Below are 72,089 nucleotides of genomic sequence, written 5' to 3' on the forward strand. Positions count from 1 at the left end.
AGTATACAAGCAGTGGAATGCATAATACAAGCTCGGATGTCTCATGATAACCAAACAGGATTCAGCTATTAGTATACAGTCATGGCCAAAAGTTTTGAGAATGATAGAAATATTAGTTTTGACAAAGTCTACTACTTCAGTTTTTAAAATGGCAATTTGCATATACTCCAGAATGTTATAAAGCGTGATCAGCTTAACAGCAATTATTTGCAAAGTCAATATTTGCCTAGAAAATGAACTTTATCCCCAAAACACATTTCAACATCATTGTAGCCCTGCCTTACAAGGAGCAGCTAACATCGTTTCAGTGATTGCTCCATTAACACAGGTGTGGGTGCTGATGAGGACAGGGCTGGAGATCAATCTGTCATGATTAAGTAAGAATGACACCACTGGACACTTTAAAAGGAGTTACACCCCATTACCTGTGTCCCGGGTTCCTCTTCACAGAAGGGCTGAGGTCTCTACGCTCCTGGCTCTCGTACACCCTGGTGCACATCAATCGTCTTTCCTGCAAAGTAAAAAATGTAATATGTCATCTCTTCAGAGAACTTGTCCCGGAGGCAGCATCATTCTCTGTGGCCAACAGCTAGTGATTCAATGCTTGATCCACAGAGTACATTCACACATGGGAGACATTTGTGCCACTTTATATCGGTTTCCTATAGTACAGCGAAATAGGGTTTCTAATATAGGAGGTGTATGGAGGTTTCCAAACCGTATCTAGGTGAGTTTGGATAAGAATACCCCGGCCACGCTCTCTTCCATTCTCTGTTACCTTCCTTTTGGTTAATCGCGGCAGCAAAACCAATGGAGTCTGTCAACTTCCCATGTAGCGTTTTCAGAATTTTTAGCTAAAACTAAAATGGAGAGAACATAAGGGGAAAAAATTATACCTTCTTCTTGGCTTTGGGACTACTCTTGGTTTTGGGCAAAAAATCATAGATACATAGTAGATTGATGTCAGAAAAAGACCACTGGGTCCATCCAGTCTGCCCTATTAGTATTTGCCTTCTTATTATCAAGTGTGAGCTCAGCCTCCGAGTGCTGCCATTTCTTAGAGATATATTCTAACGCAGGCCTATCCAGCTTTATATGTCGGCCAGATGCACATTATCCCTATATAATCCTGTATAATGGAAAAGGTTGAGATGAGATTCTTGAATTGACTATCATCCATAGGCTATGCTCCCGCTTTGGGAACATTTCGGGGAAATGCGGACGTCTTGTTAAGTAGACGGACGCTAATAAAGATGATGTTCCCGAATATGTTCCAGAAGTGACAACATATCGTAGCCTTAATGTGTTGACTGTGGAAGGAGGAGGATGGCTTAGCCATAACATAGTGTGGATTCAAGATGGTTAATATAGTGTGGAGTCTGCTGCTCATGTTCAACCAAGCTGTATACCCTAAGCCTAATATACTTACTATATATATATATATATATAAGATAGCTGTTCACTCCTTGACAAAAAATCTTCCTAGATCGGTCATACACTGACTACTATTACCACCAACACTACTAATAATAATAATACTCATATAGACTACGCAAGTAATAGATATGAATTAGTTACTTTGTATCCGCTTTGGCTTCCTGTTTATTAGCTCTTCTCCTCTCTCTCGGCCTGAGGGGGTAATGTGTCCTCTTGTGTAGATGGTCTTTGCATTCTTCTCTTCTGTATGAGACTCTCAGGTGTTGATGTGGATCCAGAGCGTTCTCCCTCCTTGGGGATGGATGATCAGTAAACCGATCAGCAGCCTCTTTATGTATGACACTTACTGCAGCCTGTGCCCCTCCGTAGTGGAGATTTTATAGTCACAACTCATCCCGGACCAATCACATTACTGATATTCTTAGGATTAACCGGTGCTTTGTTATATACACCAGGGAGTCTCCAGCAGTATACGGCAATTTCCCTATAGACCATAAATGAGCAGTCACGTCTCCTGAGGCAAAACCACAAATATTCTTATTTTCCCAATTAGCATCTACTCACATCTGGCGGAATATTGGCTGCCATGTTGACCATAGAGAAAACGTATAGGGAAATGTATTAATGTTTTCACCAGACAACTGAGGTACAGAAAAGTTGCAGACATTTAAAAAATGTTATAATACCCAAGTTTTCTAAGTTTTCCCCGCCTCTCAGAAAGTAACTCTGTCAGGTGTCACACCGAGAGCTGGGAGGTGGGATTTTCCTATCCAGCCACTAGATGTCTCACTCTCCCCTGTACACAGCTACAGTGTTAAGGTTTAGCTATGTGTGTGTTTAGCCAATCACAGGTGCAAGACACTATAGACTTTCTTCTCTATTCTTCTCTTCTTCCTATCACACCACCTTATATAAGTCAAGGTAGTTTCCTGTTCTAGGTCTTCTAATCAATGTGTATTAGAGACAGACAGAAGAGACAGGTTCCTGCAACAGTGACTAAGTGGGCCTGGCTTGTGCCAGAGCCCTTGATTGGGACTGAAGCTGTTTTTCTTAAGAGAGACTAAACCCACTATTAAGCAGTGCTAAGCCTTAGAATTGGGGGTGACCGTGGGTTGAGACACCCTTGTCTACACTGAGGATCTTCTTAAACATCTGGGCAGTCACTCCCAGCAGAGAGGAAGAGGGACTGATCCCCATTAAGACAAAACTGCTCAGTGCCGACGTATCTTTCTGACAACGCTTGTCCACTTGGGGGAATTTTCAGTGGGAGCTTGACCTAGAGACAGAGATCTACCCTACCTGGTGGTCTCCAAACTGGTGGGGCAGAAGCTGGTCATATATGCAAACCCCATTTATATATATACGTGAGTATGAGAAATTCTTTTTTCAAGTGTCTACACTACAATCCTGGCCGAGTACTGTACTAATTAGATAAGGGACCCTACACGGCCCTCGCTTCACCAAGTCTTTCTCTATTTCCTCACCTCTACCTAAAGTTTATCTCAGCAGTTGTATTATTTCCTGCACCAGCACTGGTAAGCAGTTCCCCTTGTATACCTTTTGTAAGCACTGAAGTAAAGTATCAACAACTGGTTAAATTCTGGACTCTGCCATCTTCCTTGCAGCGCACCTGCACCCTCACACGTCAGTACGGCTCTACCCAAGGTGGTGCTCATATGTCAGGGGGTGGGTATTGCCACTCCTGGCCACCGTGACAAGGTTACCCCAAAACACCACCAGCTGCCACAACATATATTGGGGTCTGGGATGTGTATATAACTGTGCTGTCAGTTTCCAGATCACAGCTGATGATCGGCTCAGTTTAGCAGGAGGAAATTGGGTCTAAATCAAACAGCAAAGAGGCTAGGCCTGGCTATGAGAGTGGGAGTAGGATTCCAGAGGAGCTAAATGCCCAAGAGACCAATGCCATATAGACTGCAGAGAGAAAAGGGCCATCTTAACAGTATTATGGGCCCCTGGACAGAGCTGTGATCCCCCCCCCCCCTCGCTGACCATACCAGGACTTGCCCGCTCCCTGCCCGGCACAGCTCTAGGCTATACTCTCTCGCTGCTGTTGAGGCCCCATCCGCCGCAGGCATGATAATTATGATGCATGGTGGTGCATGGGTCCATCAGCCTCTCATGGAAAGGATTTGAGAAGTGTCTCCCCAAAAGTGGCCCCACATGAGTAATGGGCCCCCAGGCAGCTGCCTACCCTGCCCAATGTGAAATACAGCTGTGGCTCAGTACAGCACTCACCTATCTTTAGAAATTATATAAAGATTGAATGGAGTGGTGGTCATGCATGGACACTAACCCCATCAACTGGTTATCACCCATCCGATGGATCTTGGGATACCTTATTGAAGATGTGCCACACTTTCTGGCATAAGAAACTAAGCAATGAGACATACATTACATAGTCATACAATATCCACTATTAAGATTTCAGTCTCTCTTTACTCAGTAAGGCGGGCATTATAACCCTCTCTAGAACTGATCCCGAAAACTAGCTGATAGATTAATGGAGCAGTGGAGTATCCTTGAGGTAATGCTGGTGTTAGAGACGGGGTCCCTCTCTTCCTTACTTTGCACATGTAACTGTAGTTCATGATAGAACACACAGTCCTGTCTCTGAGCTCTACAGGCAGTTCTTTCCTCCTCCATACAGTCCTGTCTCTAAGCTCTAAAAGCAGCTCTTTCCTCCTCCATACAGTCCTGTCTCTGAGCTCTACAGGCAGCTCTTTTCTCCTCCATACAGTCCTGTCTCTGAGCTCTACAGGCAGCTCTTTTCTCCTCCATACAGTCCTGTCTCTGAGCTCTACAGGCAGCTCTTTCCTCCTCCATACAGTCCTGTTTCTGAGCTCTACAGGCAGCTCTTTTCTCCTCCATACAGTCCTGTCTCTGAGCTCTACAGGCAGCTCTTTCCTCCTCCACACAGTCCTGTCTCTGAGCTCAACACACAACTCTTTCTTCCTCCTCACAGCCCTGTCTCTGAGCTCTACAGGCAGATTTTTCCTCCTCCACACAGTCCTGTCTCTGAGCTCAACACACAGCTCTTTCTTCCTCCACACAGTCCTGTCTCTGAGCTCTACAGGCAGCTCTTTCCTCCTCCACACAGTCCTGTCTCTGAGCTCTACAGGCAGCTCTTTCCTCCTCCACACAGTCCTGTCTAGGAGCTCTTCGGGCAGCTCTTTCCTCCTCCTCCTCCTCCTCCTCCTCCACCTCCTCACAGTCCTGTCTCTCAGTTCTACAGGCAGCTCTTTCCTCCTCCACACGATCCTGTCTCTGAGCTCTTCAGGCCGTTCTTAGCACGTCATGTCTTGGTTTTTGCTCTGATTTCCAGCCGTGGGACCTTATAGAGACAGGGATGTGCTCTTCATGTGTCCCTCAGGCGCTTTAATCAAGGTGCAGAAATATCTTAGAGATGAGGGGGGGGGGGAGAAAGTACTGTCTGTGCTTACATTATGTACAGGTAGAGGCAGGGAGGTAGTACTATCTGTGCTTACATGATGTACAGGTAGAGGGAGGGAGGTACTATTATCTGTTCTTACATTATGTACAGGAAGAGGCAGGGAGGTAGTACTATCTGTGCTTACATTATTTACAGGTACGACATAGAGAGAAATGTCAGTACCTCCTATCTTTCCAATTCTATCTGCAGCAGTAATGGTGAGTACAAGAGCAAATTCATACTTGTGTTGTTTGGCGGCAGCTTTCTCCGCCGGTGGCCCCAACTGTTTTTTTTTTTGTTTTTTTTTTGGGGGGGCACTTTGGGTCCTGTGACATTGGGGCTGCAGGGCCATTCCATAGCCTTCCTTCCCTGTTTGTGCACGCTTTGCGGGGTTAGCGGTTGCTGACCGACACAGTGTGGAGTTAGTGTAGGGACCCATGTGAACCAGGAGACTGGCACGTGGTACATGGGGCAATATGGTTTGTTCAAATTGTATACCAACATCCTGGCGTTGGTTTGTAAATGTAGCCGAGAGGCATTAGTGTCAGCCATAGGTGTGAGGTGCAGCAGCTCCTTTCTCTCCATTTCGTATATTATTTACAGGTAGAGATAGGGATTCAGTACTGTCTGTGCTTGTATATATTTTGGGGGGCTCAACCTTCCCTTTTAAGCACATATTCTATTGCTTTGGCATCAAAGGTGTTTGAGGGAGGGGCTAAGCAGGAATTGCGGAAAAAAAAACTATCTTTGACAAGGATTATCCATACCCATAAAAGCCAACATCATTAAAGGAATATTGATAGGATTTATAGGTATACAAATTACCAATATACACTTATTACAGGAAATGCGTATAAGTGCTTTTTTCCTGCACTTACTACTGCAGTAAGGCTTCACTTCCTGGATAACATGGTGATGTCACTTCCTGGATAACATGGTGATGTCACTTCCTGGATAAAATGGTGATGTCACTTCGTGGATAACATGATGATGTCACTTCCTGGATAAAATGGTGATGTCACTTCCTGGATAACATGATGATGTCACAACCCGACTCCCAGAGCTGTGTGGGCTGTGGCTGTTGGAGAGGATGATGGTAGAGGGATGCTTGGTGTCCCTCCATTGCCCTATGTCCCTTAGTGTCCTCCTGCTATCATCCTCTCCAGAGGCCACAGCCCTACCTGACTCTGGGTGACATCACCATGTTATCCAGGAAGTGACATCACCATGTTATCCAGGAAGTGACATCACCATGTTATCCAGGAAGTGACATCACCATGTTATCCAGGAAGTGCAGGATAAAAAGCACTTTATAAGCATTTCCTGTAATAAGTGTATATTGGTGATTTGTATAACTTTTGGGGGGCAATACAATACTTAAATAAAAAAAATTTCCAGACTTCTCCTTTAAAACCTAAGCAGGCGGGTGCATATTTTTGACACATTGGTCATGTTTTCCCAGGCATCATAGTGAAATGTTTGACCCGCTTTTTAACCACATCTCTCAAAGGGTGCCAACATCCGTTTTTTTATTTCTGCCATCTTCACTCCATAGATAAATGGGTTTAAAATTGGCGGGATTACAATGAACTGCAATGACATGATAACCCTAAACTCATACGGCAGCTTAGAAGGGACAAAACGGTATAAAAGTATCTCGAAAAGTGTATCAACTACGAAGTTGACTATGGTGATGAGATGAGGAGTGCAGGTCTGGAGAGCCTTTTCTCGGACTTCCTTCGATGACTTCATGCAGATCCTGAATATCTTTATGTAAGAATAAAGTATAGCAAGTAAAGGAACACCAAGTAATGAGAAAACAACAAAAAGCCCGAAGACATTATTGACCGTTGTGTCAACACAGGAGAGTCTCACCACTGACCAGTTGTCACAGTAGAGCTTCAAGACTTGGATTTGACATAATGGAAGCCTTATGGTCAATATGAGAAGCACCCCAATGAGTATATTAGGTAAAATCCAAGCTCCGGTGATCAACAGGTAGACTTTAGATGAGGTCATTATGGTGTTATATCTCAAAGGGTTACAGATACTCACATAGCGGTCATAGGCCATAGAAAGTAGAATGGCCATTTCGAATGACCCATATGTGTGAATGCAATATACCTGAATCACACAGGCAACGTATGAAATTATGTGAGTCTCCTGAAGTAGTTGATAAAGCAGTCCCGGGAAGAAGGCAGTGCTTCCATACAAGCCATTGATACAGAGGGCGGCTATGAAGATGTACATGGGCTCATGTAGGCTCTTGTGTAAAGCTATGGTAGATATCACGGCAGCATTGATAGCGATGATCAGAAGGTATCCAAACACAACGACAGAGCAGTAGATGTTTTTTTCCGAAGATATTTCCCCATAGTACAATGTCAGATACGGAGGGTAAAAAGATGTCTTGTTCTCCATGTGAAATTTGAGATTTTGCTGAAGAAGAGAAGAGAGAAAGCTTTACTAAAGATTAGGACTTGTAAGTCATTGCCGTTGGTGACACTGTAGTATAAAACTAGACATTCACTAAAATAAAACACAGCCGAGTCCATTCTCATTAGTTTAAGGTGACTCTGTAGACGCCCGCCCCCCAAATGCCGGTACCACGTTGTAGTCCTCACTCAGTGTCCATTCCAGAGATAGACCTTTCTCCGGTTGCCGTTATTTTGAAGAAAAACTACCTTAATTGCTTAGCGGCAGAGTCAATCTGGTGTGGTCTAGAACATCCACGCCCAGCATCGGGAGAAAGGCCAACCGCCAAACCGTACACTGCGTTAGGACCTTTACAACATGGTAACAGTGGTTGGGAGACAGCTACATGCCAGTACAGAGTCACTTTTAGCCCTTAAAGAGATATTTCCATCTTAGTTTTTTCCTATCTAAAGAATAAGGAATAGCATGTTGATAGGTGAGATTCAGACCACTATAACCTGTTCTGAAAATGGGGGCCCAAGTCTCCAGTCAGAGTAGAGAGGCAGGACACACATGAGCGTCACTGCTCCATTTATTCTCTATGGTGGTTCTGGAGAAAACCAAGTAAAGTATTCATGGGATCGCTTGGGGTCTCAGTTGTTGGACCCCCACAACTGAGACCCAGCTGACTATGGCATATAAGGTGGGAAGGGGCTTGTTTTGTTGCCATTGGCACTCCTTGATTGCGAATTTCAATGCTTGATATTGTAGCTGGGTGTCTAATAACAGTCGCAGGCCTGGCATGGCTGTGTGTTTGTTGGGCAATGCTCCATACAGTGCCTCTATACCACAACATTATATCAGTGATGCAATGATCATGCACTGAAGCCTCGTAGTCCCTTTAAGGGTATATTCACACGGGCGGGCTCGCAGCGAGATTCTCGCTGCGAGCCCGGCAGGTCCTGGCAGTTCCCATACACTACATACTTGTATGTAGTGTATGGGAACTGCCAGGAGCTGCCGGGCTCGCAGCGAGAATCTCGCTGCGAGCCCGCCCGTGTGAATATACCCTAAAAGTGGATTTATTTTGTTCACACTGATAATCAGTGGCCGTTGTTTTAGATGTTCCTGCAGCTGATACTGCCTTATTGGCTGCAGGAACATTACCTAAAGCCCATTTAAATCTGCCAGCCATATGGGTGTGCGTGGAAATCAGTTAACCATTGATTTCCATGCACAGTACAGTGAACATGAAAGCCTGTCAATTATTTTTGGCCGCTGTTTCGAGACAAGTCAATTATTTTAATGGCCGTTATTCAATACACTGTGTTAACTGTGTTAACACAAAATCTTCCAGGAGGCCAGCTCGGAGCAAGAGAAGCTGCCAGAAGTTGAGAGAAAGGAAGATGCAACCCAGAGCGGGTAGAGGGTAAGGGACACAGATGTTGCCGTTACACACCACTACCAAAAACAGACAAATAAATAAATAAACACATTATATAGTACCATTAAAAAAATACAACTTGCTCCACAAAAAACTAGCACTCATGCAGCTACAAAATGTTATGGCTGGTAAAGAAGAAAAATCCCTGCATCCTGATTGAAAAAATAGGCAGAGGAATCCGTCCGCAGATTGATTGTTATGGTGCCAAGTACACCACAAAGAACGGCCTTTCCATTAACAGGTTCCTGAAACATTTTCAAATGAGGCCTAAAGTTATGCGTGGCGCGTCTCTTGGGTCAGCATAACTGTGCTCAGCCAATCGCGGCTGAGCATCTGATGACGCTGCAGAGGGTGGCCGACACTAGGGACGGTCGGAGCTGTTCGGCCGGCCGAAGATTACGTCCTGGCACAAGATGGCGGAGGGGCGCGACACGGATCAGGTATGTATAATGCACCACACTTCCGGGTACCCGTGCGGGGGTGGTGGGACACAGGGAAGGAGGCGATTCACAGACATAACATACATTACCAAGTTGTATAAATTTGTAATGTGTGTTATTTTGTGAATAATTTCTTAGCGCCGCACTACCCCTTTAAATAAATTCTAGTATAGATGAAAAAATGGTATCACTTATTGGGGGGTCCCCACTCTACCAGTATCTCAGAGACATTTGTGACATGGTGCACTAAAGCCATGTCAGCTAAATCTGCCCTGAAAATGGGGCTCTTCCCCTTTGGAGACTTGCCGTGTGCCCTAACTGTATGGTCAATTTGAATTCAATGTACAAATTAATTTAAAAAGAATAAAATAACATTTTAGTTTTATGACCTAATGCCAAAAACGTAACTCAAATACCTAAATGTTCTCTACACAAACTAGATAACTCTTTTGAGGGGTATAGTTTACAAAATAGGGGTAACTTCTGGGGGGGAAGGTCACTGCACTGGTATCACAGGGGCAATGCAAATACAATGGTGCAGGGAAACAATGCCAGCAAAAGCCACGCTAACCATCCAAAATGGTGCTCCTTTCCATCTGAGCCCTTAATACTTCTGTTGCACAACAACTTCTGGGCTACTCATTCTCCTGTGTTTCTTACAAAAAATTAGAAAAGCCGAAACTATATAATTCTAGAACAATGTACATTTTTCCTTTTTATGGTCTAATTCTAATAAATTCTATAAAATACCCTCACTAGTATTAATAACGTGTGTGAACCATCTATATAGATTTTATAGTTAATAAATTTGTTGTGATTTTTTTGAGGGGTGCAGTTTTTAGAATGGGGTTATTTCTGGGGTTTCTAATATTTAGGTCTTTCAAAACCATTTTAGAAATGTGTTGTTTAAAAAAAAAAATAATAATAATAATAATAATTTTCATTGCCTGACAATTTGTTGATAATCTTCTAAGCCCTTTAAAAAGTTAAGAAGACACTCGCCAAATGATGCAAAAAGTAGACATATTATACAGTAAATGTGAATTGTTAACAAATGTATGTGATATAACTACCGTGTTTTCCGGCGTATAAGGCGACTTGGCGTATAAGAAGACCCCTGACTTTCAAGAAAAATGTCAGGGGTTCATCTTATATGTCAGAAAATGTTAACCCCTCAGAGGTTAACTGCAGCTAAATTTAAAAAAAAACAAAACCAGTTAACTCACCTGGGGCCCGTTCCCGGCCTCCGGGCGCCTCCTGTCCCTTTTCCGGCACAGTGTGACATACACTGACTGCCCTAGGGATCCCCAAAGCTCTCCCGAGCAGCCGAGCATCTCCTCGGAGAAGCTCGGAGACGCTCGGCTGCCGGGAGAGCTTCGTAAGAATGACAGAGGCTCTGGTACCCGAAGATTTTTCGGGGGTTAAAAAGTCATCTTATACGCCGGAAAATACGGTACCTTCCTTATAAGTTCAATTTTTACAAACTTTTGAGTTTTTCCACCAATGATTCCTGAATGTATTTTTGGGAAGGATAATAAATTTATATTATTCTATTAAGGTATTCTGAAATGTGATTTTTATAAATATATATATATATATATATATATATATATATATATATATATATATATATGAAACATTTTCAAAAACATCTTTAAATTGGATTATAGTGAAGGTTACGTAAGCAAATACTCACAGTCAGCTGCCGATACTAAGAAGCTGCATGGAGTAGAGATCTACAGCAGCTGCTCCAAGTCCTTTCTAGTCAGGGCTTCTTTCTGTAGATCAGATCTTTATATGCTAAGTCCGATGGGAGCATTGATTGGAGAATGGAGCTGGAGTTTAATGAGGTTCCTTGAAGTACATTAAGGTTACTTACAACTTGTCTCTTAAGGATTGGGGTCTGGGGAGATTGCACCATGCAATGTGTTCATGTGAGCTATTTTTGTTTTCTTATCCTGGATATATTGTTCATATAATTGAGGGACTTAAGAATAGTATGCTAAACGTTTATCACCCAGTGCAATGGGATGCCCTCTTTCCCTGACACTTCAAAATATTCCAAAAGTTATTACAGAAATAAAAAGATTTAAAAAAAAAACATTATATATAGCGTACACAACATTTGCTCCATTTTTCCTAGTAGATTTATCAACGAAAAGATGGCTGGAAGGGCATGGCCTACTCTGGCCTTGAAAAATCACATTGTTTGAGTCATAAATAATTATTTTGCATTCTGTTGATTGATATACTGTATGGATACAATAGAAAAACAGAACTCAATATTAGTTGTCCCGGCTGTGTGTCTCCTCCTTAGTTTTCCGGCTGTGTGTTCTCTCCTTAGTTGTCCCGGCTGTGTGTTTCCTCCTTAGTTGTCCTGTGTGTTTCCTCCTTAGTTGTCCTGTGTGTTTCCTCCTTAGTTGTCCTGTGTGTTTCCTCCTTAGTTGCCCCGGCTGCGTGTTTCCTCCTTAGTTGTCCTGTGTGTTTCCTCCTAAGGTGACCCGGCTGTGTGTTTTCTCCTTAGTTGCCCCGGCTGCGTGTTTCCTCCTTAGTTGTCCCGGCTGTGGGTTTTCTCCTTAGTTTTCCCGGGTGTGTTCTGTTCTTAATTGTCCCGGCTGTGCATTTCCTCCTTAGTTTTCCCTGCTGTGGGTTTCCTCCTTAGTTGTCCTTGCTGTGGGTTTCCTCCTTAGTTGTCCCAGCTGTGTGTTGCCTCCTTAGTTTTCCTTCTGTGGGTTTCCTCCTTAGTTGTCCCAGCTATGTGTCTCCTCCTTTCTTGTCCCGGCTGTGTGTTTCCTCCTTAGTTGTCCCGGCTGTGTGTCTCCTCCTTAGTTTTCCGGCTGTGTGTTCTCTCCTTAGTTGTCCCGGCTGTGTGTTTCCTCCTTAGTTGTCCTGGCTGTGTTTCCTCCTTAGTTGTCCTGGCTGTGTGTTTCCTCCTAAGGTGACCCGGCTGTGTGTTTTCTCCTTAGTTGCCCCGGCTGTGTGTTTCCTCCTTAGTTGTCCCGGCTGTGGGTTTTCTCCTTAGTTTTCCCGGCTGTGTTCTCTTCTTAATTGTCCCGGCTGTGCATTTCCTCTTTAGTTTTCCCTGCTGTGGGTTTCCTCCTTAGTTGTCCTTGCTGTGGGTTTCCTCCTTAGTTGTCCCAGCTGTGTGTTGCCTCCTTAGTTTTCCTTCTGTGGGCTTCCTCCTTAGTTGTCCCAGCTATGTGTCTCCTCCTTTCTTGTCCCGGCTGTGTGTTTCCTCCTTAGTTGTCCCGGCTGTGTGTTTCCTCCTTAGTTGTCCCAGCTATGTGTCTCCTCCTTTCTTGTCCCGGCTGTGTGTTTCCTCCTTAGTTGTCCTGGCTGTGTGTTCCCTCCTTAGTTGTCCCGGCTGTGTGTTTCCTCCTTAGTTGTCCCAGCTGTGTGTTTCCTCCTTAGTTGTCCTAGCTATGTGTTTCCTCCTAAGGTGTCCCGGCTGTGTGTTTCCTCCTTAGTTGTCCCAGCTGTGTGTTTCCTCCTTAGTTGTCCCTGCTGTGGGTTTCCCTCTTAGTTGTCCCAGTTGTGTGTTTCCTCCTTAGTTGTCCTGGCTCTGGGTGTCCTCGTAATTGTCCCGACTGTGTGTTTCCTCCTTAGTTATCCCGCCTGTGTGTTTCCTCCTTAGTTGTCCCGGCTGTGGGTTTCCTCCGTAGTTGTCCCGGCTATGTTTTCTTCTTAGTTGTCCCGGCTGTGTGTTTTTTCCTTAGTTTTCCCTGCTGTGGGTTTCCTCCTTAGTTGTCCCGGCTGTGTGTTTCCTCCTTAGTTGTCCTGTGTGTTTCCTCCTTAGTTTTCCCTGCTGTGTGTTTCCTCCTTAGTTGTCACGGCTGTGTGTTTCCTCCTTAGTTGTCCCGGCTGTGGGCTTCCTCCTTAGTTGTCCCAGCTGTGTGTTCCCTCCTTAGTTGTCCCGGCTGGAGGTATCCTGCTTAGTTGTCCCAGCTGTGTGTTTCCTCCTTAGTTGTCCCAGCTGTGTGTTTCCTCCTTAGTTGTCCTGGCTGTGTGTTTCCTCTTAAGGTGTCCCGGCTGTGTGTTTCCTCCTTAGTTGTGCCGGCTGTGTGTTTCCTCCTTAGTTGTCCCGGCTGTGTGTTTTCTCCTTAGTTGTCCCGGCTGTGGGTTTCCTCCTTAGTTGTCCCAGCTGTGTGTTCCCTCTTTAGTTGTCTTGGCTGTGTGTTTCCTCCTAAGGTGTCCCGGCTGTGTGCTTCCTCCTTAGTTGTCCCTGTGTTTCCTCCTTAGTTGTCCCGGCTGTGGGTTTCCTCCTTAGTTGTCCTGTCTTTGTGTTTCCTCCTAAGGTGTTCCGGCTGTGTGTTTCCTGCTTAGTTGTCCCGGCTGTGTTTCCTCCTTAGTTGTCCCGGCTGGAGGTTTCCTGCTTAGTTGTCCCGGCTGTGGGTTTCCTCCTTAGTTGTCCCTGCTGTGGGTTTCCTCCTTAGTTGTCCCTGCTGTGGGTTTCCTCCTTAGTTGTCCCGGCTGTGGGTTTCCTCCGTAGTTGTCCCGGTTGTGTTCTCTTCTTAGTTGCCCTGCTGTGTGTTTTCTCCTTAGTTTTCCCTGCTGTGGGTTTCCTCCTTAGTTGTCCTGTGTGTTTCCTCCTTAGTTTTCCCTGCTGTGTGTTTCCTCTTTAGGTGTCCCGGCTGTGTGTTTTCTCTTCAGTTGTCCCGGCTGTGGGTTTCCTCCTTAGTTGTCCCGGCTGTGTGTTCCCTCCTTAGTTGTCCCGGCTGTGTGTTTCCTCCTAAGGTGTCCCGACTGTATGTTTGCTCCTTAGTTGTCCCTGTGTTTCCTCCTTAGTTGTCCCGGCTGTGTGTTTCCTCCTTAGTTGTCCTGGCTGTGTGTTTCCTCCTAAGGTGTCCCGGCTGTGTGTTTCCTCCTTAGTTGTCCCAGCTGTGTGTTTCCTCCTTAGTTGTCCCGGCTGTGTGTTTCCTCCTTAGTTGTCCCTGCTGGGGGTTTCCTCCTTAGTTGTCCCGGTTGTGTGTTTGCTCCTTAGTTGTCCTGGCTCTGGGTGTCCTCGTAATTGTCCCAACTGTGGGTTTCCTCCTTAGTTATCCTGGCTGTGTGTTTCCTCCTTAGTTGTCCCAGCTGTGGGTTTCCTCCGTAGTTGTCCCGGCTGTGTTCTCTTCTTAGTTGCCCTGGCTGTGTGTTTTCTCCTTAGTTTTCCCTGCTGTGTGTTTCCTCCTTAGGTGTCCCGGCTGTGTGTTTACTCCTCAGTTGTCCCGGCTGTGGGTTTCCTCCTTAGTTGTCCCGGCTGTGTGTTTCCTCCTTAGTTGTCCCGGCTGTATGTTTCCTCCTTAGTTGTCCCTGTGTTTCCTCCTTAGTTGTCCCGGCTGTGTGTTTCCTCCTTAGTTGTCCCGGCTGTGTGTTTCCTCCTTAGTTGTCCCGGCTGTGTGTTTCCTCCTTAGTTGTCCCGGCTGTGTGTTTTCTTCTTAGTTGTCTTGGCTGTGTGTTTCGAGTCATTATCATGCTGGAGGACCCAGCCACAACCCATCTTCACTGCTCTTACTGAGGGAAGGAGGTTATCAGCCAAAATCTCACAATACATGGCCCCATCCATCCTCCCTTCAATACGGTGCAGTCGGATGATGTTTCCACACCCATACTTCACAATTGGGGCTATGATCTTGGAATTGTGCTTATCCTTCTTATGCCAAACAAGGGGAGTTAAGTTGATACCAAAAAGTTTTATTATGGTCTTATGTGGCCACATGACCTTCTTCCATGCCTCCTCTGGATCATCCAGATGGTCACTGGTAAACTTCAAACTAGCCTGGATATTTCCTGGTATAAGCAGAGCGACCTTACATGCCATGCAGGAATATAATCCATGACATTGTAGTGTTTTACTAACGGTAATCTAAGAGACTGTGGTCCCAGTGCTCTTTAGTTTAGAGACCAGGTCTTCCTGTGTAGTTCTAGGCTAATTCTTGACCTTTTTCAGAATCATCCTTACTCCATGAGGTGAGATCTTGCATGGAGCCCCAGACTAAGGAAGATTGACAGTCATCTTGTGTTTCTTCCATGTTCTAATAATTGCGCCAACAGTTGTTGCCTTCTTGCCAAGCTGCTTGCCTATTGTCCTGTAGCCCATCACAGCTTTATGCAGGTCTACAGTTTTGTCTTTGGTGTCGTTCGTTAGCTCTTTGGTCTTGGCCATGGCACAGAGGTTGGTGTGTGATTGCGTGATTACAGAGTAGGAGGAGGAACTTTTTAAACATAAACTAACAGGTCTGTAAGAAACAGAATTGTTAGTGCTTTTTAGTTGATCAAATACTTATTTCATGCAATAAAATGCAAATTAAATATTTAAAAAAAAATTATATAATATGATTTTCTGGATTTTTTTAAATAGCTTTTTTTACAAGTGAAGTGTATGTACAATAAAAGTTACTCACCATTTTTGTAGGTGGGAAAACCTGCAAAATCATTAATTAATCAAACACTTATTTTCCCTGATATACAGTATATATATTTTTTTTTTATTTACTTTTTCATTGACGTACAGTAGACTTGATTATTGCAGGATTAGTTATATTCTGTAATACCATCATAATGGGGTAAATATAATTTATTGAAGAAATGAAAAAAAAAATGCAATTTAACAATTTTTGTTATTTATTTATTTTTAATCACTACAGAAATAATGTATATACACATTAACGCCAACAGCAGAATAGTGAGTGCAGCTCTGGGGTATAATACAAGATGTAACTCAGGATCAGTGTAGGATCAGTAATGTAATGTATGTACACAGTGATCCCACCAGCAGAATAGTGAGTGCAGCTCTGAAGTATAATACAGGATGTAACACAGGATCAGTGCAGGATCAGTAATGTAATGTATGTACACAGTGACCCCACCAGCAGAATATTGAGTGCAGCTCTGGAGTATAATACAGGATGTAGCTCAGGAGCAGTACAGGATAAGTCATTTATTCGGTAACTTTGTCTTGTATTTTTGTTTGTTTTCCTAATAAAAGTTGCTTCACTTTAGACTTTATTTCCCTCATCTTTAAACCATAAATGACAGGATTCAGGATGGGTGGAACCACCAGAAACTGCAACGAAATAAAGGCTTTGAGCTCAGATGGTAGATTTGGTAGAGGAAATCGAAATAAAGTAATCTCAAAGAAAAGGTCGGCAAGGTAGTTTACTATGGTGATGAAATGTGGAGTACAGGTCTGCAGAGCCTTCTCCTTAGTATCCTTGGAGGACTTCATACAGACCCTGATAATCCTGATATAAGAATAACATATCAGTAAGAATGGCAATCCGAGCACAGCCGCAGTGATGATGAGTCCATAGACGTTGTTGACCGATGTGTCTACGCAGGAGAGTCTCAGCACTGACCAGTTGTCACAGTAGATCTTCACGATATTGGTGCCACATAATGGAAGTCTGACCGCCAGTATTATAAGGATGAATATCAGTGTGCTCGGATATAACCAGGCTCCCAGGACCAGCTTAAGGACTACTGACGGCGTCATTATCCTGTTATACTGCAGAGGATCACAGATACTAACATAGCGGTCATAGGCCATGGAGGTCAAGATAGTCATCTCACATGCCCCATAGGTGTGGATGCCAAATATCTGGATAAAGCAAGCAATATAGGAAATGGATGGATTCTTCTGAAGCAGGTTTACTAAGAGACTGGGGAAGAAGGCGCTGCTGCCATAGAGACCATTCATACACAGCACAGATATGAAGATGTACATGGGCTCATGAAGACTCCTGTGATACCACACTGTACCAATCACCACACCATTGAGAATCATAATCATTGTATAGCCCATGAAAGCAATGACCCAGTAGAGATATTTCACTGGAGTTAATTCCCCAAAGTTGAGCGTCAACACGGAAGGTGAGAATGTCATATTTTCCATCAGAATCGTCTAAAACAATGCAATAAGGTGGCACTTTATTTACATCTAGAACAACATAAGTAAAGATACTTTACCACAGTTTATCTCTCCACATCATTCACCATTAAGGGCCTACAGATGTGTCCATCCTCACCCTGTCATTAAATAAGTTAGGTGAAATAATATTTCATGACAGCTTTTCACCACAATCAAACGAGTAGTCCACTAGCACCAAATGTTGGAATTTGCCTTTACTTCAGTAGATGTGGGATGCACGCCAGAGGATCTCCAATCCCAAGCAAAGACCCTGTAACATCCAGTTGGCACAGTGTATGTTGCTTGAATAAATCCTTGCTCTTTTGCACTACTGGATGCTGTCGGACAACTTTCTTTCTAGCTTTTCACTACTATATCCCAACACGAAATCAGAGGTCTCAAAATGCTTCATTGAAATCACAATTACCATCCCTGTGACTCCTCTCATAGACCCACCCTATGTTTTCAATTAGTGAGTGAAGGTCAGGACTAGTGTTGAGCGGACTTGCTGAACTTTTCAGGTTTGGCAAGATTCTCCGAGGCCAGAGGCTCGGCTTTTGACTCCAGGTGGCTAGAGAAGTAAGATGATACCCTAAGGGTGTCCTGAAAATCATGGATACAGCCATAGGCCATGCTCACACATAGTATTTCCATCAGCCTTTTGGTCAGTCTGTTTTCAACCAGTGTCAGGCATGGAACTGACAGGGAAAAATTATAATGGAAAGATTTGCCTAGATTCTGTGTTTTCGACTCACTTCTAGTTTTGGTTGACCAAAAGACTGACGGAAATACTACGTATAAACATAGCCATAGGCTGTATCCATGTTTTTTTGGCAGCCCTAGGGTGGCATTCAACTTGTCCAGCTGCTAAGAGTCAAATGCCGAACATTCGGATTCAAGAAACGTTGCTGAACCTGAACAGTTTGTTAAGTCTGATCAACACTAGTCATGTCCTCAATTTATTGAGATCGACCGATAATTTCACCACAGTCATCACTGACGATATATAGATTAGCGAAAAGGTGAGGGTGGACACATCTGTAGCAAGTAGTGTATGAGTTTTTTTAGCTAAACTAGTCCTCTAGACACTTATAGGACCTACTTAGTTAATGAAAATAGAGTACAAATCTGCATGAACATTTGGATCGATTTAGACTCCAAGGATTTCCCTGTGATGAGACAGACCGTATGCTCAGCTCTGCATAAGTATCCTCCCATCCCTGTGTTCCTTGCCTGTGATAGAGTCTAGTTTACTAGTCTGTTTTGACCTAGTGTTCCCTGCATTTGATTACTTGGTATTCTGACTTCTGGTTTTTGGACATTGACTATTCTCTATGATCACATTTTGTACTGCGCCACCCTTTTGTTACTGACTTGGACCTCTGACCCTTACCGACTTGAAAAGGTCGACCAGTTGTACGCTGCCATTAGGGCTGTTGAGGCAATTAGGCAGGGACAGCGGGGCGGGTGCCAGCGTCAGGGCTACACTGTCCTTTGTTGTCCTGGTCCCTTATCCTGACTATACCTACATCTCTATGATCCACCACTATATCTCAGTGTTAGGTATGATACATACAGTACATCTGTCCATAACACTATATGTAATATTCTATAGACAGAAGCTGAGGGTTTTGGGTTCCTGTGAAAACTCTATACCTTAGTTTTCTATCTCCTATAGATTCTACTGTATATGATACCATACATAATAATATATATTCATTCATTCAGTCTTCTTGTTATATAATACGTGCACCACTAATCCATTACTATTATGCAGCCAAAGAATTGGGGTCACATAGAGATTACCACTTCATTGTATTACATATATCCTTATAGGATGCTACTCATCATGCCCTAAATGTATATATGTAAGCTATGAGCGGATTCTGTATTCATGGTAGGTGGAAGGGGGGGGGGGGCATACAGTAATAGTAATAGGTGATGGAAAAAGACTCACATCCACTATCCCATCCACCCAGTCCAGAGGAAAACGAAGAATAACTTGGGGCAATTGTATTGATTTTCTTCCTGACTGGGGAAAATACCCCCCCCCCTTCCGAATACAGATGGTAATGATGTCATTTTGATCTCTGTTCTGGTTATAAGTCGGAGTATCCGCAGTTGTGAGAGTCACGTGTAGATTACTATGTCTTGTGATGGGGCTCTCCTTGCTTGTACTATACTGTAATGATAATGCTGACATTTCTCTAGATAATAACATATCAATAAGTCGTCCCACCTATAAATAATCTTGGGCTATGTGAAATAACTGTTAGGTCACAGAGACTTTGTTGGTGAGAGTAATAATCCTAAGGAATTGGATCTCACCCATTGCACCATCACTATGAGGTTGGGAGTAGAGATGAGACAATCTTCACTTTCCCCAGTTTCCCAGAACAGGATACATCTTTTCCCAGCACCCGGGGAGGAGCGGCACAGAGCAGACTTCAAAGCCCCGCAGAATGCAGACACCAGAATCCAGCTTTGATTCTACTGTAGATTCGCTCATCTCTTGTTGGTGTCTCAGATTGGCAAATATAAATTTACTGTATTTAATTTTCAAGAGTAAGAAAATATGTGAACATGTAGAAAACAGAGGATTTTGTGGTACAATTATAAAGGATAAATTATTGCCATCTACCGGCATTTCTATAACTGGGGTTCAATAATGTATTTATTTAAAAAAACAAACACAAACATATAAATTAGATCACCTTAAGGGAACCCTGACATTTCTAGAGCTCCCCCATCTCTAGCTCTTCTCTTCTCCAGTCCTACACACCAGAATAAGAGACTTACAGATAGGACGTGTCAGGATATACAGTTCTCCCTTTGTTCCTGGAGCGTCTCTCTCCTCCATCCTTTTATATTGTATCCTCATGCACACGTGCTGCTTCTTACATCTCTGAGGACTTGTGTCTTCTGGGGTGGAATAGTTATTTTATGTAGTCAGCTTATTACATCTCTAGAATAGGAATAAGTATATGACCAGAGCCTATAGGCATGGCTGTCGTCGCTCGGTTTGCTGGTGGTGGGCCTGCTGGTGGGTTCTGGTGTTTTGGGGGCTACTTGTCATGGAGTGGTAAGACCCACCCCCGGACACACGACATCCAGACCTTGGTTAGGACGGATGTGAAGTGCGGAGTGTAAGTGCAGTGCAGAGTCCCACTTTAAACAACTTGTAAACTTTACTTGAAAAAGGTTTCTTAGTGCAAATAGTTGCAAACAGTGCTCAGGTACTTAGTGCAAAAATAATCAGCAATAATAGTCCAACAAGTGGATAGTTGAGTAGATAGTAGAAATGATGACAGGAGATAGAGACCGGATAGGTACAGTATTCAGCTAGGATGGGGTGAAGTGTTTCTTACGTTTTTGAAGAAATCTTCGAACTCACGTTTGGATGAGTCTCAGTCATCTCAGCTAACCGTCTTCTGCTCCACTGTGTCGGGTTTCCGTCCTACTGGGGTAGTACGAGTCCCAGGTCCCTGCTCTGGGTGGAGCTGGCTTGTAGTGTCCTTGCTACAAAACTGAGTGCTTGTCAGTAAAGAGCGGCTGAACTTGCACTGTGCTCTAACCAGTCTTAAGCTTGTCCATCTTTTTTCTAAGGTGAACGACTGTCCTATTCAGTTAGGCCCTTTTACACGGAGCGATAATCGGCCAAATCTAGCTAATTCTGACAATAACTACTCCATGTAATAGAGATGTGCTGACCCTCGGATGATGTTGTAGCGGTGGGAAGGACAGTCACTTGCTAGATGGAAGGGTGACGCCACTATTTGGGGTGGATGGCTGAGATACAGCCGGACCTTACAGGAGAAGTCCGGCGAAAATTTTTATTAAAGTATTGTATTGCCCCCCCAAAAGTTATACAAATTACCAATATACACTTATTACAGGAAATGCTTATAAAGTGTTTTTTCCCTGCACTTACTACTGCATCAAGGCTTCACTTCCTGGATAACATGGTGATGTCACTTTCTGGATAACATGTTGATGTCACTTCCTGGATAAAATGGTGATGTCATGACCCGACTCCCAGAGCTGTGCGGTCATTTTTTGCGCCATGATCTGTCCCTTCTATCGGTACCTTGATTGCGCATATGCAACTTTTTGATCACTTTTTATTAAAATTTTTCTGGATTTGATTCAACCAAAAATGCACAATTTTGCACTTTGGGAATTTTTTTACACTTACGCCGTTTACCGTGAGGGATCAGGAATTAAATTAAATTTGGGCGAAAAACGGCAAAAACATGTTTATTTTTTTTTATTTTTACCTTTAAAATGGGGAAAGGGGGATGATTCAAACTTTTTTTTTTTTTTTTGAGGGGGGGGGGGGGATTTTTTTATTAATAATTTTTTTTTTTACACACATAGCCCTAGCCCTAGGGTTATTCCCCCTGGGGGACTTCTAGTATGACTATACTGATCTCTCATTGAGAAGTATCAGCTTTTCCTCAGGCAGCTTTCTCTCCTCCCAGCCTGCAGGGGGCAGCAGTTTGAGATGGTGCGGAGTACTGTACACCAAAGAATCTAGTTGGTAGCAGCAAAAGCAGCAGCTTCTCTGAAACCTGGGGGTCAGCAGTGAAGCCTGGGGGGTCAGCAGTGATGGATGGGGGGTCAGCAGTGAAGGCTGGGGTTCAGCAGTAAAGGCTGGGGTTCAGCAGTGAAGGCTGGGGGTCAGCAGTGAAGGCTGGGGGGTCAGCAGTGAAGCCTGGGGGGTCAGCAGTGAAGGCTGGGGGGGGGGGGGTCAGCAGTGATGGATGGGGGGTCAGCAGTGATGGATGGGGGGGTCAGCAGTGATGGATGGGGGGGTCAGCAGTGATGGATGGGGGGTCAGCAGTGATGGGTGGGGGGGTCAGCAGTGATGGATGGGGGGTCAGCAGTGATGGATGGGGGGGTCAGCAGTGATGGATGGGGGGGGTCAACAGTGATGGATGGGGGGGTCAGCAGTGATGGATGGGGGGGGTCAGCAGTGATGGATGGGGGGGGTCAACAGTGATGGATGGGGGGGTCAGCAGTGATGGATGGGGGGGGTCAGCAGTGAAGCCTGGGGGGTCAGCAGTGATGGATGGGGGGTCAGCAGTGATGGATGGGGGGTCAGCAGTGATGGATGGGGGGTCAGCAGTGAAGCCTGGTGGGTCAGCAGTGAAGCCTGGGGGGTCAGCAGTGAAGGCTGGGGGGTCATCAGCATAGAAAGCAGGTGAATGAGAGATCCCTGTTGGCATCAGCAGAGATGGAGCAGGAGTGCAGGACAGCTGTAATGATCTGTTATACAGCTGCTCTACAGGCCTGTTCTGGGATCAGAGACGTCCCCATGTTAACCCCATGTTAATCTTTCCTGCTATATGGCTGCTCTGGCCTCCCTAACATTTTTCTTGTGGGCGGCAGAGGTCGAGTTAGGGGAAGAGATGATGGGGAGGGGGTGCTTGTACTCTGTTACAGTCTGTGTGGGTGCTGGAAGAGCCAGGCCAGTGACAGCTCCATATTCCTGACCTACTGTATGCCAACAAACACCTAGCCCCATCATTGCTCTCCTAAAGGTGGTGATCCCCCAGCAGGATGGTGTCCCCAGAGCCCCCAGCAGGATGGTTACCCCAGAGCCCCCCAGCAGGATGGTGACCCCAGAGCCCCTCAGCAGGATGGTGACCCCAGAGCCCCCCAGCAGGATGGTGACCCCAGAGCCCCTCACCAGGATGGTGACCCCAGAGCCCCCCAGCAGGATGGTGACCCCAGAGCCCCCCAACAGGATGGTGACCCCAGAGCCCCTCAGCATGATGGTGACCCCAGAGCCCCTCAGCATGATGGTGACCCCAGAGCCCCCCAGCAGGATGGTGACCCCAGAGCCCCCCATGATACTACTACACTACATTACTTATAATAGATATTCTCTCACTGATGGATGTTCTCTCATTGTGTTGCATATATCCATCATAATGATCTGGTGAGAACTGCTTAACCCCTAGCTGCACAAGGACATTACTGAACGTCCTGGCGTCACTAAGGGAGTTCAGAGGGGGTCGTGCGGCTATTAGCGGGCACGGTCCGATCGCCGTGCCCACTAATTAAGTATTTAGATGCAGTTGTCAAATTTGACAGCTGTATCTAAATGCTTGCTGTCCCCCATATCTGGTGGTCTAGTGGGGGGATCGCAGACCCCCCCTACGCGCGATGCGATTGCGGAGGAGAGATCCCAGCATCTGTCTCTGGCTGGGGTCTGCGCTGTAATGGCACTGATCCTCGCTCGGCATTCTATCGCTATATCTATAGTGCATAGATCTCAATAAGAGATCAGACTAGTAATACTAGAAGTCCTTCAGGGGGAATGACCTTCACCCCAGTGGAAATAACCCTTATATACACAAGGAGGAAAAAACGAAAGCACAAAAATAAAAACCGGCGGTATCCCCTAAGGTATAATGTAAGGATGTGTCACTGTTGGTCTTAGCAGAACGTATAGATGCTTCCCCATATAATAGTATATGCATTGTGAGAACACTTGTTTCCTCTATACTGCTATTATTTTGGGGACGGGAGAGGGGCGCCAATTCAGTTTTTGCCTCAGGTATACAGTAAATGGAGTAAACCCACTGTATACAGTAACATACATAAATGCCCTTTGCATTTTCCCCATTACCCCCATATGGTAGTTCCAATTCCACATATTGATATTTTGTCTCCAGTATAGGATAACAATATGTGACCAGGGTGCTAAAAACCCACTGATCAGCAGGTCTGCAGGGGTCCTGCAGGTATATCTGCACTGGGAACGGGGCCACAAACAAATGGCCTCCTTTCCTATGTAGTGGCTGTGTGGAGTTACTGCAGCACCTGATACAGTGTATGGGAGCTGAGCTGCAGTAACTCAGCACAGCCACTATGGTTGACCTCTTGTACCAGGGCCCATGACACATTAGCTACGCCCCTGTAAGGAAGAATCTGCTGGGTGGTTGCTGGCAGGGGTGAAGAAGTGAAGGGCCATGAAAATGGAAAAACTTTCATAATCTACTTATTTCTACTTTATTCAGATGTGATACCTATATATTTGACTATGATTTCTTTGATCTGTGATACGATGTATCACTTTAGGAAGTTTTTCAAGTAAAGTACTTAAAAAAAAAAAAAGAAGTGAAGGGGCCAGGGAAGAAAATGAGCGCCAAAGGTGGGACAGGAACTGAAGTGTCTCTTTATATGGATCAAACCCCTCTCAGCTGGCCTTTGGAGGGGACCTCAGTGCTGTCATAAGGCCCCAAGATAGGGGACGTTCCAGAGATAGCTAGTAAGGCTCTACTGGCTGATATCCACATCTGTCACACACCAGGCCACGCAGGGTTCACCTATCATAGGGGTAGTTGTAGGTCCAGGATAGACAGGTTTTATTAAAAGGAGGAAGCTGTCTCTTCAGCGATGTCTGTTGTTGAGGTGGAATTCTCTAAGCACTGCTTAATTTAGTTTGTTTTTTTTCTGAGAGATACAGAGACCCTTTGAGGATTTTCAGAACTAGGCAAGTCATTGGTGGGAGATGTTCTAAAAAGGGTTGTGAGATTCTTCCGCCAGCTCTCGAGCCTCAGGAGTCTGGACAAGTACTGCCTGCATCAGGACCTGAGGAAGAAACTTGAACGAGCAGTCGGGATGATATTTCCAGTGCCAGTATGATAGACACGCATGTTTGGTTTTTAAGAGGGACTTCGGGAAGTACCGCTCCCCCGACTCTTACAGAAACTGCAAGATGTCAGTGAATAGTTGCCTTAGGACTGATTGATAGTACAGGATTCCTAAAAAGGTCCAGATCAGGGATTCTAGAGATCATTAGATCCTTTTACTCACACCTCTTGAGGAGGAAGGATCCGGAGCAAGATCTGGTTTAGCTTTCTTGACTGAAACAGTCCCTGAACCAGAGGTAGACCCCTCTCTAGATGTTTTGACAGAGATGATCCAGGAAGAGGAAGCCAGTGTGGCTATTGATGGTTGTGCCCTCAAGAAGACACCCAGTCCAGATGGCTTAACATCAATAAGACCTTTAAGTACGATTTGGTTCCCCCTTGACTGAGGTATTTAATGAGTGTCTCTCCTTGGGTAATCTCCTCAGTCAATGATAGTGCTTCTCAAAGTGGACAGAAAGATTCTGGTAAAGTGATGTTTAATTGGCTGGTGAAATTTGCACCCTGGCTACTTTTAGGAGCCCAGCGATGCTCTGTTTCTGGCGGCAGTACATTTAGCACTGTGATTGGTTTCCGAGAGGCTGTGGAGCAGGGTAGGGTGGGTCACTGGAAGGGGTATATGCTGTCCTTGGATCAGGGCAAAGCGTTTGATCGGGTTAACCATGAGTACCTCTGGTCTATTCATCTGAGATATGGCCTGCCAGGAGGGTTTGTTGATTGGCTTAACACCTTTTATTCAGGAACATAGAGTTTCTTGCTTGTGAACAGTTGGATTGGCTGCTTTTGAGGTTGGATCTAGTGTTTGTTAGTATTGCCATTTGAGCCCAATTCCTTAGAAGGATTGATTTTGGACCGTTAGCAGGGGTGAGAATGGATCCGACGGTGGCACATTTCTCTCTGAGTGCAACAGCATATGCTAATGATGTCACATATTTGGATTGCTACTTGGAGGCATCTGGGTCCAAGATCAACCAGCATAAGTATGAGAGTGTATGGCTGGAAGTTGGAGATCCTGAATTTGATCACCCGGACACCCTTCACAGCTCAAGGTGTCTGTAAAAGTTCTTGTCATTGAATTTGGACAAGGGGATTACCCAAAGAAAAACTGGGATAGCAGAAGGTGGATCAGTGGAATGGTTGGTCTTTGACCCTTATCAAAATATTCCTGCTGCTTTTGCTCTGGACTTGGGGCTACAGTGTGGAGAAATAGTCTGAGGTTGCTTATAGAGTTACTTACCATACGAGGAGAAAAGTAGAGTTGTGTATGTTCAACCTTGTAATGTTGCTGGTGAATATCTTTCTTAAAACCAACATTACAAACCTCTGGGCTCCTCTGTGGGTATACTCTTGTAGGGGATGGTTTTGGCCTTTCTTACAGGAATGGGAGACATGAGGGCAAGTGAAGGATCTTTGCAAACCACATACACGATGTCCCCGGGAGGAGTGTGGAGGCATGCTGGAAGTGTGGAGATTTTTCTTCTTCATTGCCCAGTTAATACAGAGGTGTACAAGATGGTGGGTGCTTCCACTGTTTGGCCCAGGTTTGCCTGTCTCCAATATTCATAATGGGCCTATTTCTATGGGCCTATTGTGTACTGGTGTCATGGCATTTGGGACCAGCTTAGGGCCCAAAATAAATTAATTAAAACGATTACATTTATTGCTTAGTTGTAGTTTATTATTTTTGAGTGATATCTAGTTTAGTTGTAGTTTGTGTATGATGTCTTGTTTAGTTGAGTGTGGGGATGGACCAATGTTTTACCGTTATGCTATGGTTCATTTTGTCTTGTTAATTTTTCTTATTTTGTTCTGGTAAGATATGGTATGCTTTTTCCAGGATGTAACTCAGGATCAGTACAGGATAAGTAATGTAATGTATGTACACAGTGACCCCACCAGCAGAATATTGAGTGCTGCTCTGGGGTATAATACAGGATGTAACTCAGGATCAGTACAGGATCAGTAATGTAATGTATGTACACAGTGACCCCACCAGCAGAATAGTGAGTGCAGCTCTGGAGTATAATACAGGATGTAACTCAGGAGCAGTAATGTAATGTATGTACACAGTGACCCCACCAGCAGAATAGTGAGTGCAGCTCTGGAGTATAATAGAGAATGCAATTTATTGGATAACTTTGTCTTGTATTTTTATTTGTTTTCCTAATAATAGTTGCTTCACTTTAGACTTCATTGCCCTCATCTTGAAACCATAAATGACAGGATTGAGGATGGGTGGAACCACCAGAAACTGCAGAGACATAAAGACTCTGAGCTCAGATGGTAAATTGGTTGGAGGAAAGCGATATAAAAGGATCTCGAAGAACGTATCAATAAGGAAGTTTACTATGGTGATGAGATGTGGAGTACAGGTCTGCAGAGCCTTCTCCTTAGTATCTTTGGTGGATTTCATACAGACCCTGATAATCCTGAGATAAGAATAAAATATCAATAAGAAAGGTAATCCAAGCACAGCTACAGTGATGACAAGTCCATAGACATTGTTGACTGATGTGTCTACGCAGGAGAGTCTCATCACTGCTGAGTTTTCACAGTACATCTTCACGATATTGGTGCCGCATAATGGAAGTCTAGCTGTCAGTATTATAAGGATGGAAACCAGTGTGCTCGGATATAACCAGGCTCCTAGGACCAGCTTAAGGACTATTGACGGTGTCATTATCCTGTTATAATGCAGAGGGTCACAGATACTCACATAGCGGTCATAGGCCATGGAGGCCAAGATAGTCATCTCACATGACCCATAGGTATGGATGCAAAATATCTGTACCAGGCAAGCAGTATAAGAAATGGATGGGTTCTTCTGAAGCAGGTTTACTAACAGACTGGGGAAAAGGGCGCTGCTGCCAAAGAGGCCATTCATACACAGTACAGATATAAAGATGTACATGGGCTCCTGAAGACTCTTGTGATACCCCACTGTACCAATCACCACACCATTGAGAAATATAATAAGTATATAGCCGATGAAAGCAAGGACCCAGTAGAGATATTTTACTGCAGTTAGTTCCCCAAAGTTAAGCGTCAACACGGAAGGTGAGAATGTAATATTTTCCATCAACAGCATCTAAAACGATATAATGATAAGGCGCTTAAATTTAGAAAAACTTTTTGAAACAATAGTCCTTAAGTTTTTGATGACACCTTACCACTGTTTATCTCACCATGTCATGCACCACTAGATGCCTACAGATGTGCCCAGCCTCACCCTGTCTTTAGATAAGTTAGACAATTTGTCTTATTGGAATAGACCTGCACCTTCACCTTAGTTGGTTTCTCCAACCTTTTTTTCCACTCCCTGGGCCTCCTCTGTTACGGTTTTTCGGATTTAAAGGACTTTCTGTCAAAATCACATACATGTCACAGGGCTCAGCAGTGACATCATAGTCAGCTTTGCAAGCCTTCCACTCCACACCCTCCTCTCTGAATGTGTATGTCAGTATGTTGGGTCACTGATTAGTGCTGATTCCTTGGGAACGCTTGGGTTCAAATATAGATAGACAGATTTTTTTCTCCATAAAGGAGAAGTCCGCCAGGGTGTTTGTGAGGAGGAGACATAATATAGATGTTACATTTGCCCGTCACTGTGCCCACGCAGCACAGCAACCCACAGTCTTTAGTTCTTCTCTGCAGCTGACGGATGCTCCGCTCAGCCAGTTGGTACCGGGGTTGGGACCGTGCTGCAATCACTAATAAGCTAAATGGACTAAATCCAACCCTTTAGTAAGAAAGCGACATCCAGCAGGGTTCAGGAGCCCGGCGATGCGTGAGCACCAGGTCCGGTAAGGGTGCTGTCTTTGGTTCCCCCAACCCCTTGGACATTTCCTATAAATACAATAGTTAGATATAAGACTTTATTTTGCTAGAGATGCCTATCAGCAGTATGATGGCTTCGAGGTAAGTACTGTTGCTTTTCTGCACTGGTGTTCTGGGTTAAAAGGCCCCACTTAGATACCCATCTCTGTGAATGGCCAGTAATTTCACCCCAATCATCACTGAAGATTAGAGATAAGGTAAAGATGGACACATCTGTACCATGAAATGTATGGACACTTAAAGGGAATCTGTCAACCTGAGGTGCTGACAGTGTGTTGTAGCTGGCAGCCCCCTAGTGAGCATGGTACTATTTGGTAATTTGTCAGTGGAATGGAGTATGCACAATCTCAGGTCTCCTACTGTACGAAAGAGTCAGAGAGGAGTTGTGGCTCAGTGTTTGTGCTGCACTCTGACATGCCTCCCCACTCCTTCATCCTCCCTCTTCTTCATGAATGATCTGTGCTTCCCGGCCTCATTCTTGCTAATACAGTCAGCCACTGTCGCTAAGTGTTTATTTCTGTCATAAATTGCCCACAGAGGACTGATCTGCAATCAGATATAGTTGACTCTTCAAGGTTAACTGTTTTGGAGCTGTTGTATAAATCACAACTCTGGGGAACTAATGTTTTCTTTTTTTTCCTGGGTTCGATTCTTCTGATGGAAATAAAATATAGTTATTTGTTATTTTTTACCATAATTGAACTTTGAACTATGATACCATAATGAGAAAGAAGAAAATCATCATAAGAATTGAACCCAGGAAAGAACATTTTTTGGTTTCTAGACAGGTGATGACAGTTCATGTCTGATATGAACACTCAGCGACACTGGCTGACAGCATAAGTGAGCAGAAAGCCGGGCAGCAGAGATTATTCATGAAGAAGAGGGAGGAAAAATTAGTGGTGAAGCGTGCCAAAGTGCAGCACAAACGCTGAGCCACAACTCCTCTTTGACTCTGGGGTCTTCATTACAGTAGCAGACCCCAAATTGTGCATAATTGGCTACATGGACAAATTGCCAACTACAGCACTGTCAGGTGCTGACAGATTCCTTTTAAACTAGGGCATCTAGACATATAGGATGTGCTTGTCATCACTCAAATCGGTCCCTGTCCCCATAAGGGCTCACAATTTAATTGACCGACCTGTATGTTACAGTGAGAAGAAACAGAGAGAACATACAAACTCCTTGCAGATGTTGTTCTTGGTGGGATTTGAACCCAGGACCCCTGCACTCCGAGTCAACAGTCCTAACCACTGAGCCACCATCTATAAAAATGTATCTGTTAGTGATAAATGAGCATGCTCCTCCGAGCTTGGTACTCGATCGAGTATTACGGTACTCGATGGTACTCGTTACTCTTGCGATACTCAAGGAAATCTCATCATCCATTTCCTGTCAGTTTGAGCGCTATTTCTCAGCCAATAAACATGCAGGAAACTCTTTGGTATATCCTGCGATGACGTGGGACCCATACATGTCGATAGCAGCGATTGGTTGGCCAGATCAGATGACCCTGCCATATAAAACTCGGCGCTGGCAGTGCTCGCTTCAGACGCATGCTGTGAGAGATCAGGGACAGAGCTGCTGCTGGTCAGGGAGAGTGTCAGTGTAGGATTTAGCGTCCCAGTAGGCAGGGTATATACTAGGAATATAAACAAACAGACCTTTTCAGGGCTTAACAGCTTTTATTAATACTATTACTACAGACTGCTGGCTGGGAGTTGCAGTGCTGCTACCGGGATTTAACCAGCACACTGTGGTGATCGGCTGCTGGCAGAAAGGGGACATTAGGTGTTGCATACACACCCCTAAGAAGTGCTCAGTGTACTCCTTTTCGATTTTGGGGCTGGTGGTCCTGGTGTACTGCACTGTATTGCTGGGATTTGTAGTGCATTCTGCATAGAACTTCACTGCTCATTGTATAGGGGTGACAGAAAGTGTGTACAGTTGGTGCCCATACAAGATAGCACCCCCTAAACTATTGTGTACTACACTGTATTGCTGGGATTTGTAGTGCATCCTGCACAGAACTTCACTGCTCATTGTATTGGGGTGACAGAAAGTGTGTACAGTTGGTGCCCATACCAGATAGCACCGTCAAGCACCCCCTAAACTAGTGTGTACTATACTGTATTGCTGGGATTTGTAGTGCAGCCTGCATAGAACTTCACTGCTCATTGTATTGTGGTGACAGAAAATGTGTACAGTTGGTGCCCATACCAGATTGCACCGTACAGCCCCACAAAACCAGTGGGTACTACAACTATTTTTCCTGATATCTGTATTTCATACGCAAGGCCTATCTCAGTTCCATACTGTGCAGTGTCCATAAAATGGTGAACCCCAGGGGTAAGGGTCGAGGACGAGGGCGTGGGCATGGGGTTCCAAGTGATGTGGTTGCTAGTGACGTGTTTCAGGGCAGGGTGACACAGCAGCACCTGTTGAGGAGGTAGCAGTGGCACACCGCAGATGTCCACTCCCTAGCTTCTTTGACCAACTTACGGGGTCTCAAGGTACACCGTTATTGAAACCGCAGCAGTGTGAACAGGTGATCACGTGTATAGTGGATAATGTGTCCAGTAACTTATCCACCACCCAGTCTTCAACGCAGTCCGCCCATGCTACCCAAGGGAGTGGAACCCTTGCTCCAGCAGTTCAGCCTCCTACCCCACAGCCTGGCCCCTCCAGGGAAAGGAGGGATTAAGATCCACCACCATGCTCCCAGGAACTTTTTTCTGGACCCTTCCCTGAGTCAGAGCAACTGGAGCAGTCGATCTGTCCTGATGCCCAAACTATGCAGCTCATGCAGTCAGTGGGTGATGAGAGTGGGGACTTGCAAGCGGGGTTGGAAGAGGTGTCTGATGATAACGATGAGACACGGTTGTCAGACAGTGAGGTTGTTGTCATGAATGTAACTCAAAGTGAGGAGGAGAGTGAGGAATTGGAGGAACAGCTGGTGGATGAGGACGAGGTGACTGACCCGAGCTGGGTGGATAAGCCTAGTGAAGACTGTGCTTCTGAGGGGAGGCAAGTTCACCCGCAGGACCGGTTGGAAGAGGAAGAGGGGTGGGCAGAGGGAGAGGCAGGGGCAGAGCGAGTAAATCCGCAACTGTTTCACGGAGTCAAACTCCCAAGGCCAGGGCGAGATGTTCCGAAGTCTGGAGTTTTTTTTTTAAAGAAACTGCGGATGACTGACGGACTGTAGTCTGCAACGTGTGCCACGCCAGGATCAGCAGGGGAGCCACCACTACCAGCCTTACCACTACCAGCATACGCAGACATATGCTAAACACCCCACTCAGTGGAACCAAGGCCGTTCAGTGACTGCAAGTCGCACCCCTGCTCCTTCCCCGGTGTCACGTGCTGGCTCTGTCTGTCTCCCTGCCCAGGCCCCAGGCACGTGCGCCTCCCACCCTACATGCACCCTTCACTTCCACTATGCTCCACACCCTCCAGCAAGGTGTCCAAACGCAATGTTCAACTGTCTCTGCAGCAAATGTCCCTTGCCTCCATGTTGGCTACTGCTGGGCCTTAACTGGCATCCATGTTGACTACTGGTGTGCCTGCCCTTTTCTTCATGTTGGCTACTGCTGGGCCTTAACTGGCATCCATGTTGACTACTGCTGACTACTGGTGTGCCTGCCCTTGCCTCCATGTTGGCTACTGCTGATCCTGCCTGGCCTCCATGTTAAATACTGTTGCTCCTGCCTGGCCTCCATGTTGGTTACTGTTGCTCCTGCCTGGCCTCCATGTTGGTTACTGTTGCTCCTGCCTGGCCTCCATGTTAGCTACTGCTGCTCCCGGGAGTTCTCTGTGTGCTCAATGCCATGCAGTGTTTGGCCTCATTTTGGGGAGGGTCACTTTCTTCCTCACTCACTTTTAATGGTTCTCTGTAGAGATGGTCCGAATTGAGTTCGGTTCGGGTTCATACGAACCCGAACCTCAGCAGGTTTGGACCATCCCTAGTTCTCTGTGAGCTCACTGCCATGCTAGGTCTGGTATAATTTTTGAAATGCTGACTGGCTACCGCTTCTACCTTGTTCACTCTGTCCTCACCGCTATGCTGTGTCAGGCTGAATTTTTTGGTGGTTCATGATAAGCTACCTCTGTTTTAATGGTTCCCTGTGTTCTCACTGCCATGCTGTGTCAGGCTGAGTTTTTGGGTGGTCCCTATGCCTACCTCTGTTTTAACCAGGCTGTTGCACGGAATTAGGCATAGTGGTGCCATTGGGCAGCCTCAGAGGCATGCACACATGCTGCCCCTGCTGTTTCCTGTCCATTTCCAATGTGTTTCCATCAATTTCTGAGGTTGACAGGTTTTCACATGACCTTCTCTTTATCCAACTTGAGTCTTCTGTAAAAAAGCTTGAGTCTCCCATTGACTTCAATGGGGTTCGTTACTCGAAGTGAGCACTCAAGTATCGGGAAATACTCGTCTCGAGTAACGAGCACCCGAGCATTTAAGTACTCACTCATCACTAATCTCTGTCTAACAGGTTTAGACGAATATAGGGAGCAAGGCATCAGGCGTTTGTCCAGAGTACCCTACGGTATACCTACACTTCTGTGTTCCACCACTATATCACAGTGTTAGGTACAGTATATAGTACAGATGTAGTCAGGGTTAACATGATCCCTGACGCAACAATTGTGTCAGGGAGCTGTGTTAAGTCAATTAGAGTGTCGAGTTAAATGCGTCATTGTGATCAAGTTAACGCAGGCTACATCTGTATATCTAGCCATAGCAGTATTTTAATTATTCTCTATTCATGGATTGAGTTTTGGGTCCCTGTAAAAATCTATACCTTTTCTACCTCTTATAGATGCTGTAGTGTATAATGCATATGCTGTACATTATAACATATATATATATATATATATATATATATATATATATATATATATATATAGTAAGTGCATCACTGTCTTATAATCCATTACTATTATGTAGCCAAAGTATTGCGGCCACACTGTGACTAGTATCTGTGTTAGAGGAAGGTGAAGGGGGACAGGAATAGCCACACTGGTTGGGAAAAGACTCACATGCCCTATCCTAGCTCTTATCCTATCTGACACCCAACCACTCCATCCAGCTGAAAATAAAGAATAATCTTCGGGCAACTGTATCAATTTGTCCCCACTCTGAAAAAGAAACTTCTTCCTGATTCCACCAATTTTCATGTTTATAGTACCTAGAACTCTCAGCAGTTCTATAAGTATCTACACTTTGTGGGATTCACATATGGAGTTTGATTTATGCCATTACACCTATTGGGGTAGGGCAATCTCTGCCTTTACTGGAAAAAACCCTTTCCTATAGTAATAGCATTCAACATCCCTGACATTTCTAGAGCTCACCTTTGACCCCATCTGTAGCTCTTCTCTATTCTCCAGTCCTACGCAGCAGACTTACAGGTAGAATGTAGCAGCAGGATGTACGGCTCTCTGTTATTCATCTGTAGCGTCTCTGTCCTTTTATACTGTATTCTGAGGAGCATGTGCTTCTTCCTACATCTCTGAGGATTCGTGTCTTCAGGGGGTGGAATAGTTATTGTATATAGTTAGCTTATATTACAGCTGTAGTTGTTGGGATAACTAGGACCAGTGCAATATCAGTAGAAAAATAATAAAGCAAAAGAGCACTGCTGGACTCCCTATCAAGTAATCATGCACTGATTCCACCAGAATAACATACAAGGAATATGCATTTATATATGGTTGTCCACTTTAAAGGGGTAGTTCAACTGGTGCCAGAAAGTGCCAGAGATTTGTAATTTAGTTTTATTAACAACTCTTGTCTTGCAGTACTTATCAGCTGCTGTATGCCCTGCAGGAAGTGGTATTCTTTCCAGTCTGGAGAGCAGGAGAGGTTTTCTATGGGGAGTTCCTGCTGATCTGGACAGTACCTGACATGGACAGAGGTGTCCGCTGGGAGATCTGTGTCAGACTGGGGAGAAAACACCACTTCCTGCAGGTCATACAGCAGCGGATAAGTACTGGAATAAGGGGCAAGTAAGAGATCGCAGGGGGTCCGACCCTCACTGATCTCCAGATTAGCTCTCGATTCCTTTCTTATGAATACAGGTGCGGGTACAGCATGTGACCTGTGGCTCTATTCATTTCTATAGAGCCGTTGGAAAGCGCTGAGGGCTGTACCCAACTCTCTCCGGTGGCTCCATTCATTCTCTATGGAGGCGCCAGAGAGAGGTGAGTAAAGCACTCAGCTTTTTCCAGGGGCTGCATAGGAATAAATAGAGATGCGGGTCACATGCTATACCCACAGCTGTATTAATAACAAAGGAGTCTGGAGCTGATCTGGAGATCGGCAGGGGTATGGAGTCCTGTGGATAGGGGACAAGTTAGTTTGAGGTGGACAACCTCTTTAATGGTTATAGTTGTTTGCCTCAAAGCCGGGGAGAAGGAGTGTGTGGGGGTATAGGAGGTTAGGGGAGCCCCCATGACTAATTATTTCCGCACTGTAATCACATATCAAATCCATAGATGTGATCAAACATATCAAACACATATGTAGCAAAGTCGAGTGTTCATAATACTTGGAGCCTCCCTCCACAGCCTAAGTGGAATGCCCCTTCTGAAGAGCAGACACCTACAGACAACCTGGTGTCACAGCCAGTCATGGACTCGACGAGTATTGGCAGATTTCTCTTGTTCATGAAGGCCGGAGCAGGACTCCATAACCTTCTACAACTTTCAGTAATCACAGCCATGGGATCCTTCTACACCAAAGAGGGGGGCTATAATAATTTACAGTTGGTTTCTGGCATGTTCTTCAGAGAATTGTATTGCAAATTATATGGTGCAATGTCCAAACTACAGGTTGCAGGCAGCTGTGGTGTATCCCACAGGTCCGAGAGTGCAAGAAAGCCCTTGTGCAACTTTTCCTTGCTGGTTGGTAGACAATGGCGCTCATGATGAGGAATATGTAGAAAATATGACACACTGAATGAGTAATGTAGAACCCCTCAGATTAGGAACGGTGCTCCTCAGTAAACTAAGGTCTGCACTGGACGTGGTGTGCTCAGTTATGAGAAAAGTGACTCCACCAGCAGAATAGTGAATGGGGTGGTGTAGCTACCATGAGGGCAGACCATGCAACTGCTATGGAGCCCGTGCAGTAAAGGGGCCCAACGAATCATGGTCTCTCTGCATGGAACATCATGGACAGCAGGCACCCCTCCCCCCGGACTGTGACTCGCATCAACCGCATACACATACTCACCTGGCCCAGTGCAGTCCCCTGGCATTTGTTCCCCCATCTTCCCAGCACATGAGGGATGTCAGTCATACACTGGGGAGCTGGGAGAATGAAGGAACATTGGGGGAAATCGCTAGGCCAAGTTAGTGGAGGGGGGTCTGCTTCCTCCTCCCAGGTAAGATAAAGGAAAACAAGACTCAGGCTGACCGTGGGACAGGGAAAGCCAGTAAGTGAAGAATTTGGGAGTGAGACTTTCCACCAGTAGTCGCAGAAATATGGCTCCTACTCCCTAAATGGGTACATGAATGGGGGGGTGATAGGAGCAGAGACAAAGGGGAAGATTTATTAAGACTGTCCCCATCCCCATTCGCCCCACCCAGACATACTAAAATACGCATGCCGTAGCAGGTGTATATTTCTGCCATGGTTTACACCATGATAATTTAAGAGAAAGGACAACTTCCACAAAATCAATGAAAATGGTGTAAACTACCCCACCACGTTACGGTGGCCTCATACACGGGGCAGTCCTACACTGTACTATGGCCTCTCCATGGCATGAAATACGTCTATGCTCTGGGCATGCAAGATCCGTTTTATACCGGCACAGGTAATTTCACCACCTGGGTGGGATAGGTGGAGTGCACAACCAAGTAGAGGCAGCCACTCCCCCATCTGGAACACAGAAAAAAAGAGAAAATTTGGTCAGCTCTCCTAAAACACCATTCACACAAGGCAGGAGCACATTGCTATGGCTGAAGTTGCAAACACACAAAAACACAAAAAAAAATGCAAATGCAACGTGGTGGGTAGTTTACAACATTTTCAAATGGTAACGAAGAGCCTCATTATTTTTGTGGAAGTTTTTTTTGGCAGTTGGCGGGGGGGGGGGGGGGCTGCTTTTAACAATTTCCATGTCTGTAGTGGGTCTGTATCTTGCTGTTGCGGTGAGCTGTTGCATTTTTTTGTGTTTTTGTGTGTTTGCAACTTCAGCCATAGCAATGTGCTCCTGCCTAGTGTGAACGGTGTTCTAGGAGAGCTGATCAATTTTGTCTTTTTTTTTTTCTGTGTTCCAGATGGGGGAGTGGCTGCCTCTATTTGGTCGTGCACTCCACCTGTCCCACCCAGGTGGTGTAATTACTGTTGCTGGTATTAGACAGATCTTGCATGCCCAGAGCATAGGCGTATTTCATGCCATGGAGAGGCCATAGTACAGTGCAGGACTGCCCCGTGTATGAGGTCACCGTAAAGGGCTGGGGTAGTTTACACCATTTTCAAATGGTAACCAAGAGCCTCATTATTTTTGTGGAAGTTTTTTTTGGCAGTTGGTGGGGGGGGCGGCTTTTAACAATTTTCATGTCTGTAGTGGGTCTGTATCTTGCCATTGCAGTGAGCTGTTGCATTTTTATGTTTTTTTTTGCGTGATAATTTAAGCTCGGTAGGAGGCCATGCCTTGCCGAGAATCACACCAGCTTATCAGAGTAGTGGGGCTTACACCATGGAAAAGCTAATGTGAGGGGGGGGCGGGGGGGCAGCTCCCCCGGGGGAAGAGACACGGGGGGGCGCCAGCACAGAGAGCAGAGAGAGAAGGATCACAGTGGATGAGGCAGCCTGGAAGCGTCCTGCTCTCTGTCAGTGTGGGGAGGCAGGGGAGGATTTTTAGTTGATCAGAGGTATTTTTTTCATACTGAACTGTCTCCTGGCTGCTGTTTAGCTATGATTTGCGCAAAATTGTGGTGTTTTTACTGCGATTTTGCTCAAATCAGGGCTAAACAGCAGCCAGGAGACAGTACAGTCCTGTAGATGGTGAAGGACCTTACCATGTGACTATAATGTCACTGCAGGTCCTGTGCACTATGGTAGAGGAAGAAACAGTCTGGGTATGAGGGTGAAGGGTGCCCAGTCGGGTGGGGGGCAGGGGTGTACAGGGTGACACCAGTCTGGGGTGGGGGAAGACACACGAGAGTGTCCAGTGTCGCAATCTTTCATTTATGACAAGTTCTCTGTTTATAGTCTGTTCCTGGCTTTGGTTTCAAAGATCTGTCAGATAAATCTCTCTGTGTAAACTCACCATAACAATAGCTGTATGACCCATAGCTGCTGCCATGGGGACCAGAGGTTAAAGGGTTATTCCAGAGAAGCTTGTTGTTGTTGTTTGCGAATACATTGCATTTATGAAACTATATTACCCTATTTTCCGGCCTATAAGGCGACTGGGCGTATAAGACGACCCCTGACTTTCAATCAGATTGTCAGGGATTCACCTTATACGTCGGAAAATGTTAACCCCTGCCTGACCGCATTGCTGCTACGGTCAGGCAGGGGTTAACTGCAGCTAAATGAATAAAATAACAAACAGTTAACTTACCTGGGCCCCATTCCCGGTGTCCGTGCGTCTTCTCTGCTCTTTGGCGCAGTCATTGTACATCACACTGGCTGCGCCGGGGATGCCCGAAGCTGTCCTGAGTAGCGAGCGTCTAATCGGAGATGCTCGGCTGCTCAGGAGAGCTTCGGAAGAATGGCAGAGTCTTTGGGAAGCTCCGAAAGTACCCGAAGCCTTTGTCATTCTTCCGAAGCTCTCCCGAGCAGCCGAGCATCTCCGATTAGACGCTCGGCTCCTCGGGAGAGCTTCAGGCACCCCCGGCGCAGCCAGTGTACGTCACACTGCCTGCGCCAGGACCGGAGAAGAAGACGCACAGAGGCCGGGAACGGGCCCAGGTGAGTTAACTATTTGTTTTTTTAAATGGTCGCCCCATACAGTGGGGATGCTTCCATTTTTGAGCCCCCCCACCGAATGGGGAGACCATACCCGGCGTATAAGACGACCCCCAAATTCTGACAAGATTTTTCGGGGTCAAAAAGTCGTCTTATACGCCAGAAAATATGGTATTTTATAATTAATAGCTTAATTTACAAAATAATAATAATAATAATAATAATAATAAAAATATATATATATATATATATATATATTATATATAAAGGGCCCCCTGTGCTTAGTGCACACATAAGGAGGGGTTCCAAATTGAATCTTTGCCTCGGGTGCAGGAGAGCCTAGCTAAACCTCTGCATTATGTACACCAGAGGTACATATTGATAAATGCATGTGCATTTACATCCAGTGAATACAGGGAATGTCTTCTCTATATGGAAGTTTTGCACTTTTTCCTGACCGTTATGTTATGAAGCCTTCTTCCAGTTAGCCTTATGAATGCAGAGTGACCAAAGCAGTAAGACTGCTGCCCCCCCCACACACATTGTAATCACACCCCTTAAGCCACCATCAGAATAGCGAGTGCAGCTCTTGAGTATAATATAGTATGTAACTTAAGAGATAAGTAATATATGTCATAGTGGGTCTCATTTACAAACAAGCCGTCATTTCTAATCTAGTATGCTGTTGTTTGTGTCTGTTTGTTTTTTTTGTAACAAATTTTAAAATGTGGTGCATGCCCTATGAAAATCTGGAAGGTTTTTCAAAGGACATAACGAAACAAATATCGAATCCCATTGAAGTCAATGGAATATGCATGCTCGTTTCTTGGAGAGAAAAAAAATTCGACCATTTGGAGGTCCCCAAGTCCAGTATGGAACTTAACAAAATGATGCAAACACCTCTGGAAAACGCCACTGGGACAACAGGGGAAGCATGCCTGGGTGCATCTAACACGGCCAAATCGCAGTATTACGCCACTATCACAGGCTTTCAACAATACACTCTAAACACAATATAACCTTTATGTAAAACATGGACAAATTGTAAGGGGAAAAAAAATTCCTGCACCCATTTAAATCACGTTGCCTATGACAATCACAGATTTCATAGACAAGGAGGAAGTCAAACAGCACCCACCGCTAACTGTCATTGTGTATGTATGTGTGTGTTTGTGTGATGTGGTCAAACACATCCTACAGATAAAGATTGTGGGTCTCATGGAAACAATGTAAAAATTTAATTTGAGGCCCTTGAGTTGAGCCCACAATAATAATTAGTTGAGATTGAGGGCCTTGAGGTGAGGGCTGACTTCAAGGATCTCAAACTGAAATTTTGGAGAGCTTCATAAATTTCAGACACTGGAGGTGAGTGATATGAGCCCTCCAAAGATTATGTTTGAGGCCCTTGTGGTGAGGGCTGACTTCAAGGGCCTCAAACTGAATTCGTAGAGGGCTTTATAAATTGAGTTACAGACCCTTGAGTGAGATGAGCCCTCCAAAAAGTTATTGACAGGCCATTGAGGTGAGCCCTCCAAAAATTTAGTTTGATTCCGTTTAGTGAGGTGAGCTCTCCAAAAATTGTGTTTGAGGCTCTTGTGGTGAGAGCTAACTTGAAGGGCTTCAAACTGAATTTTTGGACGGCTTCATAAATTGAGTTTCTGGCCCTCAAGGTGAGTCCTCCAAAAATACCCTTGCGCTAAATATCCTCTCAGAGAGAATGCTGGTGGTGGGGCAGGCGAGCACTTCCAAGATGTAGAGGGACAGTTCTAGACATGTGTCTAGCTTGGACAACCAAAAATTGTAAAGCACAGAGGGTTTGGGGAGGACAGGGTTACGGCGGCCATATGCAGGTACTCACCTTAGTTTTTGTCATCTATGGAAACCATAGATGATGTAGACAAGGGGAAAATCAAAGGACACCCACCGGTAACTGTCATTGCATGTGCCTGTCTGTCTAAGTAGATGATGTGCTGGTAGGCAGCCTATTCACCATATAAATGAAGCTTTATGCTGTGCAGTAGTCCTAAGAAGGGCTTTTTGGGTCTTGCTTGCCTACAATCACTTAATCCTAACTGTCCCTGCTCCAAGATCTCTCCCTTAACTTGTCCTGTGACAATTACAACGTAGGAGCAAATAGTTTTACTGCAGCCTATTCTGCACAATCAGCAGCTGCCTGCCTGTCTGTGAGAATAGGTAGCTGATGTGCTAATAGCTAGCTATTCATTGTATAGATGGAGCTATATGCTGTGTTGTATAGTGTATTAGCCCTAAGAAGGGCTTTTTTGGGTCCTAACTGTCCCTACTCCAAGATCTCTCCCTCACTAGCTTCAAGATGACATCTGATGTCGAGGAGCGGGAGCTGACTTCTTTTAGTTCCTTCTTATAGTTTGAGGTCACATAAGTAAGCCATCCAAACAATGTAGACGCTGTTCTCATGATGCCTACATGCTCCTAGGACCTGTTACACACCCCCTACAATCAAATTTTTACTGCGTTTTTGACAGGAAAATCTATGGAATAGTGCACTACTTGGTCGAATAGCTACTAGATCGAGTAGTGCTCGCTTATCTCTAGTTGGAAACCTGAACTGACATGGAAAATGGACAAAAACCTGACAAAAAACCTGACAATTTGCTGATGGGAACACTTTAGTAAATTAGGCCCACTGTATCCAGTAGCAGAATAGTGAGTGCAGCTCTAGAGTATAATACAGGATGTAACTCAGGATCAGTACAGGATAAGTCATTTATTGGATAACTTTGTCTTGTATTTTTGTTTGTTTTCCTAATAATAGTTGCTTCACTTTAGCCTTTATTGCCCTCAACTTTAAACCATAAATGACAGGATTGAGGATGGGTGGAACCACCATAAACTGCAGGGACGTAAAGACTTTGAGCTCATGTGGTAGATTGGTTGGAGGGAAGCGATATAAAAGGATCTCAAAAAGTGTGTCAGTATGGAAGTTTACTATGGTGATGAGATGTGGAGTACAGGTCTGCAGAGCCTTCTCCTTAGTATCCTTGGAGGATTTCATACAGACCCTGATAATCTGGAGATAAGAATAAAATATCATTAAGGTAGGTAATCCAACAATAGGCGCAGTGACAACAAGTCCATAGACATTGTTAACCGATGTGTCTACGCAGGAGAGTTTCATCACTACCAAGTTTTCACAGTAGATTTTTAGTATGTTGGTGTCACATAATGGAAGTCTAGCTACCAGTATTATAAGGATTGACATCAGTACTGTAGTATATAACCAGGCTCCTAGGAGCATCTTTAGGACTGTGGACATGGTCATTATCCTGTTATACCGCAGAGGATTACAGATACTCACATAGCGGTCATAGGCCATGAATCCCAAAATAGTCATCTCATATGCCCCATAGGTGTGGATGCAAAATACCTGCACTAAGCAAGCAATATAGGAAATGGATGGGTTCTTCTGAAGCAGGTTTATTAAAAGATTGGGGAAGAAGGCGCTGCTGCCATAGAGTCCATTCATGCACATTACAGATATGAAGATGTACATGGGCTCCTGAAGGCTCTTGTGATACCACACTGTACCAATCACCACACCATTGAGAAATATAATAAGAATATAGCCGATGAAAGCAAGGACCCAGTAGAGATATCTTACTTCAGTTAATTCACCAAAGTTGAGCGTCAACACAGAAGGCGAGAATGTGAAATTTTCCATCAACAGCATCTAAAACAATGTAACAATATGGGGGTTTATTGACATCTAGAATAATTTAATGAAACTTTGATGACACCTTACCACAGTCTACCCCCCATGCCATACATCTCTGGAGGCCTACAGATGTGTCCAGCCTCACCTTGTCATTAGATAAGTTATAAAAAATGATTTTTCATAATTGCCTTTCACTATAATATTCTGAAATGCTTTTAGAGCTCTCATTGTGTTTACAATGTGTGAAAGAATGTCATGACGTGAAGTTACTTTGAAAGACCAATAATCTCCTCACAGTCATCACTGATGATACTTAGATTAGAGATAAGGTGAGGATGGACACATCTGTAGCATGAAAAAACACTTAGAATCTACTCATATAATAATAATGGAGTATGTATCTGTTTAAAGAAATATCTTTGTCTAGCAGGTATATATTTGAGCATCATGGCTTTGGGGCATTTGTATGTACATTACAGTACTGTATACCTTTTTGATCCTATATCCTTTATCTCATTGTTGGGTATGATACATATTAAGTACATCTATCCAAAGCACTATATGTTTTATTCTACAGCAAGGATGAGGAATCCAAAACCCTCCAGCTGTTGCAAAACAATAATTTCCATTCTGCATAGACAGCTAAAGCTAAAGTCCAGGCATGATGGGAATTGTAGATTTGCAATAGCTTGAGTGCCGAAGGGTTCTTATATCTGTTCTACATACGAGGTTGAGCATTTTGGGTTCTTCTAGCTATACTAGCTATACTTTCCACCTTTTATAGATGCTATCAGTGTCGGACTGGCCCACCAGAAGACCGGAGGATAATCCTGTGGGCCTCCAGCTTTAGCACCTGCGCTAACACTGACTGACATGTAATTTCTCACTGGTTCTTCATTGTTGGGCCCCCAGGATAATTTCCTCTGGTGGGCCCTAGTCCGACACTGGATGCTACAGTATATGATTAAGTATATGCCGTATATTATAATACTTATTCATTCACCTTGTCAAATAATAAGTGCGCTACTGCTTACACAACCTCATTGTATTACACATATCTTTATAAGTATCATTAAATATCAGGTCCTATGTTAATTTGTATCTGATCGCACTCCTCAGTTGTATCGCTATATTCACATTGGTAGTGAAGCGATCTTAGATGCCACCAAGTTGATATATTCCTATACACATTCACTCAGAGCACTCTATTAGTAAGCGGCACTACCTGTAAACTGCAGTGTGTTGATGGCAACAGTTGATCACAATATGTCCTGTTCACATTCACTCATCGGCGTCCTGCAGCTTTAAAACTTTTGTTCCAATGTACCATATATGTAGGTTTTTGGTATGTAGAAAGGATGTAGATCCAGAGTAGTTTGTACACACAGAGTTTTGACATGTCCGAGTGACATGTGAAAAGTTTTTATGGGTCCGGGTTTCAGACTCCGATCAGAAAAATCAGCCAGGAGATGTCCACACGCCGCATGTTCACTCCTGGCTCTGGGTAATTTTCCGAGCGCATAAACATCGTCGGGCGCATAGACTTACATTGTGTGACCGGCCAAGTCAGTTATCACTGAGCCGGGAGAGACCATGCAGTTCTCCTGATCGGTCTCATTCTGAACACTCAGTCCATGACCGATGAAAAATGTATCCAGGGTAACATGATCCCTGACGCAACAATTGTATCAGAGAGCTATGTTAAGTCAATTAGAATGTCGAGTTAAATGTGCCATTGTGATAACCCAGGCTACATCTGTATCACTGTAGGACATTTTCTTTGCTTTTACTGTAAACAGTGTGGGACTGGCCCAACAGTGGACCGGAGGATTCTCCGATGGACCTATAGCCTGGAACTTGCAACATGAGTGGTTTGGCAAAACACTACAACTCCCAGCATTTACTGACAGTCTGCAGCCCTCAGGATATACTGGGAGTTGTAGTATATATAAACAGATAATTCTCTGATAACTGTGGAAAGGTTTATTGATGGACCTTCAGGGCTGATGGTTGTGACCCACAGACTGCAGCCACCAGGAGCCTCTACACAACCAGGTCGCTCTCTCAGAAACTACAACTCCCAGCATATGCTGATAGTTTCATAAGTATAGGGCATTCTGAGAGATGTAGGACACAGATACAGCTGAATCTAGGAGAGAGTCGGACTGGTACTTCAATTGTGGATCATTTCCTCTGCTGGTCCTCAGATACCACAGTCCAACACTAACTGTAAAGAACCCTTTCCTATTATGTCATAATTTCTGTACATACTGTATCCATATAACAATAAGACATCTATTTTCTAAGCTGAACAACCCTGAGAACTCTACAGCTCACCTTAGATTAAGCTCCCAGTTCTAGACAGCAGAATAAGAGACTTACTGGTAGAATGTAGCAGGATGTACAGCCAGTCCCTTGTTCCTGGAAGGTCTCTCTCCTCCGTTCTTTTATATTGTATCCTGATGCGCACGTGCTGCATCTCACATCTCTGAGGATTTGTGTCTTTAGGGACGAAATAGATATTTTTGTATAGTCAGCTTATATTGAAGCTCTAGTATAGGTATGACTACAGATGAGTTTTTAATGTACATGAAGCATCCGCTTACAGCACTTTTTGGAGCAGCTACCTGCAAGCAGGATGAGCCTCGTGGTGCCATGACCAGTCATGATCATAGGTTTGAGGGGATCCGTGCAGGCTTCTCATGTTCCTGAAGGCAGAATCAGGACTCAAAATAACAAAGATAAAGACTGAGGTAGTTAGATAGAAGCGAATAATCAGGGTCCCTAAACTTTTTCTGTCCAGTCTATTAGCTCACTTGAATATGCACAGTCCTGGTATCCTTCTTTACTAGTGATGAGCGAGCATACTTGTCCGAGCTTGGTACTCGATCGAGCATTAGGGTACTCGATGGTACTCGTTACTTGGACAAGCATCTCGCGATACTCAAGAAGATCTCATCATCCGTTTCCTGTAAATTTGGGCGCTATTTTTCAGCCAATAAACATGCAGGAGACTCTTTGGTGCATCCTGCGATCACGTGGGACCCATACATGTCGATAGCAGTGAAGTTCACAACTGCTTGCACAGATTAAAGGGGGTGGCACAGAGTGTGTATTAGTGCAGACACTACTGGATTTCATACGCAAGGCCTATCTAAGTTCCATACTGTGCAGTGTCCATAAAATGGTGAACCCCAGGGGTAAGGGTCGAGGTCGAGGGCGTGGGGTTCCAAGCGATGCAGTTGCCGGAGGCCGTGGTTCAGGGCAGGGTGACACCGCAGACGTCCACTCCCTAGCTTCTTTGCCCAACTCACGGGGTCTCATGGTAGACCGATATTGAAACCGCAGCAGTGTGAACAGGTGATCACGTGGATAGCGGATAATGTGTCCAGTAACTTATCCACCACCCAGTCTTCCACGCAGTCCACCCACGCTAGCCAAGGGAGTGGAACCTTTGCTCCATTAGCTCAGCCTCCTTCCCCACAGCCTGGCCCCTCCAGGGAAGGAAAGGATACAGATTCACCACCATGCTCCCAGGAACTCTTTTCTGGACCCTTCCCTGAGTCTGAGCACATTTATTACAAATTTATTACAAAATGGTAACAAAGACTGCACAGTGTTTTGCTCATTCTGGAAAGATGAAGCTCAGTGATACACAACTCTGGAAATTGTCCAAAGGTTGCGGGAATATCTTTCTCCTTAAGGGCGGGTTCACACTACGGAATTCTCGCGGACAAGCTGTCCGCCGGCACGGGCACGCGCTTTTCCGCCGACATGACACTTCTTTCAGCGTATAGCGGAATACGCCGGCCCATAGAATGGTGTCTATGTGGCCGGCGGAAAGGCGCCCAGATGTGCGGGCGGACAGCTAACGGAATTCCGCGGACATTGTCCGCGAGAATTCCGTAGTGTGAACCCGCCCTAAGAAAGGATTATTGGTTTTGTTTGCCCATTCCCTGCCACAGGGGCCTGCAGATCCTTGCACTGTAAGGAGATACATACTCCTCTGGCTGTGAAGGAGCAGAACATGGCAGAAAATTACCTTTCAAAACAGGGGAAATAAAATGAAGGACGCTGACCTTGCCCATCTTTTCAAATGAAATATGAGAAGGATCTTCAAAAATGCACAAACGTGTTTCTTTTATTACCAAATAGTGCTACAATGAACAATGCAAACTTTGCTGTCTATTTCTGTGTTTGTCTCTCACTCACTCTTTTTTTCTTACAATTTTTAAACCGAGTGGTAAACTTTCTCAGTATTCTGTTCTTAAGTGTGTGTCTGTATACAGACCTGTGTCTGTCTGCTGGCATAAAATGATAACAAAACAAAAGAGGAAAAAGGGGAAAAAAAATCAATCAGATCCTGCTCAAACTAAAGAAACAAATGACAATTCTAGTTGTTGGGCAGCACATAATTAGTAAGGAAGGACCTCAAGTGATGATCCCTTTGCATGAGACAATTGCCAGATCCTCAAGGTATTAAAACCAGGACGCCTGAGCCACATCAGTTCTGCAGTTAAGTTGAGTATTGTGCTGAGACAGCCATACCCCATGAACATCACATGATGCAGGGAATGTTCCTCCAACTGCTACAGTCAAAGTCAAATTCAAAATCAAAACAGCGGTGGGGGGAGAGGTGCAGGGAATGTTACTCCAACTGCTACAGTCATTCTTACATTGTTCAATGTAAAAAGACCAATCAATGATCAAACCCCAGACTAGACCCCTAAATTTATTCAGATTCCAGACAAGACAAAATTTTTATCTGACCCGTATTTGGTGCATAGTAAGATAGGAAGGAGACTGGAGAGCCCTGTAGCGTGTCGTGACCAACAGGTACCGACCATATGAGACATAAAATCGACCTTTTTGGAAAAGAAATTGCCCACTCCTTTCTTCTTCTCATCTGCTCAAAAAGAAAGAACAGGGGAAACTGTTTATGCATACTGTATATTTAGGAGCTGAAATTTTAGAAAAATGCAGTTTTTGTAAACCAATGACATCCGCTCACATGGAGTTAAATAAATGATAGGACTTTTTCCTTTTAACAGGACTATTGAGTCCTTGCACATTATGTGTGACCACCCGAAATACAGCTTTATCCGCGATTCTGTCTGATGGAGATAACGCTTATACTGCCATATGGGAGGGAGGAGCAAAGGTCAGAAATACACCAAACCTATGGGAACAGAAAAGGACAAAGACAAAACACCAAAACCACACAAGATACGACAACCACCAATCATCCACAATCACAACGATCTCTATGGACCATAGGGACAAAGCCCCTTGTAAGGACTCCAAGGTGGAGCTCTCCCAGTATCTGTCTGGGGAACCCCATGCAGAAGTCATGGAGAGCGCATGGAGGGCCACTAAAATAGAAAAAGAAAAAAAATGGAAGAGGGGGAGAAAAAAGAACAAAGAGGAAGCAGCTATATGCTTTTAACAACAGCGATTGTTGCTTGACAAGCTGGAACCCATTCAGACCATGTTCAGAGCTATATGTCCACTCAAAAATCATGAAAGGGATGGTCTAGCAAATCTCTTCCACAGCGGCGAGACACCTCCTCTTGTCGGATTCTGTAGGTATAGAGGACCCTCTAGGTGACTGTGGTGGATCTGTAGGCCAAGTGATTCTAGCACCAATTCCACTTCATACGGAGAGGTTAAACTGTGAGTGCGATTCTTATACAGGAACACCAAATGGAATGAAAAGGCCCAACGATTGCGGTTTTCTCTCTCTTTTGTAAAATTTGTAGGAGTGGCTTGAGAGTACTTCTCCTCTGAATGGTATGCAGAGCCAGGTATACTGTATCTGTATAGGAGCATCTCTTAGTTGTAACTGTGAAATGTCACGTGGGGCCCGCAAAAAATGACATCAACTTCCTTAGTTGAATAATAGTGCGGTTTCACAATAATGTCCCTGGGGAGGCCGTCTGCTCTAGGGGCTGTGAGGGCTTGGTGGACCCTATCAAGGTCATAATAACGGTCTGACATATCAGGTAAAAGATGATGCAACAATTCTTTGGTCGCCTCTTCCATATCATTCACTGTTTCAGCGAAACCTGTTCTCCAAGTCCTCTATTTTAGTGTTAGCCTCCTCAGGCTGTTCTGATAAGACCTCTACCTCAGTTGAGTGTTGATTACAGTAGCAATGGTAGAGTCCACTTTATTCTCAATAACTTCTGTTCGGCCCCCTAAAGCTTGAAAATCAGCTTTCAGTTCAGATGTGAATTTAGCACATGTCTTCTCCATGTCTTGTTGTAGTAGTACTGAAAAGCAATAAGGATTTTATCTCCAGAATATAGGGTAGACTCTGTGCGGTCACCTTCCTCTGTATTATTATCATCAGCCTCTTGTATATCAGGGCTAGACTGGATAAATAGCAATTCTGCCATGACTCTGTCTATGGTGCAGGCCTGAGAATGTTCCCCAAACAGGTCGGGCTAGGTGTTTTGGGGTGGCTATCTCAACCAACCTGGTTGTCCCATGCAGATATGGAGAGCTGAGCTGCACCATGAGGCTCTCAATGGCGATGGCTGTCTGTCCCCACTTCTGCTCCGTCCTCCTCTGTGACGTCACCGGGGCAGTGTAGGCCCGTTACTAAACGCCGCTCTTCTTCCCCAATCTGGAGGCCATCTGAGCCACCCCCTGATTCCTCGGGCACCCACGCACCTTACGCTATCTATGAGGACTGGGTGAGGTGCTTTTAAATGCTTATTATAGCTGTGGACGGCTGGCGTGGTGTTGAGCTCAGCGGCGCACGCCCGGCATGAGTCCCGCACACATGCACTCTCCCAATACAATACTTTAATAAAAATTTTGCTGGACTTCTCCTTTAAGTGTTGTCCTTAGTGTCAGGGAGGCAGTGGAGTGGAGGTAGTGCAGGTCTTTGGAAGGGGTACTTGCTGTTGCTAGATCAGACCAAAGCATTTGATCGGGTGAACCACGAGTACCTCTTGTCTGTCCTTCTAAGATATGGCCTACCAGATACTTTTGTCGATTGACTTAAGATCTGGTATGCAGGGGCAGAGAGTTTCCTGCTGGTGAACGGTTGTCGTGGCCGCTCTTTTGAGGTTGAGTCTGGGGTTCACCAGGGCTGTCCTTTGAGCCCACTGTTGTATGTGTTCGCGATCGACCTTTTCCTTAGGAGGGTTGGTTGTGGACCATTGGCAGGGGTCGGGTTGAGCCTGGAGGAGCCAGAAGCCACCCTGAGAGTGGAAGTGTACACTGATGATGTCACTATCTTCGCGTCCTCGAGAAAGGAGGTCGATATGGTGATGTTGGAGGTGGACCTATACTGGGTCCAGCATCAACTCGCATAAGTGTAAAAGTCTCTGGCTGGGAGGGGGAGATCCCGAGTTTGATCTCCCGGACACCCTTCCAGGGCTCCAAGACTCTGTAAAAATCCTAGGCATTACATTCGGCCAAGGTGATAACTCCACTAAAAACTGTGATAATAGGCTCCAGAATGCCACTTAGAAGGTGGACCAGTGGAAGGGTTGGTCTTTGACCCTCATGGAAAGGGTGCATTTGATCAAATCGTACCTGTTCCCTTTGTTCATCTACCTGGGCAGTGCATGTATCTTATGGGGGGAATAGGATGAACCTGGTCAAGAAAGATGTTACTTACCGCACAAGGAGATTTGGCGGTTTGTCTATGGCAAACCCTGTGGTGTTCTTAGCGAACACCTTCTTGAAAGCTTACATTGCAAATCTCTGGAAGGAGAGGGCTCCTCCACGGGTACTCTCCTGAAGGGAATGGTTTCGGCCTTTCTTACAGGAATGGGAGACAGGAGAGCAAGTGAAGGACCTTCGTACACCTCATGAATATCTACCGGCTTACGCTACCCCAACTCTGAAGGTCATACAGCAATGGGGTGTGGGAATGTTAGAGATCAGGACTCAGTCGAGCAAATTCCTTGACCAAAGGGTTCTGTTGACCCATTTCCAGAAGCCCTTGGCGCTCAGGGATTGCCCAGGTCAGGATCTAAAGTTTGGGCTTAGTCCTTTAACTTTGAAACGGATCCCTCAGAAGTTTGGGGATTTGGCCTGGCGCTGCTTTCAAGGGAAGCTGTTTTTGAGGGACAATTTGAAGTGCAGGAGCTCCGATGATTGGGGGTAACCCATAGAGGAGTGTGGTAATACACTGGAAAGTGTGGATCATTTGCTGCTTCATTGTCCCTTCAATATAGGAGTTTACACCATATTCAGGAACCTGGGTGGCCGAGATCGTTGCACGTTATTTCAAGTCAGCTTAGTGGTAAGGTATCACACGTGGAATGCACAATGTCTAGTATCTACACAGCATAGAGACCTCTCCAAACTGGAGGTCTTTAGGAACATCACTGGTGGCCTTGGGAAGAACAGGTCTTTGGAGTATAGCAGGCTGGGTACCAGTAGGGCTTCTCTCCTGTGGAGATGATGTTTTTCTTTTGCTGTGGGCTAGGTACTAAACCCATTGGGTCAAGTGCCACAATCCTGGTTAGGGACAGAGTAGTTAGGGATAGCGGTAGGGAAAGAGCATAGGGTCAGTTTAAACTTAGGGTTAAAGGGAAGGGGGAGAGCAGGGTAAGATAGTAAGGGATAGTTTATAAATTTCTAGTACCGCGTCTGCCATCCTCCGATCCCGGGGGAGGGCTGGTGCATTCCACTTTAGCTTTTTGTTTTGTTTTTCTGGTCAGCAGTAGGTATAAAGGGCTTACAGGTCACAGAACTTGGGCCTTATTATAATATTGTATAATATTGTTGTGTTATGTTATTATGGTGTGCTATGTTTGTGTTTATGGCTGAATAAGTCATGTGAAATTTATACAGTCATTTTATATATTGTATATATATATATTGTATAGGAGATACAGAATAGGTTGGGAGGGGAGATATGGGGTGGGGTTCTGTGGGAAGGTATGAGCTGAATGGAGCTGACGCTAATGACGGACTAAACTTTGACTCCATGAATTAAGCTCACACTGTGGTCTAGGGGTAGGTGGAGGGGCACATGGGTAATAGATAGAATTGTTGAGTGCTCTTTTGTTACTGATGGTGTTTAGGTACCTTTTTAGTTTTTCAAAGCGGCCGGGCTCAAGTGTTGTGCTGGAATAACCAGTTAGTTTGTATTTATTCTAGTTATATGATTATACAGAGTATATATGTTATTGTTGGTTACGCCTTAATGGCTTTAATTTTCAGTTTGTGTTTGGTTATTGTTTGTAGTATTAGGTGGTCATGTGTGTTGGTCTAAAGGTGGTTGTATAAAGGATGTATGTGTGTATATGTATGGTTTTGTTTATTAATTAATTTATTACTAGAAAATGTACCTGGCGCTGCCCGGGTATAAAGTGTGAGTGTGTTAATTAGATTTGTTCTAAGGTGCCCAGGAGGCCAAGCTAAAAGTATTGTTTCATCTGAGTTAATTAGTGGAATTAGTGTATACCTGTAGTGCATAGTTGGAGGGGTTCTGTATACCTACAGTGTATAGTTTTTAGGGGTCTCACATATCTGTAGTGCATAGTTGGGGGGCTGTATACCTATAGTGTATAGTTGAGGGAGGTCCTGTATGCCTGCAGTGTATAGTTGGTGAAGGTCCTGTATACCTGTACTGTATAGTTCGGGGGTCCTGTATACCTGTAGTATATAGTTGGTGCTGTATACCTGTAATGTATAGTTGGTGGAGGTCTTGTATACCTGTAGTTTATAGTTTGAGGGTCCTGAATACCTGAAGTGTATAGTTGGTGGAGGTCTTGTATACCTGTAGTTTATAGTTTGGGGGTCCTGTATACCTCTAGTGCATAGTTTGAGGGTCCTGTATACCTGTAGTATAGAGTTGGTGGAGGTCCTGTATACCTGTAGTGTATAGTTTGGGGTCCTATATACCTGTAATATATAGTTGGTGGAGTTCCTGAATACTTGTAGTGTATAGCTTTGGGTTCCTGTATACCTGTAGTGTATAGTTTGGGTTCCTGTAAATCTGTAGTGTATAGTTTGGGGTCCTGTATACCTGTAGTATATAGTTGGTAGAGGTCCTGTATACCTGTAGTGTATAGTTTGGGGTCCTATATACCTGTAGTATATAGTTGGTGGAGTTTCTGTGTACCTGTAGTGTATAGTTTTGGGGTCCCGTATACCTGTAGTGTATAGTTTGGGGTCATGTATACCTGTAGTGTATAGTTGGTGGAGGTCCTGTATACCTGAAGTATATAGTTGGTGGAGGTCCTGTATACCTGTAGTGTAAAGTTTGGGGTCCTATATACCTGTACCAAAACAATTTTATAAGGGCCAAAAGCCCAGATCACATCCAGTAAACCTACCACTAAGTAAAACGTAACTTTTAATAACTTTCAAATAGAAATAATAAGTATAAAGTTGTGCTCATTAAAATCACAGAGCTTCCATAACCTTCTACAGTGAATCAACCTATATCTGTATAGTCATAGTAGCTGCAGACTACTGACTACCTCGTAGTATAATACTATCTAACTGGGCTATGAAAGCAATGAATTTAAAATCAACCGCACAGCCCCTCAACTAGTTTCACCCACACATGGGCTTCATCAGGAGGAGGGCTTATGTGAGGGCGGCGCCCACTAAAGGGCCTTATTTATAGTACTCCCCATTGACATCATCAAGAAGCGACGTATCTATTCAATATAAACACTGCTATAGGACCTTTGTGATCATGTGGTCATCAATAGCCTATCAACTAATGCCATGTCAGACGCCGTGTGTCCATTTCCTATACAAGTAGTCACGCCCCTCTGGCGCTCACATGACGTCCTAACCTAGTCCACATCACTTTCGGGTCCACTCCAGACTCGGATCACATGACTAGGTCACCTGACCAACATCATCATCACAGTCAGCCATAATGTGGTCATGTGATCGCACACATCCGATCATGTGATACCTACATCATCACCAGTACCTAATCCGATCACGTGATCGCATACATCATCTAAGACCGCCCCCCAAATGTGACGTGCTCCCTTCTAACACTCTAGAAACTTGTTTACATGTAACCTAGACAACCCAGTCTTCTTAGCTTCAATATATTAAATATCTGTAATAAATCAAACTACTAAATGTACTACAACCCCATACAATAAAGTGTAGATCATTCATATAAATAAATAACCATTTATTATAAATAATTTATAAATTATATTAATTATATTAACTATATATATACACAAACCCACTATTAAAAATTCACATATCAATCTATACAGATTAGAGGTGCCATAAACCAAATAAATAATGTAAAAACAGTGATACACCGTCTATCTAGCATGAGCCCAGTGGGGCTCAATGAAGGTTTTTCGTTTTCAGCTTTCTTATAAAAAATTTATTTTTTTATTAAGTTGTGAATGTACCCCCAATTAAATGGACATCATTGAGCTGGATGTATCTAGGGATGCTATATGTCAGTTTAATTAGGACATAATGTCGGAATCGCACATTTATCTATATATTTGGTATATACTTTATTGTTTCGTATAATATAATATGTATGCTTCTAAAATAAAATATATAGACCTTCCTCTAATAGTACGTGTTACCTATATGTAGCTACCTTGGATAGAGGGACCTGAGTGTTACTTACCTGGCACTCTACATATGTTATTAGTACTGTATATTTAGATTATTTTGTAATCACTGTTTTTACATTATTTATTAGTTATTAGTACTGTATATTTATATTTATTAGTACTGTATATTTACTGTTATTAGTACTGTTATAGTACTGTATATTTAGATTATTTTGTAATCACTGTTTTTACATTATTTATTTGGTTTATGGCACCTCTAATCTGTATAGATTGATATGTGAATTTTTAATAGTGGGTTTGTGTATATATATAGTTAATATAATTAATATAATTTATAAATTATTTATAATAAATGGTTATTTATTTATATGAATGATCTACACTTTATTGTATGGGGTTGTAGTACATTTAGTAGTTTGATTTATTACAGATATTTAATATATTGAAGCTAAGAAGACTGGGTTGTCTAGGTTACATGTAAACAAGTTTCTAGAATGTTAGAAGGGAGCATGTCACATTTGGGGGGCGGTCTTAGATGATGTATGCGATCACGTGATCGGATTAGGTACTGGTGATGATGTAGGTATCACATGATCGGATGTGTGCGATCACATGACCGCATTATGGCTGACTGTGATGATGCTGTTGGTCAGGTGACCTAGTCATGTGATCCGAGTCTGGAGTGGACCCGGAAGTGATGTGGACTACGTTAGGACGTCATGTGAGCGCCAGAGGGGCGTGACTACTTGTATAGGAAATGGACACACGGCGTCTGACATGGCATTAATTGATAGGCTATTGATGACCACATGATCACAAAGGTCCTATAGCAGTGTTTATATTGAATAGATACGTCGCTTCTTGATGATGTCAATGGGGAGTACTATAAATAAGGCCCTTTAGTGGGCGCCGCCCTCACATAAGCCCTCCTCCTGATGAAGCCCATGTGTGGGTGAAACTAGTTGAGGGGCTGTGCGGTTGATTTTAAATTCATTGCTTTCATAGCCCAGTTAGATAGTATTATACTACGAGGTAGTCAGTAGTCTGCAGCTACTATGACTATACAGATATAGGTTGATTCACTGTAGAAGGTTATGGAAGCTCTGTGATTTTAATGAGCACAACTTTATACTTATTATTTCTATTTGAAAGTTATTAAAAGTTACGTTTTACTTAGTGGTAGGTTTACTGGATGTGATCTGGGCTTTTGGCCCTTATAAAATTGTTTTGGTATTTGAACCATCCAGATTACCTACCTTTAGGGCACTTTATTTTTGGTTTGTTTTTTCTATATACCTGTAGTATATAGTTGGTGGAGTTCCTGTATACTTGTAGTGTATAGCTTTGGGTTCCTGTATACCTGTAGTGTATAGTTTGGGTTCCTGTAAACCTGTAGTGTATAGTTTGGGGTCCTGTATACCTGTAGTATATAGTTGGTGGAGGTCCTGTATACCTGTAGTGTATAGTTTTGGGTTCTATATACCTGTAGTATATAGTTGGTGGAGTTCCTGTATACCTGTAGTGTAAAGTTTTGGGGTTCTGTATACCTGTAGTGTATAGTTTATGGTCCTGTATACCTGTAGTGTATAGTTGGTGGAGGTCCTGTATACCTGTAGTATATAGTTGGTGGAGTTTCTGTATACCTGTAGTGTATAGTTTTGGGGTCCTGTATACCTGTAGTGTATAGTTTTGGGGTCCTGTATACCTGTAGTGTATAGTTTGGGGTCCTGTATACCTGTAATGTATAGTTGGTGGAGGTCCTGTATACCTGAAGTATATAGTTGGTGGAGGTCCTGTATACCTGTAGTGTAAAGTTTGGGGTCCTGTATACCTGTAGTGTAAAGTTTGGGGTCCTGTATACCTGTAGTGTAAAGTTTGGGGTCCTGTATACCTGTAGTGTAAAGTTTGGGGTCCTGTATACCTGTAGAATATAGTTGGTGGAGGTCCCGTGTACCTGTAGTGTATAGCACCTTGCAGAGGGGCAGTACCCTCCTGTTTAGACTTGCCAAAAAATCTGGTGTATTTTCGAGGGGGGTATGGCGGTATTGGTCAGGTCTGGGATAGCGGTGTTATCCAGTCACAGTATGGCGGTATTGGTCAGGTCTGGTATGGCAGTGTTATTCAGTCACAGTGTGTTGGTATTGTTCAGGTCTGGCGGTGTTATCCAGTCACAGTATGGCGGTATTGGTCAGGTCTGGTGTAGTGGTGTTATCCAGTCCCAGTATGGCGGTATTGGTCAGGTCTGGTATGGCAGTCTTATCCAGTCACAGTATGGCGGTATTGGTTAGGTCTGGTATGGCAGTGTTACCCAGTCACAGTTTGTCGGTATTGGTCAGGTCTGATATGACAGTGTTATCCAGTCACAGTATGGCGGTATTGAACAGGTATGGTATGACAGTGTTATCCAGTCACAGTATGGCGGTATTGAACAGGTATGGTATGGCAGTGTTATCCAGTCACAGTATGGCGGTATTGGTCAGGTCTGGTATGGCAGTGTTATCCAGTCACCGTATGGCGGTATTGGTCAGGCTTGGTGTGGCGGTGTTAAATGTGATGTGTGGAGCTATTACCTACCAATCCTGATGCTAATTGGTGAGTGAGGATGGGGCATCTTCAGGTTTAGTGCTTAGGACAGAAGTAGCTGGTAATACTTCCCTGTATACATGTACTGTATAGATGGAGTAGGGGGCCCTGTATACATGTACTGTATAGATGGAGTAGGGAGTCCTGTATACCTGTACTGTATAGATGGAGTAGGGGGCCCTGTATACATGTTTTGTACAGATGGAGATGGGGGCCCTGTATACATGTACTGTATAGATGGAAATGGGGGCCCTGTATACCTGTACTGTATAGATGGAGTAGGGGGCCCTGTATACATGTTTTGTATAGATGGAGATGGGGGCCCTGTATACATGTACTGTATAGATGGAGTAGGGGTCCTGTATACCAGTACTGTATAGATGGAGTAGGGGGTCCTGTATACATGTACTGTATAGTTGGAGTAGGGGGCCCTGTATACATGTACTGTATAGATGGAAAAGGGGGCCCTGTATACATGTACTGTATAGATGGAGTAGGGGGTCCTGTATACATGTACTGTACAGATGGAGTAGGGGGCCCTGTATACATGTACTGTATAGATGGAGTAGGGGGTCTTGTATACATGTACTGTATAGATGGAGTAGGGGGCCATGTATACATGTACTGTATAGATGGAGTAGGGGGTCCTGTATACATGTACTGTATAGATGGAGTAGGGGGCCCTGTATACCTGTACTATATAGATGGAGTAGGGGGTCCTGTATACATGTACTGTATAGATGGAGTAGGGGGTCCTGTATACATGTACTGTATAGATGAAGTAGGGGGTCCTGTATACATGTACTGCATAGATGGAGTAGGGGTCCTGTATACATTTACTGTATAGATGGAGTAGGGGGCCCTGTATACATGTACTGTATAGATGGAGTAGGGGGTCTACCAGTTATTACTGTGGATGTTGTGAGGCAGCTGCCCTAGCAACCACAGCTCCCTGTGAAAATGAAAGCAGTAATCCTATTGATTGCTAAGGCTCCCAACTGCCGTTTCTCCTGGGCAGAGCTGCAGCTAATTATATCACCTGTGTGCAGTGTGGAGATTTTCCCATTCATCTCTATGGGGCGCCGCTCTTCCCACTCCCCCTCCCCTCCTGTACATCTGGCGGCGACGGGACCTTCGCTATAACCTTCCCAGGTACCCAATGTATCTGTGTGCCAAATTTTGGGTCAAACGGTTCAGGTGTTTGGAAGTCTATATGGGACAGACAGACAGACAGACTTTCATTTTTATGATATAGATAACCCAGGTTTGGGAGTTTCTTTTGGTTCTTTCTCTGGCTTCTCTTTAGTTATTATTACAGCCTAAGATGGCTTTGTAGTTTGTTTTATTGCTTAAATCGCCTGGATTGATTTAATTTTTTTTTATTTGTGTGAATAGTTAGTATTAATGCTGGGCCGGGTTGGTGTCAAAAGTTTAACCTCTTAAGGATTCATGCCGTACGGTACGGCATGGAATTCTGTCACTTAAGGACCCGTGCCATACTCATACGCCTTAAAGTCCATCGGTGCTTTATAGTGAGCACAGGAGCTGAGCTCACTTCAAAGCACGTGGAGACCGGCTGCTATATACAGCCAGGTCCTCACTTTTAATGATGGGCCGACTCGATCGCGCTGCAGCCCGTCATTAACTCCTGCAGTGCAGCGATCTCGGCACTTAACACAGTGACAGGAGCTGCAGCTCCTATCACTGTCCGATTGGGACCAGGGCAGTGTGATGCGGGGGTACCGATCATTCTATCTGACTGCCGGAGGTCCCTTACCTTCCTCCCGGCAGTCAGATCGGCGATCAGAGTCTGCACAGCCAGGCTCTATGCAATGATCGCAGATTACACTGATCAATGCTATGCTATGGCATAGCAATGATCAGTGTATGGAGTGTAATAAAAAAATGTTAAAGTCCCCTAAGGGGACATGAAAAGTGTTTTTCTTTAAAGTTTTTTTTAAAAAACTCACCATTGCCCCTCCCCCAATAAAAGTTAAAATCACCCCCATTTACCATTTTAGAAATAAAACACTTAAAAATAAATAAACATATATTATACCGTAGCGTGCGCAATCGTCCAATCTAATAAAATAAATCAATATTGTTCCCGCACGGTGAACGGCTTAAAAAAAAGGTTAAAAAACGTCAAAAATGCAAAAAGTGCATTACCTAAACAGGTACCCCCCCCCCCCCCCTTTGCAATATTGTTCCCGCACGGTGAACGTCTTAAAAAAAACGGTTAAAAGACGCCAAATGCAAAAAGTGCATTACCTAAACAGGGACCCCCCCCCCCCCTTGCAAAATTGTATTTTTTTTCCCAATTTCACCCCATAAATGATATTTTTAGGGTTCCATCATGCATGTTATGGTAGATTAAAAGGCGCCTTTACAAAGTACACCTGTTCATGAAAAAAACAAGCCCTCACACGGCCGAGTAGCTGGAAAAATAAAAGAGTTATGGGTCTTAGAAGACAAGGAGGAAAAAACAAAAACGCAAAACTGAAAATTGTCCTGGTCCTTAAGGCCATTTTGAGCTCTGTCCTTAAGAGGTTAAGGACGATTTCATTTTGGCTTTATACTATTATAATTTATTAATTTATTTTATTATTATTAATAATAATATTTGTTATTTAATTCTGTAATTCACTGTTATGTTTAAGTTTTGGCGAGATATGCCTTGTTTGTTAATTTTTATATTTTTCTAATAAAAGAATTACAGGATGTAACTTATGCTAACTCTGAGTTTATTTAAGTTTTTCCAGAATTTTTTGACACATAAACATAGTCTACATTGCATCAGCAATAGAGGTCAGAAAATGAACATTTGGTTGTTACAAAAATACACAACAACGTGGCAGAAGGGGAAACAAGTAACAGTTATCCTGGTGTGTATGGAGTGGCCGAGCTTAACCATCTCTGGAAAGAAAGAAAAAAACGGGGTTGGCGTCCTGCCTACTGTATATCAGAAAGACAATTCACAAGAGCAGGAACGTGCAGGATGCATCACAAGGTACTGGCAGCAACTAGTGAACCAAGGCCTGGGCCCAGTCATGGGTGGGCAAAACTAACAAAACACATAAGAGAGCATCTCCCAGACTGTATAGGGTTGTCACCCATATGTCCCTGATGCGGGTAAAGAGGTGGATTCAGCAAATCAAATTAGTAAAATTAGGCGAGTCCACAAAAAGAATAAAAGGGTTCCAAACCTGTGAATATTTTCCGGAGCGGTCCTTTGCCTCAGCCACTAGTTCCTCGGCCTTTTGGATATTTTTTAGCTCGCTGTACCATTCGGATAATGAGGGGTATGGGTGGTCTTCCAGTGCCTTGGAATCACTCAGCGAACTGCCGCCAGTAGATGTCTCAGCATGCCTTTCTTCTGGCCTGCCAGTGTACCAGGTAACAGGGATAACAGCACAACCTGTGGTGTGTTCGGCAGTGTTCTACCCGAATAAGCCTCGTAAACCTTCAGGACCCCTTCCCAAAAAGTTCTCAGTTTGTCACAGCCCCAACAGATAGGTAGAAGGGAGCCCTCCTCTACGTTGCAGCGCCAGCATCTATCTGATACCTCTGGGTAGATACAGTGCAGGAGTGTGGGGCATCTGTACCACCTGGACAATATTTTATAGATCTTCTCTTTCGAGTGGGAGTCCAGGGACAGGCCATGGGAGAAAGTGCATATTTTGAAAATTTCGTCTGTTGAGAAAGTGACATTAAGGTCCCTTTCCCAAGCCGCAAAGAAGGGCGCTCTCGGGGAATTATGATGGACAAGAGTAAAGCATACATCCGTGACAGTGTCCCTGCACTCCCCTCGTCAGACAAGATCCAGTGGTCAAATTCTGTCATGTCAGGGCTCGAGATAGTTCCAATCCAGGAGGCATGTACAAAGGAGCAAAATTGGTTATATGCAAACCATGACAGTACTCTGTCCGGACACTGGGCCTGTAGGTCGGGCAATGAGGTGACGGCGGAGGGCACTCCCAGATGGCTAAGTCTAGGGGTATCCAGCCTTGTCCACAAAAGAAATGTTTGGCTAGTGAGGTTGGGTGGAAAGGATGGATTGGAGATTAGGGCCCAGGCTAAAAGATAACTGGTGTCGAGCCACCCATTTGTCCCAGATGCATAACGTATGCTTAGTCAGATAAGCCCAAGAGGGCCAGGTATCTCTATCATTTTTGGCGACCCATGGGGCACCACCCAGGTCAATGGATGCAATTTGTGACTCCACATCGACCCACTGCTTGGCCTCTGCCCCTCGTTTTCAATCCACAATTCTTGAGAGGACAGCTGCCTCATGGTATAGCTGTAGGTCGGGTAAGCCGGTCCCCCCTTTGGTTTTAGGCGAAGTGAGAATTTGGGCTTTGAGCCTAACTCTGCCACTCCCCCACACATTGGGAGAATGCGCTTTGCAATTGTCTAAAGTAGGTGGCAGGGATGGTTATTGGAATGGTCTGAAAGATATATAGAAAGCGAGGGAGAATATCCATCTTAAGCACATTCATGCGACCGAACCAGGAGAGAAATTTACGGTGGTAGGCCTGCAACATATCCAGGGTTTTCCGGTGCAATGGGAGGTAGCTTAGAGTGAACAAGAGTTCCAGACGGGCCGGGACCTGTATCCCTAGGTATTTTATGCTCTCAGGCTGCCACTGAGAAGAGAAGTTGGATTGAGTAGCTGATAGTTCTGCTGCTGACGTTGAGGCCTTCCATCTTGGAGATATTAACTTTGAAATTGCTCAGCCTGCCAAAGATAGTAAATTCCTGTAAGACGGGAGGAATGGAGATGTGAGGCTGGGTGGGTGATATAAAGCAGCAAGTCATCAGCAAACAATGTGAGCTTGTGATGACCTTGCCCCAGCTCAATTCCCCTCACATCGGAGTTATTCCGCAGTGCAATGGCTAGATGCTGCATAGTGAGTATGTACAACAGAGGTGACAGGGGACACTCCTGGCGTGTTCCGTTTTTTATCTGAAAGGCCTCCGACAGGGTCCCATTAGCCCTCACTCGTGCGGTCGGGTTGGAGTATAAAGCCATTACTCTAGATATAAAGTCATCACCCAACCCTATTTGGGCCATAGTAGCTGTAAGAAATTTCCAACGGACCCTGTCGAAGGCCTTCTCATCATCGACAGAGAGCAAACACACAGGAGCACCCGCTGAGCGCACGTGATAGATCAGGTTGATAGTACGTGAGGTATTGTCTCATGCCTCCCTGCCCGGGACGAATCCCACCTGATCAACATGAATGACTTGCGGAATGATGGCGTTAAGGTGAACGGCCAATATTTTGGAGTAAAGCTTAACGTCGCAGTTGATCAGTGATATAGGCCTATAACTGCAGCATTGGGTGGGATCCTTCCCGGGTTTGGGAAACACTGTTACATGGGCCTCTAAGCCATCCGGTCCGGGGCTCTTGCCATTTTTCAAAGAGGCCACTGCAGTAGTGACCTCTTCTACCAAGAATTGAGAGTTTAGGGCTTCCCTCGATTCCTCACTAATCACAGGCAAAGCAGTTCTCTCCACATAGTCATGAATTTTGGCTTCTACAGGATGTAACTTAGTACAGGATAAGTAATTTATTGGATAACTTTGTCTTCTATTTTTGTTTGTTGTCCTAAAAAAAGTTTCTTCACTTTAGCCTTTATTGCCCTTAACTTTAAACCATAAATGACAGGATTCAGGATAGGTGGAACCACCAGAAACTGCAGGGACGTAAAGACTTTGAGCTCAGATGGTAGATTGGTTGGAGAAAAGCGAAATGAAAGGATCTCAAAAAGTATGTCAGTATAGAAGTTTACTATGGTGATGAGATGTGGAGTACAGGTCTGCAGAGCCTTCTCCTTAGTATCCTTGGAGGATTTCATACAGACCCTGATAATCCTGAGATAAGAATAAAATATCATTAAGGAAGGTAATGCAACATTAGGAACAAGGACAACAAGTCCATAGACATTGTTAACCGATGTATCTACGCAGGAGAGTCTCATCACTACCAAGTTTTCACAGTAGATTTTTAGTATGTTGGTGTCACATAATGGAAGTCTAGCTACCAGTATTATAAGGATTGAATTTAGTACTGTAGTATATAACCAGGCTCCTAGGAGCATCTTTAGGACTGTGGACATGGTCATTATCCTGTTATACCGCAGAGGATTACAGATACTCACATAGCGGTCATAGGCCATGGAGGCCAAGATAGTCATCTCATATGACCCATAGGTATGGATGCAAAATGCCTGCACTAAGCAAGCAATATAGGAAATGGATGGGTTCTTCTGAAGCAGGTTTATTAAAAGATTGGGGAAGAAGGCGCTGCTGCCATAGAGCCCATTCATGCACATTACAGATATGAAGATGTACATGGGCTCCTGAAGGCTCTTGTGATACAACACTGTACCAATCACCACACCATTGAGAAATATAATAAGTATATAGCCGATGAAAGCAAGGACCCAGTAGAGGTATTTTACTTGATATAATTCACCAAAGTTGAGCGTCAACACTGAAGGTGAGAATGTGAAATTTTCCATCAACAGCATCTAAAACAATGTAACAATATGGTGGATTATTGACATCTAGAATAATTCAATGAAACTTTGATCTCTAAGTTTTTGATGACACCTTACTACAGTCTACCCCCCATGCCATACACTACCGGAGGCCGACAGATGTGTCCATCCTCACCCTGTCATTAGATAAGTTAAAGAAATTATTTTTCACAACAGCCTTTCACTATAATATTCTGAAATGTTTTTAGAGCTCTCACCGACTCCTCTCATTGTATTTATAATGTGTGAAAGAATGTCATAACCTGAAGTTACTTTGAAAGACCAACAATCTCCTCACATTTATCACTGATGATTTTTAGATTAGAAATAAGGTGAGGATGGACACATCTGTAGCATGAAATGAATGGGTCCTCTTAACACTTAGAATCTACTCATCTATATCATAAAAATGAAAGTCTGTCTGTCTGTCTGTCCCCTATAGACTTCCAAACGCAAATTTGGCACACAGATACATTGGGTGCCTGGGAAGGTTAAAGCGAAGGTCCCGTCCTTACCAGATGTACAGGGGGGAGGGGGAGGGGGAAGAGCGCCCCATAAAGATGAATGGAAGAATCTTCACACTGCACACACAGGTGATATAATTAGAGCTGCAGCTGCCCAGGAGAAACGGCAGTTGGAAGCCTCAGCAACCAATAGGATTACTACTTTCATTTTCACAGGGAGCTGGAATCTGATTGGTTGCTAGGGTCAGCTGCCTCACAACAGATCCACAGAAATAAATACAGTAACAGTGTATATACAGGTGGAGATTCATCAAACATGGTGTAAAGTGAAACTGGCTCAGTTGTCCCTAGCAACCAGATTCCACCTTTCATTTTCCAAAGAGTCTGTGAGGAATGAAAGGTGGAATCTGATTGGTTGCTAGGGGCGACTGAGCCAGTTTCACTTTACACCATGTTTGATAAATCTCCCCGATTGTGTATTTGGTAAGGGGCTTATCTGCCAGGTGGTGATGTTGGGGAATGTATACAGTAAGGGGGTGTTAGGGATGGTATACAGCATGTGGGTCTACCTGAAGGGGGGAGTGTATACAAAATGGGGGATACTTGAAGGGGGGAGTGTATACAGCAAGGGGCTACCTGCGGGGTGAAGTGTGTACAGTATGGGAGCAACCTGCGGGGGTGGAGTGTATACAGCATGGGGGCAACCTGCAAGAAGGGGGGGACTTTATACAGTATGGGGACTACCTGCAAAGGGGGGGGGGGGGTATACAGTACGCTGGCAATCTGCAAGAAGGGGGGGAGTGTATACAGTATGAGGGCTACCTGCAAGGGGGGAGTGTATACAGTATGGGGGCTACTTGAAGGGGGGAGTGTATACAGTATGGGGACTACCTGCAAAGGGGGGGGATTGTATATAGTACGGGGGCTACCTGTGGGGGTGGAGTGTATACAGTATGGGGGCAACCTGCAAGAAGGGGAAAGTGTATACAGTATGGGGGCTACCTGCAAGGGGGGAGTGTATACAGTATGGGGGCTACTTGAAGGGGGAAGTGTATACAGTATGGGGACTACCTGCAAGGGGGGGGGATTGTATACAGTATGTGGGCAACCTGCGGGGCTGAAGTGTATGCAGTATGGGGGCTACCTGCAGGGGGGGGGGAGTGTATACAGTATGGGGGGGCAACCTGCAAGAAGGGGGAGTGTATACAGTATGGGGGCTACCTCCAAGGGTTAATTGTTCTCTGGAGTTCTCCTGCTCTCACCTGTGGGGGTGGGGATTCCAGGCTGCATTTAAGGCCTGCAAACAGGCTGCTAGTTGCCAGTATTTGAATCTCTCTGCACTAGCTTGTTTAGTGTATATCTCTGCAGTTCTGACCTTGCTCTGTGTGCTGACCATCTCTTTTGCCTGATCCCTTGTACTTCGCTACCGGTTGGTTTTTGATTTCGTCTTGTTTTTGACTATTCTTTGCTTTGTGATTTTGTCCTGACGTACCCTCCTGGTTTTGATTTGGCCTTATTGACAATTCTTCTGTGTTTGTCTGTCTGTCTCTTGTCTCCCATTCCCTGCACCCTAGTCGGTGTATATCGCAGTCATCGTGGTTGTCGCCCCACGGTCTAGTGTGGGTGGGGCAATAGGCAGGGACAGAGGTTGGGGTAAGCTCAGGGCTCACGTACCTCTGTTGTCTGTTTATCCCGAGTAGTGAGGCGAATACGCGGGAAACATTGGAAAGCCCTCCAATCGCAGTTGGCGCTTTTTTTAATCCAATGACCATGCAGGGAGGCCGTGAGGGACCCTGGGAGTACGCAGGCAGCACGACAATGGCGTCTACCCTCATTGGATGGCTAAACCACATGACCTCGAATCTTAAATACTTGGCTGAGCTTTCCACCTAGTCAGGGAGAGATCTTGGAGCAGGGAGAGATAGGTTTTAGTAGCGTTTTGGTTAGGCAGGATTACTCCAGAACCCAAAAGTCCTTTTCAGGGCTAAGATCAAGCGAAAAAGTAATCTCTGAATTCAAAGCAATTCTCAGTGCTAAGAAATAGATGATATAACAGCAGCATCAGCATCAGCAGGTGTATTCATTCCAGTACCCTGTGTGTACAAGTGACTTATAGTGTCCCTGTTGACCACCACTAAGGGCACCTGATATATACTGTCTCAGTAGCCCAGAAAAAGGCTCGTTATACATACTGTTCCAGTAACGTTCGTACAGCATGACGCGTGATACACGCAAATAACATGACGCTCTACGGACGCACATTGGAATCATGTATGTAACACTGCGCAAGAAATACGAACGAAATGTGTGAACATTGCCATAAAAGTTTGTAAAGCGTTCGCAAAGGTTTTTCTTTTGCAACTGCAGAAAGTGGCATTATACTGCGATTTTGGGGTGTTGGGTGCACCCAGGCATGCTCCCACTGACGTCACAGTGTCATTCCGGAAGTGTTGGCATCGTTTAGGGAGGTTTCATGGGGGACTTGGTGACCTCCAAGTGATCGAATTTTGGTATCCAAGTGCCGCAATTTTTTCCCCCATAGACTATAATGGGATCGAATACTCGTTCGAAGAGTCGAATATCAGTGCCTATTTGATTTGAATTCTCGAAAGTCGAATATTTCACTACTCGCTCATCTCTAATAATGGAGTATGTATCTGTTTAAAGAAATATCTTTGACTAGCAGGTATATATTTAAGCATCATGGCTTTGGGGGAGTCTGTGAGGATCGAAAGGTGGAATCTGTTTGGTTGCTAGGGGCAACTGAGCCAGTTTCACTTTACACCATGTTTGATAAATCTCCCCCATTAAGTACATCTATCCATAGCACTATAAGTTTTATTCTGCAGCAAAGATGAGGACCCAAAAACCCTCCAGCTGTTGCAAAACAATAATTTCCATCATGCATAGACAGCCAAAGCTAAAGTCCGGACATGATGGGAATTGTAGTTTTGCAATAGCTGGAGGGTCAAAGGGTCCTTATACCTGTTCAATATACAAGGTTGAGCACTTTGGGTTCTTTTAGCTATACTTTCCAACTTCTATAGATGCTACCAGTGTCGGACTGGCCCACCAGTGGACCCGAGGATTCTCCGATGGACCCTCAGCCTGGAACTTGCAACATGAGTGGTTTGGCAAATACTACAACTCCCAGCATTTACTGGGAGTTGTAGTACATATAAACAGATATTTCTCTGATAACTGTGGAAAGGTTTATTGATGGACCTTCAGGGCTGATGGTTGTGACCCACAGACTGCAACCACCAGGAGTCTCTGCACAACCAGGTCGCTCTCTCAGTAACTACAACTCCCAGCATATGCTGATAGTTTCATAAGTGTAGGGCATTCTGAGAGTTGTAGGACACAGATACAGCTGAATCTAGGAGAGAGTCGGACTGGTACTTTAATTGTGTCCCCCCCAGGATCATTTCCTCTGCTGGTCCTCAGGTACCCCAGTCCAACACTAACTGTAAAGAACTCTTTCCTATTATGTCTAAATTTCTGTACATACTGTATCCATATAACAATAAGATATGTATTTTCTAAGCTGAACAACCCTGAGAACTTTACAGCTCACCTTAGATTCAGCTTCCGGTTCTAGACAGCAGAATAAGAGACTTACTGGTAGAATGTGTCAGGATGTACAGCCAGTCCCTTGTTCCTGGAAGGTCTCTATCCTCCGTTCTTTTATATTGTATCCTGATGCGCACGTGCTGCCTCTCACATCTCTGAGGATTTGTGTCTTTAGGGGCGAAATAGTTATTTTTGTATAGTCAGCTTATATTGAATCTCTAGTATAGGGATAACTACAGATGAAGCCATGGTTAACATGATCCCTGACTTAAAGAGGATGTACCACTAGGTACATCCTCTTTAATCTGAACCCACTGATCGAACGGCACCGGCGCGGGGAAGCTGCGTCATACAGGGGAGGGAATTCCCTCCCACTGGGGGCGGGCCAGCCGGCCTCCAGTGCTTGAGCACCGGCCGGTTCCAGTGCATAGAACGGCGTCATTCACGAGGAAGCCGGTGCTGAAGCGCCGTTCGATCCGTGGTTTCATGTTAAAGAGGATGTACCTGGTGGTGACTGATGACTAGGCCTGACCAGAAGCCCAGCAATTTATCCTTAGTGGTTTGTAGACAATGTGGCTAAGTGTAACCTCAACGTAGTCCATTGGAAATAAATGTGTAAGTACTGAGGTGACTTGTTTGACAACCATAATGTAGCAGGAATCACATGGACTGGGACACTGCATACTTTTCCTCTTATTTTATTACATTGTTCAATGTAACCAGACCAATCAATGACCCCTAAAGTTATTCCGATTCCAGACCAGACATATTATTTTTTGATTATTTGGTGGCAGAAAGTGCCAGAGATTTGTATTTTACTTCTATTAAAAAAAATCTCCAGTTTCAAATCCAGCACAAGATAATCGCGGAGCAGCACTCCAATAGCAAGAAGTGGTAACCTGGTGCCTCTGGATGAGTCTTGACCACGGACTCAATTAGCTATATCTCAATATATTCCACGGCACTCCGGATATTCGTTAAACTAGTGACAAAGGTTTATTCCATCAAAATGAAGATAAACAAGTGCAGCACAGCAAACAAAATTCGAGCGACGTTTCGACAGTCTCAACACCGTCCTTATCAAGCATATTGTGGTGAATAACAGCATTTCCTTTTAAAACATGTGATTAATTACAAGTGTACTGTGATTGGATATACATAGTGTCCATCATAGTTTCAGGTTTGTAAACAAACTTTAGTGGATGGTGTCAGTTTTCCATGTGTGCAAACAAATGTGAACAACCAAGTGCAGTGTGAATACTGCTTGAAAACCGACGGGTCTCCACACTTTCAAACATAATACATAATAAATGTCCATATAGTGTACATAATTTTACATACGCCTGCAGCGTCGGATCCTGATCATCATAGAGCGGACTCGGACCAGTGAAGTGCATTTGAGCTGTTGTTAGATCTTTCTTGAAAAGGAATGCAAACCTCCCCTAGGGGAACTCCCCTGTTGGCGAGTCTCCCAGGATGGGAACGCCCGCGGCTACTGCTGATTAATTAGCACAAGATATGCAAAGTATAGACTTGACAACCTGGACATCGGCGAACTGTAACTTGCGGTGATCCTGGAGGTCACATTCTCACAACATATATGCTGTGTCCACCTAGATCTGCTCACCAGGCCTCTCCAGACCATTAATAATGCCTTTGTCCAGCAGCCACAGCAAGCCGCATGGTGTGAATATGCTCAAATGTAATGTTGATGACATGTTTCTAAACTGGTCCGTCTTGGACTCGCTTCGATGATCTGATCCTCTGCTGTATTCCAGATATTATCTATGAAGCAAAAGAAGAAAAGGTAAGTACATATTAGTGAAAAAAAATTTGTAAAAAAATTAAAAGTAAAAATTTTTTTTTGTTATTCACTGATGATTACAACAAGGTTAAACGGCAGAATCCAAGGCACATCGCATTTGTCTCTCATTTACATATATGTTTGGAAATTTTATATTCAACGTTGAGACCATCCGGTCCCAACGCTTCTGTTTTGTATATCCACTGTAATTCACGTTTTTTTTAGAAGAAGTTGTCTATCTCCTCCTCGCTTTGGACTAAACACTCTATCAACCACCATAAATCTTAAATCTTTCTCAGTATGACCGGCCTCAGCAAAGTGTTTAGATACTGGGAGATCAGGTTTTTTTGTTCTAATGGTGTATCTATGTTGGTTCATTCTTTTTTGAGATCATACGTGGTTTCACCCACGTAGATCCCGTTACAGGGGCACCAGAGTATATATATTACAAAGTCTGAGTCACATGTTAGATAATGTCGTATCTTAAATTGTTTGGAATTTTTAGGATGTGTAAATGTTGACCCTTTACACATATGTTTGCAGTTCTTACATGATAAGCAGGGGTAGGAACCTATTTTTTTAGATGTTAAATATGTTTTGTTTTTGTTGGTCTTGTCTACTTACATCAGTCTTCACTATTTTATCTTTGAGGTTCGTCCCCCTCCTATATGACATCAAGGGTGCAGTTTGAAACTCAGGTATATTATGATGGCTTTTTTTGATAATGTCCCAGTGTTTGTTAATAATGGATGCTATACGGGGGGGGGGGGGGGGGGGGGGGAAATGGGTATACGTCATAACAAAGGGAATCCTCAAGAGTTTGTCCGACTGTTCCCTCTTGTTCAATAGTGTTTCCCTGTCTATATCATTAATCTCCCGTCTGCATTCCTGTAGTAAATCAGAGGGGTACCCCCTGTCCCGGAACTGTCTTGTCATTTTGTTTAGGGAATCGTCCAAGTCAATTTGTTTTTGAATTGTCCTTCTGGCTCGTAGCATTTGGCTCTTGGGGAGGGACCGCAACATTTTACCTGGATGACAGCTATTGTACCTTAATATGTTATTGCAATCTGTTGGTTTGGTATATAGATTACTAGTCAGCTTGTTATTCTCACTGGTGACTGAGACATCTAGATATTGAATGTTGGTAGTGTCATATGTCATCGAAAATTTTTTTAGCTCAGTGGCGCCCCCTGTCCACACCATGAATATGTCATCTATGTAGCGCCACCACACCAGAACATGTCTGAAGTGGTGGGCTACATAGATCTTGGTCTCCTCTAGATGAGCCACAACTATATTTGCAAAAGTTGGTGCCACATTGGCACCCATGGCCACACCACGCCTCTGCAGATACAGCTGGCCATCAAAACTGAAGTAGTTGTTAGTCAACACAAGGTTAAGCAGTCTCATGATATAATCATTTTCCATTTCAGATCTTTGCAATTGTGTAAGCATCTCACCAACTGCTATCATACCCCGTTCTTGATCTATTGAGGTATAGAGACTGACTATATCCAGAGTCACCAACAAAGCTCCATCTGGTATAGTAAGTTCTTTTATACCATTGAGAAATTCCATAGAATCCCTAAGGTAGGATTTATCTGACATCGCTATAGGTCTTAACAGTTTATCCAATACGATTGAGATATGACTTAAAATGGAGTCTCTACCTGACACAATTGGTCTGCCTGGTGGGCAGGTCAGGTTTTTGTGTATCTTTGGCAATAGATACAACAATGGTAGTCTAGGGTGTTGTACTGTAAAAAATTCTGCAGTATTCTCATCGATGATATTCAGGCTAAGTCCCTCCTGTACAATATTCTCAATAGCTTTCGCAATTTTGAATTTAGGGTCTTGTGACAGTTTCTGATATACATCGGTGTCATTTAATTGGCGATACGCCTCTTGCATGTGTTGGTCCCTGTCCATGACCACAATCGCACCCCCTTTATCTGCCGGTTTGATGATAAGATTGCGGTCATGGACAAGAGACTTTAAGGCTGTAACTTCAGCTGAATTCCCTCCCACTGGGGGCGGGCCAGCATAGAACGGCGTCGTGCACGGGAAAGCCTGTGCTGCGGCACCGTTCGATCCGTGGTTTCATGTTAAAGAGGATGTACCTGGTGGTGACTGATGACTAGGCCTGAACAGAAGCCCAGCAATTTATCCTTATTGGTTTGTAGACAATGTGGCTCTCTGCAGAAATCACAATCAGGCAATATGAACAGAACTGCTAAGTGTAACCTCAACGTAGTCCATTGAAAATAAATGTGAATAAATGTGTAAGTACTGAGGTGACTTGTCTGACAACCATAATGTAGCAGGAATCACATGGACTGGGACACTGCATACGTTTCCTGTAACCAAACCAATGATCAAACCTCAGACTAGACCCCTAAAGCTATTCAGATTCCAGACCAGACATATTATTTTTTGATTATTTGGTGGCAGAAATTGCCAGAGATTTGTATTTTACTTTTATAAAAAAAAATCTCCAGTTTCAAATCCATAAATTCTAAATTTATTCAGTCTCCAGACCAGACAAAAATTTTACCTGACCCGTATTTGGTGCATAGTAAGATAGGAAGGAGACTGGAGAGCGCTGTAGCGTGGCCGTGACCAACAGTTACCGACCATTTGAGTCAGAATGTGTTCCAGAAGACATAAAATTGAACTTTTTGGAAAAGAAAATGCCCACTCCTCTCTTCTTCTCATCTGTTAAAGAAAGAAAGAACAGGGTAACCTGTTTATGCATTTATTTAGGAGCAGAATATTTTGGAAAATTGCAGTTCTTGTAAACAAATTACATCTGCTCGCATTAAGTAAAATGAATGAAAGGCCAAAAATTATGATTTATTATTCTGAATAACATGTAAAACAGATGAAACAAACATTCAGAAACAGCAGAATATGTGATATTATAAGTTACTGTACAGTAATGGAGAGGATATGAAACACAAGGGCTGACAGAGACTGCAGGGAGCATGAAGGAATGAGCAGGGCAGATGTGGGCACAGTATAGCAGCGCTCTCTGTCCGGGGAGAGAGGGGTTACAGCTATGGAGAGATTACCTCCACAGTCCTGTCCCCTAATGCAAGCCCCAGTCTGAAGTGGATCTGCTATGATTTGGAAGGTGAGGGAGACTTCCTGGGTCAGAGTACGGGGCTGTAGACCCCGCTATGAAGACCATGCCCCTCCCCCACTCCCCCTCCCACCCAGTACAGGGAGCTCTTACACCAAGTCACAATTTTGAAAAACTGTGAGCTCTTAAACCAAAACGCTCTTAAACCAAGTTCCTCTTAAACTAAGGTACAACTGTGTATGTACACATTTATTTATATATTTATTTTTTTATTAACAGTATATTTA

General features: G+C 44.3%; 4 protein-coding genes across 4 annotated transcripts in view; all 4 read right to left on the minus strand.

Moving 5' to 3' along the window:
• LOC138794036 (olfactory receptor 52K2-like) overlaps positions 1–2,025 on the minus strand; it is a 4,866-nt gene extending 2,841 nt beyond the window's left edge. The window contains exons 1-2 of the mRNA XM_069972803.1: positions 2,002–2,025; positions 449–511 (exon numbers count right to left, since the gene is read on the minus strand). Of these exons, the coding sequence (XP_069828904.1) occupies positions 449–511; positions 2,002–2,025 (87 nt within the window). The remainder of the gene's footprint in view (positions 1–448; positions 512–2,001) is intronic.
• A 4,357-nt stretch (positions 2,026–6,382) lies between these two features.
• LOC138794037 (olfactory receptor 51I2-like) lies at positions 6,383–15,335 on the minus strand. The gene is made up of 3 exons (XM_069972804.1): positions 15,239–15,335; positions 14,685–14,959; positions 6,383–7,330 (listed from the first exon to the last, which is right to left on the minus strand). The coding sequence occupies exons 1-3, from the start codon at positions 15,333–15,335 to the stop codon at positions 6,383–6,385; spliced, it is 1,320 nt and encodes a 439-aa protein (XP_069828905.1).
• Positions 15,336–16,109: 774 nt separating this feature from the next.
• LOC138794038 (olfactory receptor 6N1-like) lies at positions 16,110–17,063 on the minus strand. Its single transcript, XM_069972805.1, has one exon. The coding sequence runs from the start codon at positions 17,061–17,063 to the stop codon at positions 16,110–16,112; it is 954 nt and encodes a 317-aa protein (XP_069828906.1).
• Positions 17,064–26,864: 9,801 nt separating this feature from the next.
• On the minus strand, positions 26,865–38,223 carry LOC138794039 (olfactory receptor 52D1-like). Its single transcript, XM_069972806.1, has 3 exons — positions 38,164–38,223; positions 28,991–29,122; positions 26,865–27,827 (listed from the first exon to the last, which is right to left on the minus strand). Exons 1-3 carry the CDS (start codon positions 38,221–38,223, stop codon positions 26,865–26,867), a joined length of 1,155 nt encoding a protein of 384 aa, XP_069828907.1.
• Between the last annotated feature and the right edge of the window lie 33,866 nt (positions 38,224–72,089).

Source organism: Dendropsophus ebraccatus, chromosome 5, assembly GCF_027789765.1.
Source record: "Dendropsophus ebraccatus isolate aDenEbr1 chromosome 5, aDenEbr1.pat, whole genome shotgun sequence".
Classification (NCBI taxonomy): Eukaryota; Metazoa; Chordata; class Amphibia; order Anura; family Hylidae; genus Dendropsophus; species Dendropsophus ebraccatus.

Bases quoted from the DNA above. Each gene is read 5' to 3' on its own strand.
- LOC138794038 (XM_069972805.1), bottom strand. From the start codon at position 17,063: ATGGAAAATATGACATTCTCACCTTCCGTGTTGACGCTCAACTTTGGG.
- LOC138794037 (XM_069972804.1), bottom strand. From the start codon at position 15,335: ATGGCCAAGACCAAAGAGCTAACGAACGACACCAAAGACAAAACTGTA. The intron at 14,960-15,238 runs GCAAGAAGGCAA...TGCTTATACCAG, and splicing joins GACAATAGGCAAGCAGCTTG to GAAATATCCAGGCTAGTTTG. The intron at 7,331-14,684 runs GTAAGAGCAGTG...TCTCTTCTTCAG, and splicing joins CTGATAACCTCCTTCCCTCA to CAAAATCTCAAATTTCACAT.
- LOC138794039 (XM_069972806.1), bottom strand. From the start codon at position 38,223: ATGTACAATGACTGCGCCAAAGAGCAGAGAAGACGCACGGACACCGGG. The intron at 29,123-38,163 runs GTAAGTTAACTG...ATCTGATTGCAG, and splicing joins ACACCGGGAATGGGGCCCAG to ATCAGTCCTCTGTGGGCAAT. The intron at 27,828-28,990 runs GTCAGAGTGCAG...ATATCGTTTTAG, and splicing joins ATGAAGGAGTGGGGAGGCAT to ATGCTGTTGATGGAAAATAT.